This window comes from Ammospiza nelsoni, chromosome Z, assembly GCF_027579445.1.
Source record: "Ammospiza nelsoni isolate bAmmNel1 chromosome Z, bAmmNel1.pri, whole genome shotgun sequence".
In the NCBI taxonomy this organism is placed as follows: Eukaryota; Metazoa; Chordata; class Aves; order Passeriformes; family Passerellidae; genus Ammospiza; species Ammospiza nelsoni.
In genome coordinates this window covers 2,055,938-2,109,392 of record NC_080669.1, presented here as the reverse complement: position 1 = coordinate 2,109,392, position 53,455 = coordinate 2,055,938, and the positions used below count along the sequence as shown (strand labels likewise).

At 40.5% G+C, this 53,455-nt stretch overlaps 1 protein-coding gene across 3 annotated transcripts; it reads left to right on the top strand.

Annotated features, from left to right (window-relative positions):
- Nucleotides 1-17,484: 17,484 nt before the first annotated feature.
- On the top strand, nt 17,485-50,895 carry HAPLN1 (hyaluronan and proteoglycan link protein 1). Of its 3 annotated transcripts, none has more exons than XM_059492778.1 (5): nt 17,507-17,606; nt 19,383-19,385; nt 30,746-31,126; nt 42,707-43,009; nt 50,606-50,895. In XM_059492778.1, exons 1-5 carry the CDS (start codon nt 17,507-17,509, stop codon nt 50,893-50,895), a joined length of 1,077 nt encoding a protein of 358 aa, XP_059348761.1. The 3 variants fall into 3 exon arrangements, with proteins under 3 accessions (XP_059348759.1, XP_059348761.1, XP_059348760.1); XM_059492777.1 differs by lacking the exon at nt 19,383-19,385 and adding an exon at nt 19,050-19,052; XM_059492776.1 differs by lacking the exon at nt 19,383-19,385 and having other exon boundaries at nt 17,485-17,606.
- The last annotated feature ends 2,560 nt before the right edge of the window (nt 50,896-53,455 follow it).

Genomic DNA, 53,455 nt, shown 5'->3' with positions numbered 1-53,455 from the left:
ATAGATCCGCAGGCATCACCTGAAGGATTTTAGGCACTTTTTATTCGAAGTAGGTAAAATTATTTCATGTGCTGACCCCTTGCTCTGTGGGTATGTGCTTGATAAAAGATGTCACAAAGTAAATATCACTTTTATTTATTGCATGAGGAGATGCCACAGATTTTAGATAATGTGGGGTTTTCCACATTTTGGCACATGGGATTTAGGCGCATTTCTGACCTTGGGGATTCAGGAAAGCCAACATGAACTTTGACATACAGCTTGGAAAAGATATTCCCCATGAAGGCATTAATTATGTTGCATTTTAACAGCCAGTTGTTACACTTCTGACATTACATTTTCAGTTTTTTTAAAAAATAGGAGCTGTGGGACTCTCTGAGAAATGGCAGACTACTGCAGTGTCCTCCAGCAACCTTGCCATAGCTCATCCTCAGGAGGATTCCTTCAGAACCATGAACATAATATGTGGCTCTTGCAAATTGTTTTTTATCCCTGCATCTTAAATGCCAAAAGAGAGAGATGGCAGCCAGCATCAAGTAATCTAAGTGGACTCAAAGTTAAAATTTCATATATTTTTAATCTATTTTTATATTTATATATATATTTAGATTTATATACATAGATAAATAAATATGTATATACATATGTACATAAGCATAAATATGTCTATAAACATAAATATAAACATACATATAAATATAGATTAAATATTAATATAAATTTATTTATTTTAAATTAAAACTGATGTTCTGGAACACCTTATTATTATATAATAATATATTATTATTATATGATAATATATTATATTATATAATAATATATTATTATATGTAAATCGCAATATTTATGATATATATATATCACAAGATTTATTATATATAAATCACAAGATTTCCCTTCGATTTGGAACTCAGCAGTTCCAAATCTAAGAGAAATCTTGTTGGTTTTTTTTTTTCCTGTACATACCCACAATGCAGAGAATCCTAAATACACATTTATAAACTCAAGGAACAGCCTAGCAGGGAACACTTGGGCCAGAAAAATTTCCAGGTGAGGATATTCCCCCCATCTACCTTGCAACTGAAAGGGTTTCTTGAATTTGCAGCTGTGGATGTCTCTTGTGAAATTAATATCTTTGCTCCAATGACCAGGAGCCATAGACAGTGTTGCTTAACCTCTCATTTTGCCTGCTGAAAACCAAACAATATTTATCTTTGGCAGCATCCACTGCACTGTTTTGCCAGTGCTATAAAATTAAGTCACTTTTCCTTTCATTTCTGGTGGCCAGCAAAAGGAAAACTGGGCCTTCACAGATATATCCTTAAAATATTAAAATATTTACAATATTAAAACCCAGAAGTCTCAAATAACTTTGCATACTTCAGAAATATTTTCATTAGTTTGGGTGGTTTTTGTTGGGATTTTTTTAGTTTGTGGGTTTTTTGGCAGATTTGTTTTTCATAAAGATTTGTTGGAGAATTTTTTCAGGTTTTCATGGTTTCTTTCAGGTTTCAGCATTATCTCAGATGTTTTAGGACATCTAGAGGAACCATTTCTAGATGTCCTGCTGGATGCCAGGTTCTTAGATCTTATTCTCTTGTATCCTTAACATCCATGCACAAGAAATGAGAATTCTGAGAATCTTTTCCAGCTGAATGTCCTTTTGAAAGGAGGGGAGCACACAGGTGGGAGGACAGTGCAAAATATTTACAACTTCTCATGAAGGGAAGGAAACCTGGGGAGAGGTAAAAAAATATCATTTTGGCTGAAATTAAAAATAATTAAGAAATTATAGGTGCTTCAAAGCTGCAGAAGTTTGAAGTGAGTGCAGAGAAGTTTGATCCTGGGCCATGGCCCTGGATTTTTATTTTTTTTCCCTGGGATTTGCTGTTTGCTCTGCCATGGGACAGCAGGGAAATGCTCTGTGTCCTTCCCTGAGTTGAAAACAAATCTCTTACACCCAGAAGAACAAGACAGAAAATAGTTTCTTACAAAATTTTGTTTTTATAAAACTAAATAAATAATAAATGAGTGGTAGGATTTATTTATATAGAATTATAAAGAAAGAAATCAGCTGAAGTCCAAATATTGTTTCTGAATTCAGAGCGCATAGGGAAAATCTGAGTTGTAGTGGAGGTGCTATTTATAGCTTTTATGTTCAGAGTTTATAGTAGAAATGAGTTTATAATGGAAAGTATGTCAGGTTATGAGTGTGCCAGTGCCTTTTTTTCCAACAAAATCTAATTTGAGATATTTAAACAGAGGTGCTTGGAGTGGAAGACTAGCGTCAAAAACTTTTTTTTTTTTCCTTTTCTGATGACCAACGTGAAATCCTTCACAAAATATGTGTGCTGCTCCTTTTATAGTAATGATGAAGGGAATCTCTGGGATTTTAAATAGCATCTGATTTTAGAGCCTTTGAAATAAAGGTCACCCAGTACCTCAGACAAAATCTGTGGTGGAAGGAGCCACAGCACATCCCCAGCTCCTGTGGTTTGGGCTTCCCCCTTTTGCTCTCACTCCACAGTGAAAACTGAGGTCCCAATCAGATGCCCAAGGTTTGTTCTTTTCCTCTCCCCTCCAGCTCCACACCCACATTCCTGTAGTAAAAAAAAAAAAAAAAAAAAAAAAAAAAAACAAAACCTAAAACCTTTTTTGGTTGCCACAGTTGCTGTCCCCTTGCCACGGCAGGGAAGGCCTCATCGCATTTCTTTAATTGGTTTTCCCTGCAGCACATCTGGGACGCTGAGACTCCCTGGAATGCCTCTGGTACCTAAAGGCAGGGATTGTCCCAGCCTGGCACCAGCAAAGATCAAAGCCAAACGCCTCAAGTCAGCCTGGGAGCACCAGGGAAATGGTCCCTTACTCCGGGTTTGCAACAACACACTCCCCTGGCTGCATCTCAAAAGATGTGTTGTGTAAATCTGAGATTAAAACAGAGGGGCTCAAAGGCATTAATTCTGTCTGGTGTAATCTTTCAGTGGCACGTTGGAGGTGAGAAATTTATCTTCACTGAATGCAGGGTTTGTATGCATGTTCTCAAGTCTGTGTCAGATCTAATTAGAGCAACAAGCTGATTTTTTTGGGGAAGAGATTTCTACTGTCTACAGCCTTTCCAGTGAGACTAGACCATTAAAAAGCCCATCAACTATATTTATGCCTCTCAGATTAGTTCATTTTGATGCTAGGAGACTGCTTTTTAAAGAGTATCTGTTTCCTCAAAATTACCAAAAGTCAGGAATGCTTTCCACTATTCCCTTGATGTATCAGCTAATGGAATCCTATTTTCTAATTTTCTGTTGTCAGTGACATTTTCTTGACTACTTTTTGCTGTATTAACAGCTGTGGCCCCTGAAACAAGCAGATATTCTCCCCTTGGATATGCAGCTCCTGTGGGAATGTAGAAGTGGCCGTTCCAGATGAGTAACCCACTTTAGGAGCAGATTAACCATCAGCCAGGTTGTGGCTCTGCTCTGCTCAAGCCCAGGGTCCAGTCCCAGAGAACAGGAGGTTAATAGATATAAAGTTTATAAATAAGTTTATAAATAAGTGTTCGCTTTCTGCCTGGGACCCACAGTAGCTGTATGAGCAGTCATTCTTCCACCAGAGCAGATAAGAACATATATTGATGCCTCAAGAGTGAAAAACAGAGGGAAATTTATTTTATTGCAGTTTTCATGTTGGGTAATTTCCCTCTAGAGAGAGGAAGAACAAATTCCTGAGCACTGGTTATTCTAACCAGCTTTCACCAGTGCAGTCATGTCAATCTAAAATATATCTTGCTTTATCAGGGTGTTATCAACAGCCAAAGCTGGGATAGCCATCCACACATGTGTAATATACAGATAAACATGTTTTCTACAATGAGCATTCATTTTGCTAATTAGTAGTCTACAATTGACAGGTATTATTATTATTATTATTATTATTATTATTATCATCATCATCATCATCATCATCATCATCATCATCATCATTATTATCATTATAATCATCATCAATAATCATAATTATATTTAAATATAATAATACATTCTTATATATAATTATATTATAATATATTAATATATTATTATATATTCTACATATATTATAATAAAATATATTATACCACATGAATATATTAATATTTATAATATATTATTAATAACAAGTAATAATAAATATAATACTATAATATAATAAATATAAATATATTTTAATTATATTTAAATATCATACTACAATCTTATATATTATTTTATTAGAATATATTAATACATTCACATATATTAAATATCATATATGTTATTATATATTTTAGATGTAATATGTATTACATTATATTACATTATATTATAGTATATTATAGTATATTACATTATATTATATTATATTATATTATATTATATTGTAGTATAGTATAGTATATTATATTGTAGTATAGTATAGTATAGTATAGTATAGTATAGCATAGTATATTATATAATACAGTAAATATAAATATGTAAATAAATATAATAATAAAATAATTTCTCTCTCTTTTCACTCCTGAACCATCCATTTATGTTATTATCTCCTCTGAAGAAATAATGACTACTAATTCAACTGCTTCCAATTATGCTCTGGGAGGGCTTATCCCCCCTCTACACCAGGCCTAACCTGTCAGCCTCTCCTTACCCATCTAGCTAAATCAACAAACCCTCTCTAGTGTAGATTAAATTTAATTAGGAATTAGCGCAGCTCTCAGTTCTGTCAGGCAGCCCTCAGGCTGGGAGGTGGAGCTGTGCTGGGCTTGGTTTATTTAGGCCTCCTCAGGATAGGTTTGGGCATTTCTTTTTGGTTGTTTTTTTTTTTTTTTTAACCCTGCTATTTGACTCTTTAAAAACCCTGGAGAGTCAGCATTTAGAGCGCAAAACCTGACTTTTGGATGTCACGGAATCTGTGCCTTTGCCCTGCAATGAAGCTGAGCTGACCCCACAAGATTGAAGCTCCTGGTAAGTGAGAGATCCTGGAACAGGGGTCCCATGCCCCACGTGCACTTTTTGTGGCTTGGGGAATTTATGTGTGTCACTGAGGTGAAAGCTGGCCTAAGCAGGAGCCAGTGCCTCAAGGTGATTTATTTGGTGATTTATGGTCCTGGTAGAAAAATCACAGCCCTCACTTCTAAAAGCAGTTAAGGGAGTTTTAAGATTTGATGGTGCACGGATCCCTCATGGTCTGACAAATACCTGAGGCAGGGGATGCTGCATGGGGCATGGAGAAAAATGACGATTTTCCCATGACTGTGGAGCATCTGGGAAGGAATGAGCAGAAATATCAGCTTTTCAGGGAAATCCTCAGCAGATCCTCCCGCTCTCTTTCCTTTGGGGCTAAAACCCCCGCCATTAGCACACCAAAAAAACCCCAAAAATAAACCAATCCTTTTCCCAAAAGCAGCACTTTGGGGCAGGGATTCTCCTGTCAGGCAGTTTTGGAGATGCATTGTTTCTGCTGGTTTTGGGTTCTTCACCCCAGGCCACAGTTTTTAACAGCCCTGCTTGCAGTCAGTGGAGTTTAAAATGGAAATTTTCTCCTTGTGTCTGGTGCAGGTGTAAGATTTCAGTGAAGCTTTGGAAACTGAAATAAATAAATAAATAAATAAATAAATAAATAAAAATAGAGAATGTCTATAACGCACACATCAAGGCAAAAGTCATCCTTGCCCTGTGACCTGTGATCCCCTGTAATTGTTTAAGGATAAAATTTTTAAAAAAATATAGCTAGGATGAGTGCAGACCTTCTGTCCTGTGTATCTCTGTGAGAGATCCCTGCCACCCTCAAGAGTGTGACAATCCTGCCTCAGGAGGATGAGGATGTGGATTTGAGGTGTTCAAAAGCCCTGGCGGGTGCTTTTGGAGTACCTGGAATAATCTCTGCGAGGCTGAAAAACAGCCTGCATAGTCCTGAGGACATCCTGGGGTTTATTCTGGATTATTGTAGAACTGCTGATCCCTGTAATTAACTAAGTTTGGAGGAACTTGCAAAAAAAAAAAAAAAAAAAAAAAAAAAAAGTAAGTGAATCCTATCCATTTGCCATTAATTTAATCTTTGAAACACAACTCATTTTCAGCCTGCTAACGTGGGTATTCTTGTTGACTAAGCAAGCATATAACCTCATCTGGCTTAAACAAAATCAGTACAATTTCCCTGCTAATTGAGTCTCCCAGTTCAGAGATTGTCAAGAGAACCTGCTGTTGGGTTAATGTTTTGGTTTGGCTTGCTTTGGGGTTTTTTTTACTGAAATCTGCACAGGTTTACTTTATCTTCAGGACTGACCACAAGCCAGCAGATATTGCTGGCAGACAAAAATAAGTCTCAAGCCAGTCCATTTACCAATTACATCAATGTTTTTTTAAATGTCTTCTGTTTCATGTCACAGCTCCACAAATTAAACCCCGTCCTCGGACTTTGGTTCTCTCAAACTTTGTGTAAGCTAAACACAATTCTCTCCTGTTTCTGGATTTTCATGCATTATTTCTCCAAATATAAGTCACTTTTCTCTTCAGAATGGGTCACCAAGGCACAGGCTCTTCAGTCATGCCTTCCTACATCTGAGTGAACCTAAAATATGATGCACTTTTGTAATTGTACAAGGTGCACTGAACTGCCTGCTCTGCAAGCCTTGATGCTTACACAGCTTCAGAGGTTTTTATTTGCCATGGCGTGTTCTGCATCGTGATTTCATCAAGCAGTTGCAAATTGCCCAGTTAATCCTCTGCCTTGCATTTTCTCAGATTTGCTCAGACTATTGTGGTTTCCCATTATTTCCAATATTCCATTCTAATCAGGGTGGTTTGTTCAGGGGAGTTCCTGCATTTTTATTTTTTTTCATGTTACACCTTTTATTTACGAGCATGTGCTGAAATTATCTTTATTTTCACAACTTATTACCTTGAACCACTCTTAGACATCCAGAGTGGAAACAGAGCTGCCATTTTTCCATTCATTCTGGGATGCAAGGGTGAAAAATTCACATTTTGCACATAACCACTGCTGCAGGCAGGCAGGCAGGCAGGCAGGCAGAAACCTCCTGCATGACCAAGCATTTCAGCAGCCAAGCCATTTAAGCCAGCCACAAATGCCTCCATTTCATTTGCAGATATTTAATGATCCTTATCAGGGGGGAACAGAGTTGCTGCTTAAGGCAGAGAGTCCACTTAGGAAATTATTGGAGTCAGGCACCGTGAGAGAGGCCCAGAGATGAGAAAGGTGCTTTGCTGGCAGTGCTGAGAGTTACTGGGAGCAGGTTTGTGGGATCAATAGGAAGCCATTCCATCTGAATGGGTTGGATTCTGTCATTAGGAGACGCGGCCAGGAGAGCTTGGACATGCCATGAGGGGGAAGGAAAAAAATTCTGCCTGAATTAGGAATCAGTTGTCCTGCTTATATTGAGGTTTTTGCCAAAAATCAGGCATACAGGAACAAAATAAAAGGGATCCTCTATGTCATAACCTACTCCTCTCCTATCCACATTCCCCTTCATCCAAGACAGTTTCTCATAGAGCTGGCAAAATGTGATTTAAAACTAGCTGTGTTTCTTTCCTCCACCCTAAAATGTCTTTGTGGAGGCTGTGAAGTTTTCCTGCAGCTTAAAATTATATCACTTCCAACTTAACCTTATTTATGGCCCCGCCAGTTCTGTTCCCAAGGTTTAGCTGAAATGTCCTTTAGCTTCTCAAGCATTTGCTCTGTGATATATTTACAGAGAGCAATTATAACCTTGCTGAGGTGTGTTTTGCCGGAGTCACCCAGTCGAGCTCTTTTGGCCTCTTTTTATAAACAGGTTTTCCTTTCCTTTTCTTGCAGCCATAAACCCTTTGCCTTGTCCTGTTTCATGGCATTCCATCCCCATCCCAGGGATCAGGAGCTTGGGAATTCTGCCTGAGGGAGCTGCCAGTGGCTGTGAGAGGGAGGAGAGTTTGCCAAGGTGGTGGTGAAACCCAGTGGCCACTCCAGCTCTTTGATGCTCCTCCCTGTTGCCAAAAATCCTCTTTTTCAGCACCTCTGGAAGCCAAGCAGCCACCCACCCACCCACTAATTCTGGTGCCACATGGCTGATTCCCTCCCCTGGACTCCTCTGTGGAAAAGTTCTGAGCTTCAGCACAGCTAAATCACCCATTATTTTTAAAATTCTTTGCCTCCTTAAACCCAGTCCATTCCTCCTCTATCCCAAGTGATAATTCCTGATGCTGAGTCACCGCCAATGTTCTGTTCCGCTTTCCTTTTCAAGTCCTTATCTAGACACCTTTTTCACCTTATCAGAACTTTTCTGGTGCCATCTGCCTCTGGTGAAGCTTTTCTCCGCTGCTGGCACATTGGCTGTTCACGTGTTGTGAGCAATATATTTGTTTATTTCTTATTGAATTCCCTCACAGAGGTATTTCTGCAGCACTGTCAGTTTGCAGCATCAGTTTTCAAATTATTGTCCTTTCCTCTGGAGCCCAGTAAATCCTTTTCCTATTTCTTCCTAGTGCTGCTGTTGACTTATTTAGTTCAAAGTGCAGAACTGCAGTCTTTCTTGTCAGCATCTGCAACTGCAGATACAGAGAGTCTGGACCTTTGAAAAAATACTAAGTTCTGTCATCTTTCTCACATCTGACTGACCAAGGATGGCTGTGTAAATCATTGTTATCATTGCTGTAAACCAGTAAAGAACTTTTTTTTTTTTTTTCCCTTTTAAATAAATGAGTCATGCATGCATTTCTGGATCCGAAACAAAAAGTGGTATTCAGACCATAGTTTGAATGTAGTGTTTTCTTGCTATTGTTGATTCTTTTGTAAATCAAGCCAAAAAAAAAAAAAAAAGGTGTATGCATAATACTGAGGTGACACTGTTTACTTTAAAAGTTTGAAAGGCTTGTGTTTATCTGGAAATATTTTCTTACAGACATCCACAGTCTTACAGTTGTTTATTATTTGTTTTCAACTGAATTTAGCTAACAAGACTTTAACTAAACAATCATATGACTCATGTGTTTTTCCAGTGTTCTCAGGCCTAATACATTGCAATGAAAAGATACTTAAGAAAAGCAGGGAAGGGGGAAAATGGCACAAGTGGACATCTGAATGCTCTTCTGTGTGTAAACACACGGTCAGCTATCACACAGGGCCTCAGCATGTGGAAATATTTGGGTTTTTTCAGTGGGCTCATGAAAAACTCCAAATCTGTTCTAGGCGCTGATAAAGTCTCATTGCTGCCATGTTGCAGCTCCTTCTAACCCTAAAAATATTCAAAAAATATTCAAGAAATATTCAAGATAATTAAAAAATAATTTCCACGATTTTTAAGCAGCAAAAAAGATAATCATGGTGCCACCAAAAGGGAGTTCAGGGAAGAAAATTAATCCTCCTTCCACCTTCCCCCCATGAAGGGCTGAACTCAAGTCCCCCCAAAACCTGAACCCATGGCCTGACCCCAAGACCTCCCCCGTCTGCAAAGCCACTGATCTCAGTAGAAAGTATGTTTTGCCATCAATTGCAGATTAATTCAATTATGGAAATCGCTGGAAGAGTTGTGCTTTCACAAGTGATCCCCACATGGCTTTGATCTGGCTGCACCCCCAGCCTATTCCCCACCACCAAATGCCCGAAGAAAACCCGAGTACATTTGCAGCGAGGGGCAGATGTTTGATGGAAACAGTTCTGTTGTGAAGCTAAAGTGTTTTCCTTCTCAGAAGCAATGATTCAGCTGGGGCTTGCATTGGCAACATGGAAATATTTTCAAATTTTCAATGTGAAGATATGCGGGTCAGTCATCGCACCACGGGTATTATTTCTTCATGAGAGTGAGTGAGTGGCTTCCTAAAGTCATTCTCAATGACATTGAGAGTGCAGACAGGGCAGTTCTCAGGCCACAAGGCAAAAAATAAAATATAAAGAGGGAGGACAGGAGTGAGTTCTCATGGCTGGCTGGACAAGGAGTCCTGTTTTATGCTCTGCACCAGGGCTCATGACAAAAATATTTTACTGCCCGTAATTCCTTGAAGCAGGCTGGCAGCAGCCCCTGCTCAGGGTGTCTGGCAGCGCATCTGTTCTCTCACAGAGTGGCATCCTTGAAGGGTGTAAAGGCACTGTTGATGTTTTAAATTTCAATTTTTATGTTTCTGGTACAGCCAGCTTGGCTGGAGGAAAAGGAATGGGGACGCCACCACATTAAATTTGGGTCAGAAAGGAGATGCTGCTGGAGGGAGCAGAGAGTGCCTGACCCATTTCCAGATCTCAGATTAATATAATTGCATGGACAATTCCTTAATGTTTGTTCCTATGATTTTTACCTTATTTCCTAAGCAAAAAGTCTAGGAGTAAATTTGAAGTGATTATCAGATCACTTGGTTTGAGATGGGTTTGGAAACCAGCTGCCTGCAGTGACAAAGAATTTATACAAAGAGTATCACTTTGTGGTTTACCTCTCTGCTTTTGAATTAATTAATTTGTGCCATGTTTCCAGAAAATGAACTTTTCTCTGTCCTTTTAGGGGGAGTGGGGCTCGTTGGTGTTTGAGGCTCATTGCCTTTTCCACGTGCAATAACAGTTTTTCCACCAAGGATTTACATATTTTTGGTGGAAACTGGAGAAGGTTTAGATTGTGGAGATTCATCTTTTAGGTCTGGCTCAGAGCTCTATCATAATTTCAGTGGCTGGGAGGGCATGGGGAGACTCTGAGGGGAGACACGGCATGGGTTATGGGAGGGATGAGCAACCACCCATCACAAAAGCACTATTAAATGGGACTACGATTTAGAAAAAAATCCATTTCTCGTCATCCGGGGTGCTGTGCCTGGCAGAATCTAGAGAGTGGTGCTGCTGTGGTGCCCAGTTACCTGAAAATTGATAGTGGGAACTTACCCTAGAGCCTCCCTACTCAGATATGCCAGTCTCATCCTAATTAATTAAATTTCCAAATGTCCACCAGCCTGAATGGGCTTTTAGTGAATTATTTGCCTTTTCACTGCACACAAAGCCTCAAAAATTCTGTCTGACCAATTAGAAAAGGTGGGTGGACTGGACTAATTATTCAATTTAAGGCATGAAATCTGTCACAACTGGTTTAGGTACAGAAAGGCAGTTCAAGGTCCCAAAGACAGCAACTATAATGATAAGATAAGAATAATATTATTGTTAATAATATAGTCATATTGTAAAGAAGTTAAAAGAACAGTTTGTGAGAAACTGCCCAATGTTATTTGATAGATTAGGGTTTTTTTAATTGTCTAAAGAAGACAGGCACCCATCTTATGTTCACCTTTGGCAGGGGGATAGAGCACTAGAAAATTAAAAAATTTATGACCCTGTAGAAATCCAAGCACACAGGAAAAAACAGGCAGAACCAGAAACACCCAAAAGCCCCTGGCAGAAATTCCCAAGGCCTTGCACAAGTTTTGCAGTGGGAAAATATTCCTACCACCAAGAAATCACCCTGAGGAAAAAGTGTGGGTAATTGTACAGGGCCTGGGGAGCAGAAGAGCCCTGAGGAAAAGCCAGTTTTGTAAATATGACCAAAAGGCAAAGAAATTGAGGAGGAGAGATCAGGTTTTCCACCGATTCTCACTGACGTCCATGCTTGTGTGCTCAAGAAGAGCTTTTTGCTTGAAGAAGGTGTCAGAATACAAACACAATCTGTCTGGAAACACAGCTCTCAATTTTTTTGAAGACCACTGATAAGTGGAGATTGAAGCAAGAGCTTTGTCTAAAGGAAGGGACTGCAAAAAAAAAAATGTCCAGTTTATAACAAAAAAAGCAAATTTTCCTTTCTGTGTTATCAAAGAACATCCTGCTGCAATACTGAAAGCAAAAAAATCCAAATTATTGAACTAAAAATGTTTATTCAGAGCATTATTAAAATAAAATTTAAAAAACTAAAACCAAACCAAAAGCAAAAAGAAAACCCCAAATCAAACAAACAAACAAACAAAAAAAGAAGAAAAAAAAGAAAAAAAAATGAAAACTCCAAGAAAACTCGAGAAATAAAACTAATGCAGTCACTGAGTGAACAGCATTCCTTCCAGGGTAGATCCTATAGCACATTTGCTTTATCCCTGATGGTATTTAAAACCTAGAGTACCAAATTTTCTACACCACATGACCTTGACTCTACCCTACCAATAATGACAGAATCGTTTTTGCCCTGTGTTTCTGGAATAAATTCTGGAATAAATTCCATATCTGGTGCAAGGCAGGCACTTCAAAGGCACGTAAAGGCCATTTTCTTTCTCCCTGCAAGCCATTTATCCGCATTCCCACTGGGAAATTGCTGGGCTGCAGGGGATTCCAGACGTGCTTGGGGTGTCCTGCTGCTTTTTTTTTGCACTGAGCTGCTCTGCCCAGGGCTGGAGAGCCACGAGCACAACCTGTTCTCCAGACAGCCACTGTCTGCCACCTCAGATGGCCCCAGATCCCTCACAAATTGCCTTAAAAACTCAAGTACCAAGGAAGAGGGAGGCCTTGGAATGTGACCTTTAAGTCATCCTAATAGAGGATGTAAATATTGTCGTTCCTACGCCACCAAATTGCTCTTTCTGTTTCACCATGGCACCAGTAAATTTTATTTTGCAAGAAAAAATTTAGCAATTTGGGGATTCTTCTGCTGAGTCGGTCCTGCCTTTATCCTTCACTCTGGGGGACTTTTACAAGGAGAAAAATTATCTTAGCAAAATGAGTGAGAAGTGGAATCCAGAGCAGGAATTGTAAGGGTAGCCGTGGCAAGAAGAGGATTTTCATCAGATTTGGGGGGCTGAGGTCTCAAGTCTGTAGCTGGGAATTAATGTTTTACTTTTGTCATTGGAGAATGGAAGGTTTCTGGAGGAGATGGAGGTTATTTTAAAAAAACCAAAAATGAATGGACAAAGGGCATCCTAGGCCAGTCAGACACTCAGCTCCCTTCCACTGACCAGGTACAAACTGACTGTGACAATGGTCTAAGAGGCGTGTAGACATTTTGTGCCCAGACAAAATAGCCCAGGTGCCCACAATCTGGAGCTAAATTCCATTTTCATGGTTTGACTCAGCTGCCAACGCCCAGGGGCTTACACACACAGATAAGATTTGATCTTTAGCAGCCTTGGGACTGAGCACAAAATCTGTTTAATCAGCTGGATTGAAGTGTTCTGCTCCAAGTCACCAGTTTTAAGAAAAGCTGCTGAAGGAACTGTGAGAGTGCTGCCTGGACTGGTCCTCTTCTTATTCTATTACCCACCAGAAATGCCTAAAGATGAGACACCCTTCATCACTGCCGCTGGCACCATCTCCCTGTAAATACACATCTTTTGTTCTGTTAAATTGATATTTCTCTCTGTTTAACACCAGCTCCCAGATGGATCTGAGCTCCACAGAGAGGAGACTGTAAAGGCTTATATTATACAGTAGGTTTGTGTGAATAATAACAGATTTGGGGGTTATTTCAACCCCAAATTATCAAGACTGATTTTATGTTTTCTGATCCCTGGTTTAGATGCCATTGATTCCTTTTGTTTCTGAGCCTCATTTTACTAAATTTAGAATACTCCACAGAAAAGCACAAAGTTTTATTAGGAAGCCTCCTGTTTCTGCCCAAGGAGTCTGGGTTTCTCCTCTGCCATTTTCAGCTCAGGCTTCCACAGGTCTTGCAACTCAGAGAAACAAACATTTGATGTAAGACATTGTCACCTCTTCACATAAGACAAAAATTAACTCCTGTGAACGAAAAATCTTTCCACTTTAAAGGCTTTTAACTACCGCCAGAGAGGGAATATTGAGGTACGTGGCCCCTGTCCTCGCACAGTGGATGTTTGCATGTTCTGCAGCTAGGCAGCAGTTGCAAAAGGAAATAAGAAATATGTTATTCTATTCAAAACAGACATTGGTGGGTAATGCTGCTTTTCACTGCTCTGCCCTTCAGAGAGATGTTTGTCGCTAAAACAGCCAAACTTCTTGAAAGCATTCTGTAAACTCTTAGATTATGATGTTAAAATACAAAAATCAGTGCTTTACAGCCTTTTAGATATGCCAGTAGTTGCTGAATTAAGGCTATGTAAGTACTGAAAAATGGTGATTTAATGTCAGAACTTAAAAATGTATCTGAGAATGAGCAGTTCTGCGGAATTTAAACACTGAATGACCTTGAGCACTTCCCTGAGCCTTGAGGTTCTCCCTTTAAAACTCCTTCCCAGATTCTTTGTGTGCCTGTCCAGGGAGATAGCAGATTCATAACCTGCAGTAATTGAAACCAGTGTGAATTTCTTGAGTATGACTAATCTTTACCATTCCTTACCAAAAAAAAAAAAAAAAAAAAAAAAAAGAAAGAAAAAAAAAATCACCCAGTCCCAGCCAAGACTTTATTAATTTTAATATGAAAACATCCACACCTATCATGTCTCCCCTGAGGTCCTCCCAGGCTGCTGCAGAAATGGAGTCTGACTTCTATTGCTTTGGCTGGAGGCTGAGGATGTGAATTCCTCTGGCTAATTGCCTTTTTGGATAACCTACAAAGCACCAGGGGTCAGATTCTTGGCCTGGTAATGTTGCCTTGGCTCTGTGCCCCCACTCCCATCATGGGGAATCCCAGGAGGAGAGAGGTACCAGGTCATTCCTCACAATCTCTGCCTTTTAACAAGTCTAAAAATGCTACCAAATTGGGTAAATCCCCCCCCCCAAAAAAAAACTGTGTGGTGATCTCCAACCATGTCTGTGACATGTGGGATTGGTCAGCTGGACACTGAGGAAAAGGAAAAACACAATTCCAGGTCAGCAGTGGCCTGTCACCCTGCCTGTGTGATGCTGCCACATAAAGCCTCCAAAATCAGATCATACCTGCCTGGAGGAACCAGGTAAATATCCCCAAAAGGTGGACCCTTCATCCTGAAATTATTTACTCTGGAAATCATCCCCAGATGGTGCTGCATGGAAGAGTTTCTCCCATCAGCAGGGAAGGAAAGGGAGGCACATGTGGAGATCTCCATCCATGTTGCCAGAAGGAGAAATATTCCTCACTCCTCAGCAGGGCCTGTGCACACAGTGCTTGGGATAGATGGGGTTGCTGTGCCCAAAAATATCCCTGTGCTTGTTTTTTTTGTCACATAAAAGGGCAGATTTGTGGCTAGAAGTCAAAAAGAGCTGATCTGCAGAGCCGCTGTGGGCTTCTCCTCACTCACAGAGCCCAGAGGTTTTGCCTCCAAGCTGGAATACTCCCACAGGCCTTGCCTTCCCAACCAAAGCATTTTTGTCAAACAGGCCACATCTAAATCGATAAAAATCATTAATAAAAAAGAATTGTCAGATGTTAGCCAACAGCCAAAAAGAAAATTTAAAAAAAACCACCAACCCCAGACCCCAAACTTACAGGATTTTGGAGTCTGAGAGGGAACACACAGTGTGGGGCTTGTGAGGGACGGGGCAGGCTGGTGTCACACCCTGCAGGAGTGAGGCCTTGGAGTGGCTGCCTAGAACAGAAGCTGCACAAGATCAAGAGAAAAAAGTGGGTATTTATTTAAGGCCTTCAACAGGTACAGCTTGGGTAGTCAGAGGCTTCCCAGAGGCTACACCCAAGATGGACAATGGACACGAGTTTTTCACACAATTATAAGTTTGGACCATTTGCATATCAGGGGTTAATCCTCCAATTCCACCTTCAGGTAATGAAGTCATTTACCCCCAGTTTGCTCTGCCTCAATTCACTTCTGTTTATACTTTTGGAGCCTGAAGCTGCCCTTGAACTTCAGGCCTAGAGGGATTTTTTGTCTGACCAAAATGTGAAGACAGCAACTAACTCTATATATGGAGTTGAGAGTTATCCGCTAATTCAGTACAAAATTTGTAAAAATATGAATGCTTAAATCTTGAGGCACTCAGAAGGAGCACCCAGGCGCCCTGGGGTGACCCTCCCTGAGGCCAGGCTGGGGCTGATGTGCTCTAGAGGGAGCCACATCTGTCCTTGCTGTCCCAGATGGAGGTCACAATCCTCCATCCAGGCTTTCCAGGAAAGAGGGAGTGGCCGAGGCTGGAGTTACTGAGCCTGGACCACCTGGGAAAGAGAGAGCAGCCAGCACTTGTCCTCCACGTCTAGGCACTCCACAGGAAGGATTCAGGGATGCTGAGCTGGTTTTGAGCTCCCCACCCCAAGCTGGCTGTGAAGAAATGGAAGGGCAGGCAAGTAAACGTGCATGTTCTGATAGGGGAAAATGGCATTTTTTCTTTTTTTTCAGTCTGCAGCAGGGGTTGGTTCAGGTTACAGCGTTTAGATCTGGACTTGAAGCACTTCAGGGTTTGTGTGTGTTTGGGGGTAGGGGACTGCTCTAGACCCTAGACTGCTCTAGACTCACACCTAGACCCTGGTTTTGACTGAGTTATTCTGCAAATTTTATGTGTTTCTAGCTCTGATGGAGAAAGAGAAGGAGGAAAGAATTATCTCTGTGCATTTGAGGAAACAATCATATATTTGATATGGGAGGGGGGAATCCTACTCTCTTTAAAGGCAAATTTGGGAAACAGCTACCTTTTATTTCAAGGAGTCAGATTCACAGGAACTACAGCCATAAAACACAACAGCAGCCCAAAGAAACCACACAAAAACCTCTTGTGTTTTATGCCTCCTTTTCTATTTCAGGTCCTCATTTACCTAATTAGTTCTCAGAGGCTGGCAGAGATTTTCCCTGCAGCGCTGGGCTCTGCTGACTGCAGAGACCCTACCTGGCACACTCAGCCAGTGCGTCAGCATTCCGGGTGGAAATGAATGAAAAATCAATCAGGGCAGCTGCAGTGGTAGCATTTTCAACTCTAACCTACTTTGTGCATGGTTTCAAACATTTCATTGTGTGTTCAGGCAGTTTGGTTTTTGGGGTTTTTTTTGAGTGATAAGTGGATCTGAAGTGAAATTGATCTTCCTTAGTCAGCCTAATAAATGTTTTGTCATCTTTGCTGCTTAGCTCGAGCAGATTTGCCACCCCGACTGCTAAGTTAAGCTGCAGACTTGATTGAAATGCCAAAACCTACAAGAAGATCGTTTTAATCTTGAGAACCTGTCATCAGCAGATTGCATCATGCACTGGATATAGATAGAGTGATAGAGCTTTGATTGTTTTAATTGTATTTGCAGACCAGAAATAGAGTAGGTCTGGAAAATCAAAAGTACACCAGAACCTCTTTTGAAGCACGGGTACTGCTTATGTGTGGTCTTGCAAGGAGTTTGGCTTAGGAATATTGGTCTGTGCACTTTCTTTTTTATTTTTTTTTTTCTTGTTGCATTCTTGCATAGGCAGAGTTAAATATGGATTTGTAGTTTCACTAAGTTAAAGTCCACAATAAAGTGGTCCAATATTCATGCCAAAAAAATTAGCAGCTGTTGTAACTTCTGCCAGCTGAGTGGGTTCAATACATTAAAAAAAAAAAAAAAACCCTCATAAAATCACTGCTCTAACAAGTTGAGCAGTGCAACACTGTAAAAGGTCTCCCAAAATTCACAATCCTCCTTGTGTGTGATGCCCTTACAGTGAGGAAGATCCTTTTGGCAGTAAAGATGAAGACTCTACTTTTTCTGGTGCTGATCTCTGCCTGTGGGGCTGAACCTCATCCTGGCAACTCAAGTCTGGAGCATGAAAGAATTGTTCACATTCAAGGTAAGGAAATAAGTGAGAAAATACCAATATCTTCATATTGCTGAGGGAAAAAGAATAATGTGCTTAATGATCCTTAATTTATTTTTAAAATTATTTTTGTTTTGTCACACTACTTTTTAAATACTTGTATTTCTGGTGTCCAAATGTTTTCTTTTCTGGTTCTGTTGCATTGTTATTTCTCCTAAGAAAAGTCAAAAAAAGAAAGTTGTACTGTTTAATAGCACTTAGTCACAACCTTGCAAAAAGGTTAGTGAGTAAAATACAGCATGATTTAAGACAAAGAGAAAAAGCAGGCATCCTAAAGTAATAAACAACTGCAGTGGGTTGAAATACTTCAGTTTATTGTAGAATAGATTTGATTTTAAGAGGTCTGCCATACACAGCTCTCCACAGCACAGATATTTATTGCTGTGGTTCATTTAAAAAGGCTCAGCACATCAGAGATCATAACTGGGCAACGTAAACTGGTAAAAAAAAATAAAAAATAAAAAATGTAACTTACCCTGAAAGAAACGTGCCTTTAATTCACACTAAATATTATCCTGGCCTTCTGCAGAATCCTGTTTGAGTCCCAGAGATTATAGCTGTGGCAGGATTTGAGCCTGCAGCACAATGCAGCTGTTTTTTCCAGTCCCAGCTTCAGTCCTTGAGGGCTATCCTGCACAAGAAAATTCAGGGGGTTAATGCAGTAAGGACAGGCAGAATGAACAGGGATTCTCCTGCTTTCACCCCTGCCTTCCCTGAGCCTGGCTAAAATTAATTTTGCAAAATTAAGGAACGCAGAATCACTGCCCCTCCCCTCTCCCTGTCTCTCTCTCTCACTCCCCCTCTCTCTTTATAAAGTTTGATTTATTTCTCCCAACAGCCAGAAAATCGTGCTGTTTGGGTAAATATGAATTACCAAGCCAGAGAGCAGGGTACCAGGAAGGGCTGAACGTTCAGGAGTTCACAGGAGAGGCAGAGAAGTTAAAGGCACCCTGTGCCTATTAAAGCAGGGATTGTCAAGGTCAGGCAGGGAGCAGCAAAGAGCTGCTCTCCCTCTGAGGATGAAGGTCAAAGGAATGTGTTATCAAACGTGAAATGAGGATCTATCACTACCCTGAGTGATAGATCCTCATGTTATTTGTTTCCCAGGGCAAATTTCAAATCGTACATCGATGCCTAATAAACACATATTTTGCCTTCCCTTGTATAATGCAGATTTTTGTCTCTGAGCTTGGCTTTTTTGGAAAATGAAATTGTGATATCCAGCACTTTAGTGCAATTCAGCAGTCATGCATGTCAATTGTCACTAACACAAGCAGTTCAAAGCTGAGAGAAGTTTCCAGGTGAGCCCTTCTCCTTCCCTGGGAAAACTCACCTGTACCTCAGGAGTTTATTCCTTGAAGGAGAGATGGATAAATATTTAAATTCGAGCTGTATCACAAGCCCTCTCCTCTCAAGCTGGTTCAGGCTCTGAAATGCACAGAGCCACAAATCAAAGAGACTGAAACTGCTGAGGATGAGGCATTTCTGCTTCTGGTTTTTGCCACTCCACTCTGCATTGTGGAACCCCACCAGGGCTGGGATCCCTCTCTGCCCAGTGCTAAAAAAAAAAAAAAAAAAATTAAAAAATTATAAAAAATCTACACCTGTAGATGGGATGGAGATCGGGGAACACTGTAGAAGAGGTTCAGGTGTTTTTAATCACATTAACAAAACCCAGCATCCCTCTCCACAGCTGAAATCCAGGAGATGTGTGGCTAAACTTTGCCTGGGAATGCCTTGGAATTACAGAAGGTGTGAAAGGGATTTCCTGAGGCAGAGAAGGAAACTGTGTTATATTCCCCATTCTTTACATTATGTAATCTCCTGTAGGCTGAGTTTTATTTGCTGAAAAGCTGTGTTTCATGTCTTCTTACTGCAAAAGGGTTCTGCACCCTACTTTTCTGACATGGAAAACACTCTCCTAATATTCCACATTTTTTGTATGGTCTTATTCTTGTAATGCTGCTATTCTTTGGCTTCCAATAATATTTTTTCTTCTTTGAGGTACACTTTAAAGCATCAACAACACCATATCCCCAGAGCTACCATCTGAGTGTGATTCTTCAAATCCTTCTCCAAGTGTATCACTGTCCTAATTGGATATTGCTACCTGCTAATATCAGGAATTCATCTTTACACTAGTTCTAAATTCTTACTCCCTGAGCGCATCCAGACAGGACTTTATTCCAGATAAAAATTTATTTTATTCCAGATAAAATCCTCATTTGGCCTCAGTGTTTCTGTTTTCCAGTTTCCATGCTTTGTTCTTCAGACCTTGGATCAAATTTGCTGCTCCAGCTGTGCTGCAGTGCTGATCAATAGTCTGTGGTGATGGACAGTATTTAGCAGTCAGTCTCCCTCACTGCCACTTAAAAGTAACAACTACAAGCTCTACATCAATAATTTTTCATCCTAGACCTCAAAAAGCTGAGTTTTGCATTCAGCATTAAATGTCATCCTAATTTTTCCACCCTTCTTTCTTCAAATGTTTAAATGCCAGCTCTCCTCCTTTCAGTGCTGCTTAATAAGCCATGTGAAAATTTTGTTTATCCAAAAGCCACAATTACTTTATAGGATAAAATTAGTGGAAATATTAGAGAAATTGTACTTAAGGCAGTTCACTGGCCTTTTTTATATATTTTTTCCATATCATTCAACTCCCTAAGCTCCAAGCAAATGATACCTCACATTCCTCAGCCTTATACATTTGGTTTTGCTACATACCTGATATCAGATTACTCTGACTTTCCTTGGCAAATATCTGCTTAACCTTATCCCACTTTCTAGTACTGACTTTATTCCCGTTGTTCAAAAACTTTCCTTCAAAATTTGTTCTAAAGTCATGTTTGCTGCTGAGGTCAGGCTAATTATCTGGTTAATGGTTTAATTACTTTCTTTGCATGAATTTGTTATTTTGCTGCTGTCCAGAAACACTTCAGGTACTGTCCTGAAGTGACAGGTCAGGCCACAGCAGTGCCAGTAGGTCTGGGTACCCCAATTTTCTGCCCCTCCATCGGTGTAAAATCTCCTGACACCCTCCTCAAACTCAATATCTGTCAACCACAACAAACAGTGTTTCATAAATTGTTAATTCTCTGCAATTATACTTTGCTTTCAAGGACACAGAGCTCTGCCTTTCAAATGTCCACTCTCTGGAGAAGATAATTTTCATTATTTTTACTAAACACTTTCCCAGTCTCTAACACTGCAACAGACATAGTTCTGTGTCTGTGTTCTCTTTTAAATATTTCAGTTTTTCTCTAGAAATGATCTGCTGGTTTCATCAGCAGCTCTGCTGACAGTGTCAGTTCCAGCTCCTGGTTCTCTCCTTGTTGGTTAATGCAGTTAATTTGGACTTAAACAACTGCAAGACAGTTTAACCTCCCTACTTTTCACAGTGTTTTCAGGTTATTTCCTCTGTCCCAATTGCCTTTTTTATATAATTTTTTCTCCTTTGGTTTTATTCCGCTATGCACAAAACTGATAAATTTATAACGTTTATATTTATATGAAAAGCTGCATTTTTTTACTTCTGTGGCTTTACTTTCTTTGCTGAAGCCTGTGGTGGATTTCATGGTTTCGCTCTTTTATCCAGGCTGCTTGACCCTCTCCCCTTCCTGTCGCAGTTTGTCATTCCAGTCTCACTTTTGGGGATAAAAAACAAAAATCCCAGAAACCCCACACCCCAGAAAAACCCCGTGTGCCTCAGGGAGACACCAGTTTCACTCTTCAGAAAAACCCACAACCATAAATGAAATAATCTGGGGAGTGTAAAAATTAATATTCATATTCATATTCATTCATGTTGCTTTGTTTGAGGTGAAAGTATGCACCCCTTTGCCTATCAAGATCCTTGCACAGATTTATTTATGCATACCCAAAAGATATTTCAGCATGGAACGAACAGAAAACTTTTTAATGCTGCCCAATTGGAACAAACAAACAAACAAACAAACAAACAAAAAAACTAAGCACACGCAAATGATTTAAATCAATTAACTAATAAAAAAAGCAGGGGAAATCTTTGTCCAACTCATTCTGCAGTATTATGAGTTTTATTTACAGTCCACTTCTTTTCCTTCAAATCAAGTCAGCACCAAAAGAGAGTAAGAATCTGAGCAGAGTTTCTGGGCCAGCTAAAAACCTGATAAAAGATTAAATGCACTGCTCATCTGACCTCTTAATTTATTTCTTATCCGCTCAAGATAATCTTAACTTCTTCCTTTTCCACTTTACCTTTGACTTCTTTCCTTCTTTCCACCTTTCTGCATTTTTCCATTTACCGTGACACTGACATCTCTACATTTCTTTCAATTTCCTTGCCTTTGTGCTTTCTGCTTTATGTCTGGCGTTTTGTTTGTTTTTTTTTTTTTTTTCTTGCCCTTTTATTTTGCCATTCAGGACAATGTTGATGATGCCACGATGCATTTTCCTGCCACTTGTTGCAATTTTCTTTGATTTCCACAGAATCAAAGATTTTTCTTTGATTTCCACACAACCTGCTTCCCTCCTCAGATCATGGCCTGTTGCAACTGCAGGGGATAGAAAAGTCAGCAGAGAGCAAAAATTCCACCTCCAGAAATTCCACAGAAATCAACAAAATCCCCCACCTAAAAAAAAAATCCACAAAAAACCCCCCAAAATCCCCCAAAATACAAAAAAATCAAAACAAAAATGAAAACAAAAATGTGCTCTCCTTGAAGGTACCCTGGACTGCATCTTCTGGAGCAGACCTTAACTGATGGGTGCCATCTGAGTTATTAAAAAAAAATATAATTACAGAAACACAAGGTTTTGCGTAGAACGTGAATTGAAATCATTAATTTCCCTTTGCTGGTTATGTCAGTGGAATTCCATATTTATAAGTAGCATTTGGGTGTGATTAAGGGACTGTTTATGCAGTTTCTGTGTAATATTTTGGTTCTGTCAAACAGTCCTCATGCCACCCATGAAGATTTACTTCTGTGAGGAAGGGGTGCAGAGACTTTGCCTTGATTTCTGCTCTGCGACACCTGATCTCCATGAAATTTATCTACACCCAAGCAAAACACACTTAGAAGTTATTTAAGGCAATAATTTAGGAGAGATGAAGTTTGTTATTTCCCTGATGGTTTTATGTGCTCTTAGGTCTCCTAGAAACCTAAACCTGAGTTAATGTGTCCTCTTCAACAATTCCCTCCCCAAGCTGAGGAGATGGAGTCAGCTGAAAAATGTCTTATCTCAGCTTTGTAATGTCTTTGTTACAAAGACTGATTTATTCTCTGTTATATATAAACCAGCTTTACTATTTTTTAGCCATGCCGTTGTTTGGAAACTGAAGCTTCTAAATAAGATTTATCTAGCATTTCTCTTCCCAGTTTTATATCAAAACTTAAAAGTGTGTTGGAAGTGTCCTGTCTGTTCAGAGGCAGGAACACGGGAGGTGGGTCCTTGCCTTTTCTTTCTCATGACACAGCAAAACTGCATTAGATCTTGAGCCAAATAAAAAACCCCCATATTTTACCAGTCCTGCAGATGATATATAAAAGATTTTAGATTTTTTTTCCCCAAAAGCAGAAGGAAAAAAGTAATTAGTTAAAACACAAATAGAAAAAATGTGCACTATGTGCCAAATATGTGTGTGATTCCCCATCATGTTTTCCTCAGTATTCTTTGAGTGATACACCCATATATTAGTTCATCAATAATACACTTCTCTACATATTATAGAAAACAGGAACCCTTGTTTTCACAAAAACAATTTATTAACTTTAAGTAAAATTTTAGATTAAAAAAAAATTAAGGGTAACAACTGCTGTGAGAAGAGTGAGAATATTTTAGCATGAGCTCAAATCCCTGGAAACACTACAGGAAAGCCAGAAACAGCTCTGTTTATTTAAAACATAATGGCACAGGACAACATTAAGCTAGGAGCTTGCTAACAGTGTGGAGCATTTAGGGAATACATGAATTTATCTGACAAAACACTTCTGTAACGCCATCATAATGGCTTATGAGTTTGTTTTTCCTATCTGTAAAAATGCACACCTTTTCCTCCACTGTCACTTTGTGAGGCACTCCATGAAAATGCTGGAATAATCAATTTTTGTGGCCAGCTCAACACACAGGACTGTGGATACTCCTGGTGGATAAAGGAGATAAAGCTGTTTGCCAAGGGTTGTGGTGTGATTCATCCTCTCTGCCCCACACTCTGTTCTTGGCCCCCTCCAAGCCTGGCTTGCCATCATTCTGCTGTGCAGAACCCAGGTAAGGGAGGAAAATAAGGAAATGAAGACAGGAGAAAACCCCACAGCAAAAGTATAGTTAAAACACACCAAAAAAGAGGCAAAATAAACCCCAAAAAACCCCCCAAAACAAAAAACCAAACCAAAATTAAAAAAACCCCCAAAAATACAACAAAAAACCCCAAAAAACAAAAAAAACCCAAAAAACCATTTAAAAAAAAACTAAATCAAAAAACTCCACAAACAAAAAAACCCCAAAAAAACCATTAAAAAAAACAAAACAAAAAAACTCCACAAACAAAAAAAACCCCATTGAAAAAAACAAAACCAAAAAACTCCACAAACAAAACCCCCCCAAAAAACTGAAAAAACTGCAAAACAAACAAACAAAAAAGAAAACAAAACCAACAAACTCAAAAAAAAACCAACCCAAAACACAAAAAAAAATCCAAACACACAAACAAAAAACAAGCACCAAAAAAACCCACAAACCCCCCCCCCCCCAAAAAAGCCCAAAATATCGCAACACAACCCAACAATCAGCCCTCAAGTAAAAAGTCAAAAAAAACCCATTAAAACATGCCCAGCAGTAAAATTTAGAGCTAATTAGTCACCAGTGGGGCCTGGTTCTGTGCTAACAGCTCGGCTGCTGCCTGCCTGACCATGCAAAATGTGCCTGGAAGGCTGGAAAGCCCCACCTGGGAAATCTTTCTCCTCCCAGTTCTGCCCTTGGAGCCGTGAAAAACGCCAACCACTTGTTTTTAAAATTTTAAAAGTTTAACAGTAATAAAATGGTTAAAAAAATTAATAATACAATTGGAGTAATAACAATTTGGACAATTTGGATTAGGACAATATGAGACAATAGAAACAAAGAGTTATGGGCGTCTGGGTACCTTTTCTGGGCAGCACAAGCCCGAAAAAGGGCCCACGTTAACAGAGGATTAACCCTTAAAAACAATAGCCTGTTGCATATTCATACACCTCATCCATGATGCATAAATCCCATTCAAACACAGGATTCTGTCTGGTCATGTCAACTTCTTCCTCCTAATCCTGACAGCGCCGTTGAGGTGGGAAGAAGTTCGTTTCTTCTGATAATGGGGCAATAAATTCTCTTTCTCTGAAAGATTCAGATGTCCTGTGGCTGCTATCTCAGTGCGAGTCCTTTCTTTAAAAAAAGTATCCTACATAGCACAGTTTCTATTTTAACATTTTTTATAACCTAAAACTATATTTAACGCAGCATCACTTTCCAACACAACACATATAATACTCATTTTAATATTTGCGAAAAGCCAATCATAAAACACATGCGTTTTTCACAGAGCTGAGCCCAGAGGCAGCCACCAGGGCGTTGCCACCTCTGTCCCCAGCAGCAGGAGCAGCTGGGAGCTCTTGCACCATCTCAGGCTCAGCAGGGGCACACCTGAGCTGCCTTGTCCCCAGCCACGATCCAAACTCCTCAATGAGGGTCAAACCCTCCCGAATCCAGGGGTTTCAGAGCTCACAGCTGTTTGGCTGCAAATCTCACAAGTTCTCTGATGGCATTTCTGAAAGAAGCAGTTCGGGGGAAAATGTGTTATCCTCCTCAAGCGGCCGCACCTGGGTGTCCCGTCCTTTTTCCTTCTTGCAGGCACCTTCCAGATATTCCTGCCATTCAGAGACAGAAATAATTTTATTTAGAAGGACTAGCCTTGCCAGAATGCCTATGAGGGGAGCAAGGCAGGGAGCTACCACCCTTCAAACCAGTGTTTCCTCCATCTCCCATCACTAGAGGTCCGTCCTTGTTTCACTGAGGTAACCCAGGAAGAAGAATGCATTCCTCATTTTAGCTGAGTTTCACAACAGTAAAACCAGAGACAACCACCTATTTTAAATGAAGGAATTCTGTTTTCCTCTCTGTTTGGTTTCTTGGGAGTTTGGATTTGGTTTTTTTCAATTTATCAGCTCCAGGAAGAGTAAGACCATTCATTGTGCCACACTCCCAAAAATGTTCAGTTTAGGTAGATTTGGCCCTAGCTCTCACGGGCTACTGGATAATGAGAACCTCAAGGCCTCTTGCCAAACCCCTGTCATCTCATTTTCTATCCCTGCTGCCTAAGCTGTGCCTCATCCCCCAGCCTGACATCTGCTTTTCCTCAAAAGCCAGGGATCCTTCCTCCTCTCCCAGATCTGGGAGAAGCAGCAGCAGCAATGTCATTTTCTGCCTCACTGTCCTTCCAGTGACAAGGGCACACCATCCCATTTTCTGTACAAAAAGAGCTGGCTTTTGCAAAACTTGTGAGTGGAGGCACATTTAGGTGTCACATCTTCCTTGGAACATCCAGGGTCAAAGGAGGGAGATATTCCAGGATGAGAAAAGCCATGCTTTCCTTTTCCCTTTTCCTTTTCCTTTTCCTTTTCCTTTTCCTTTTCCTTTTCCTTTTTCCTTTCCCCTTTTCCTTTTTCCTTTCCTTTCCTTTCCTTTCCTTTCCTTTCCTTTCCTTTCCTTTCCTTTCCTTTCCTTTCCTTTCCTTTCCTCTCTCTTCCCTTCCCTTCCCTTCCCTTCCCTTCCCTTCCCTTCCCTTCCCTTCCCTTCCCTTCCCTTCCCTTCCCTTCCCTTCCCTTCCCTTCCCTTCCCTTCCCTTCCCTTCCCTTCCCTTCCCTTCCCTTCCCTTCCCTTCCCTTCCCTTCCCTTCCCTTCCCTTCCCTTCCCTTCCCTTCCCTTCCCTTCCCTTCCCTTCCCTTCCCTTCCCTTCCCTTCCCTTCCCTTCCCTTCCCTTCCCTTCCCTTCCCTTCCCTTCCCTTCCCTTCCCTTCCCTTCCCTTCCCTTCCCTTCCCTTCCCTTCCCTTCCCTTCCCTCCCCTCCCCTCCCCTCCCCTCCCCTCCCCTCCCCTCCCCTTCCCCTTCCCCTTCCCCTTCCCCTTCCCCTTCCCCTTCCCCTTCCCCTTCCCCTTCCCCTTCCCCTTCCCCTTCCCCTTCCCCTTCCCCTTCCCCTTTCCTTTCCCTTTTCTTTTCTCATTTTTTCCTTTCCTCTTTTCTTCCCTCTTTCCTTTCCTTTTCCCTTTTTTCCTCTTTTCTATTCCCTTTCCTTTTCCCTTTCCTTTTTTTCCCTTTCTCCTTTCCTTTTTTTTCCTTTCCTTTTCCCTTTCCCCTCCCAGGCTACCATCCTCTCTGTCTCTTCACACCTACCCAGACTCAGCCCATGGCTGCTGCAGAGGGCCAGAGGAGGTGGGAGGCAGCCAGCAGGGAGGAACATCCCCAAATTAGGGTGCTGCTGCTGGAGTCAGAGGTGACACTGCTCTGGGCAAGCCTCCAGGCCCTGCTGGCACAGCCACAGTTGTTAGAAAGAGTGAGCATTAACAGCCTGAGTCACAGCCTCCCAGCCCTTTCTGCTAAATATTTATTAACTTGACTATTTCAGCACTAAAAGCCCAACATCGCTCAGCTCTGAGTCAGATTTCTTGGTAATAACCACCCCAAAGCATAACATTTCTCCTCCCAAGGTGGACAGAGCACTGTGGAACGTCTTTGTCCCCAAAGGAAACAGGAAAATTTGCAGACAAACTGTGCTGGCTGTCTCTTCACTTTTCTCCTTCTCCTTCTCCTCCTCCTCCTGCTGTGGAAACTGCTGGTAAAGCTTTCCATGGTGCCTTGCCTCAGATCACCTCTCTCCTTGGATGCTCTCCTCGGGAATGGATTGCTGGAGCATCCCTGAGCCTCTGGAAAGGAGGGCAGTGAAAAAGAACATCATTGAAAAGGGGCTGTAGGCAACCTGCTCTTCAGCTTTGTTTTCTCACCAGGCAGGAAGGTCTCTCACCCTGCAAAACATGTTGCAGCACTCAAATTTGCTCATTCTTGAGGAAGCTGAGCCCTGAGCAGTGCAGAGAGCAGCAAAGCTCTGAACACAGCGCCTCCCAATGAAGAGCTGTACCTTTGGGATACCTGTTCTCCCCAAGCAGATGCACATTTGCACTCAGCAAGCTTGTCTTTGCAATTACCACCCTCATTTTGTGTTTGCATAAACACAAAATCCTGCATTCCCTGGGGTGCAGCTCAGTGCAGCAGTGGGCAGAGAAGGAAACCCAGCTGAGGCTGCAGTTTGGGCAGGTATTTCGTTTAACCACAGAGCTGCCACCAGGCCTCAGAAGCCTGGGACTGTCTGGAGGGCTCCAAAAGGCTCTCTGCATGCCCCTCATGCTGTGGACACATCACAGATTCCTGCAGTGCTGTGGACAGAGAGCTGGAGAGGTGGGATAGACACTCCATGGAGAGCTCCGCATCCATCCCCGTCCTTCTCTCCTCCAGCCACCCACATATCCCTGGCTGATGGCATTTTTTCATCCCTTCTGTCTGAACCAGCACAGAAAATTGCTGCCAGCCTTCACAGGGCCATCCTCTCAGCAGCCTCTGTGTTTTTTTTCTGGGAGCTCACCCACAGCTTTTGCTGGATTCAGAGAGAGCCAGGTCGAGCCTCAGAGTGGGGAATCACAATTTCAGGCAGCCAAATCAACTTGCTGAACATGGACAGGGGGTTGCAAAGTCTCTTTTCACAGCCTGTGAGTGCACAGGGAGGTTGGTGGTGCTTTCCCAGAGAGCTGGTGGTTTTTTGGGGGTTTTGGTCACTGTCTCGGGGCTCAAGGACAGCAAACCCAACAGGAATGCTGAGCTTGCTCAGCCAGTTTTGCAAACTTCGCACGAAGAACAAGGCAAGAGGTACTGAAAGGAGGCAAAACTCTCACTTTTGGGTACGTCTGCTGACTAGCATATGAAATCTTCCAGGGTTTTCCCAAGGCAGCACAGCCTGCAAAATCCCCAGAGACTCAGGGCTGGAAGAGAGCACCTGCCCCAGACGACTGTCCTAAGCCAAATTATTTCACAGGGCAACATCTGCTGCTAGAGGGAAGGAGAGCAGGAAACCTGGGGTGAGGAGGAGAGGAAACAGACAGTCACATACAGGCTTGCATGAAAAGTGTGATCAAAATATAAAAGATAAAGCAGTGACAAGTTTTAAGGAGGAAAAACTACATTGGGACAATGAAGAGGGTGGACAGCAGAGGAACAGATTTTACGTCTGAAAAGCAACTGGACTTCCTTACTCTGGTCAGAAGAGGAACTTACACTCAAAATTTAGAATAAAATAGAAGTACAAATGCCTAAAATATCTACTTTAGAATTTTGCTGACACTTTTCATGTCAGTATAGATAATGCTGTTTGATGCATTAATGGTTTTTCTGCTTTGTGAGTGGGATTCTCTGCATCCCAGACTGTGAGGAGCTCTGTGTGCTGCTGCCTGAATAAGCAGAATCCCTCCAGAAAAACTGAATTATGAAAATAAAAAATAAAGAACTGATACACAACTCATGAAAATAGGAAAATATGGGAAGTATTTTGAAGCCTTTTATGGGTGATGGCATTCATTCATCAGCATTACAACATTGTAAATCTATTTACACAACTCTCTCTTCATGAGTACAGGACAGTCTCTGCCTGTGTAAGGGGCACTGAGATGCTTTTGCACAAATAACTAAATAATAAATTATAATATTTAATACACATTACAATTTTTAATCTTTTATTATCATAATTAAATAATAATGACAAATATTTATTTAAAACTGGCTTATAAACCTTATTACTAAATAGGTCCAAAATGATTGCAGGGTGGTAATCCTGCAGATGCAGCTGGTGAAGGCTGAGCTAGAACAGAGGGTGAACAGAGTTACAGAATAGAGCAGGGATTTATTCAAAGGATCTCCTCCATGGATCCACCTTGGGCAGCACAAGAGCCCAGCCAGGGCTGCACCCAAATGAACCCAAAATGGTCCCAAAATGAACCCAAGATGAACCAAAATGGCCCCAAAATGCACAAACACTCCTGGGGTCTGTCACTGTGATCAGTTCTGCTCCATTTGCATCTTGCAGTTCATTGTCCAAATCCAGCTTTAGCCCATGAAATCCCATCATTGTTTTTCTCTCTTCAATTTACTGTTGTTTGTAATTTTTGGGCCTGGTGCTTGTAACTGTTGTCTTTGGTCAAGCTGGAAAAGGAATTGTTTTCCTTTTCCGAGGAAAAGGAAAAGACAAGTCCAAGGAATTGTTTTCCTTTTCCTACCTATCCTGGGAGGAGAACTCGCTAACACTAAACACGAAGCTCAGAGCTACACACTGAAGCAGCACAGAATCTGAAAAATATAAAAGCTAAAACTTGAGACACCAACAGCATTGACCACACCCACTGCGTAAAAGGAAGACTGCAAGCCAATTCTTGGAGAGCAGGTTGTCACAGACATATTTTATGAAAAATCCTTTCATTAGGATCTTTTCTCCTGAGAAGCTGTGAATCTTCAGCTTCTCCATGTTTTGCTGCTCTGGAATGTGATTTGGAGAATTGTTTACCCAGCATGTGAATTGTTTTTAATTAATGACCAATCACAGCCACCTGTGTTGAGGCTGTGAGCAGTCACAAGATTTTATTATCATTCTATCCTTTTCTTTTGCTAGCTTTCTGAGGTCTCTTTTCTTTTGGTATAGTCTTAGTATATCATTTTCTTTTAATATAATATATATCATAAAACAATAAACCAGCCTTCTGAGACACAGAGTCAAGATTCTCATCTCTTCCCTCATCCCAGGACCCCTGCCAACACCTTGATTTCATTATCATTCTATTCTTTTCCTAGCCTTCTACTGTTTATTTTCTTTTAGTATAGTTTTAGTATATAATTTTCTTAGAATAGAATAGAATAGAATAGAATATATATCATAAAATAATAAACCAGCCTTCTGAGACACAGAGTCAAGATTCTCATCTCTTCCTTCATCCCGGGACACCCTGCGAAACCAAACCACAGTGAGTGTTGGTTTTTGGTTTTTTTTTACCTTTTCCCCCTTAAATCCCACAGAAAACGGGCCTCGTCTCCTGGTGGTAGCAGAGCAAGCCAAGATCTTCTCCCACCGTGGCGGCAACGTGACACTGCCATGCAAATTCTACCACGAGCACTCCTCCTCCTCCGCCGCCGCCGGCTCAGGAACGCACAAAATCCGCGTCAAGTGGACCAAACTCACCTACGATTACCTCAAGGAGGTGGACGTGTTCGTGGCCATGGGGCACCACAGGAAGAGCTACGGGGGCTACCAGGGCAGGGTGTTCCTGCGGGAGAGCAGCGAGAACGACGCCTCGCTCGTCATCACCAACATCAGGCTGGAGGACTACGGCAGGTACAAGTGCGAGGTGATCGAGGGGCTGGAGGATGACACGGCAGTGGTGACCCTCAATTTGGAAGGTAGGTGACACCCTGGGACACGCCTTGGGTGGGACTGATGTGGTGTTAGGGAATTCCTGGGGTTTTTTCCCTCCTGGGTGATGTTGCTTTATCAGATATTGCATTATGGCTGACGTTGCGTTATCGCTGACGCTGCGTTATTGGCGATGTTGTGTTATCACTGATTTTGTGTTATCACTGATTGTGTGTCATCACTGATTTTGTGTGTTATTATCAGTGATAACAGCAAGCCGGAGAAGCAGGATTCATTGTGCTCTGGGGAACCTTGCCCTGACAACAATCATAAATTGGAGCATCGTCATGGCTACTATAACTTACGCTGTCCTATGGCGTATCCAAATTCCAGCCAGACCTGGTGTGAGAGGAGCCAAGAAAGGATGGGCAAACACAGTGTTCAGAGTTCCATGTGGTTTTGATTTTCTCCTCTCATTTTGCAGAAGGAGTTGCATCTTTTTACCTAGGTGAAATTATATCAAATTCCCCCCCAATGGTAATTTTAAGAAACTTTGGGATATTTCAGATTATCAATCAAATGCAAATCTTCTTTTAAGGATTAAAAAAGTTACAGTAGTTACCCAGAGACAATGGGTTTGCATTTTTCCAGCCTTATAATTAGATAAATTAGATCTTGTTATTGTCTGCCAGGACAACTTCTACATGTAGTGCCTAGTCATCTTCTTCAGCATTATTTTTGAAAACAGTAGAGTTAAAAAGTAATGAAACAGGTTTAAAGAGGACAAAATTTCAGCTTTCCTTACCTCTGATGCAATCCAGATACATTTTATGAGTTTCAATACACAAAAAAGAGTGTTCGACCCTTTCTTTTTTTCCCCAAAGCACTGCACTGAACACAGAGGTAAATAAAAAGTTTCATGAGGACATATCACATACTCATACATTCACCAGCAAGTGTATGCCAGAGGGATCCTGAGAGAGGGAGCAGAAAAAGAAATTTAAAAAGGAAAAGAGAGGAAAAGAGAAAGTGAGGAAAGAGGGGGAAAAGAAAAAAAGGAGGACAATAGGAAAAAGGGAAAGTGGAGAAAGGAGGAAAAGGGGAAAGGGGGAAAGGAGAAGAGAAAGAAGGAGAAGGAGAAGGAGAAGGAGAAGGAGAAGGAGAAGGAGAAGGAGAAGGAGAAGGAGAAGGAGAAGGAGAAGGAGAAGGAGAAGGAGAAGGAGAAGGAGAAGGAGAAGGAGAAGGAGGAAAGGAAAAGGGGAAAATAAAAGGGAAAGGGAAAGGAATGAAAGAAGGAAAAGGAAAAGGGGGAAAGGAAAAGGGGAAAAGGAAAACAAAAAAAGGATACAGCTGCCCTGCACAATAAGAATGTCTCAGTGGTTCTTGGAACCAAATAAACATAATGGGCTTATTTTACTTCTTTACATCTATTCTTCCATTCCTGGCTGGAGGCCACAGAAACTTCCCCTTTTGGATTGCAGGAAAGCCCAGTTTCCATGCCAGTGGGGTAGTGCATTTAGGTTGTTCCACCCCACATAATTCATCTTTAACAAGAAGGGACCCTGTTCTTTTCAAACTTATGAGATAAACAGAACTGGACACTTAACGTGTTTAGCTTCAGTTCTCTAAAGCAGTTATGAGTGAAGACAGAAATCAGCTGGAGGATAAAAATCTTTATTTTTCTCTGCTGGCTAAAAGCTCTCATGTGTTCAGCCTCCCCTCCACTGGGGCAGGCTCTGCAGGGGCTGCTCAGCCCCTGAAGGGAGAAAATTCAGGTAAATCTGAGTGAGACAGCTCTCCCCACCTGCCCAGGCTCTTGCTTCCTCTGCAGCAAAAGTTCATTATTTTTCTGCTGTGAAAAGCAAGGGGATTGTGCTGTGGCTGCTTCCTGCTGTGCCTGGGAAGGGGAGATGCTGGTGGACGTGGAAGCAGAGCAAGTTTGCCTGAAGCTTGGCACAAATGCTTGTGCACATGCCGAAATCCAAGCCTGAAATTCGTTATTGGATTAAAGCTGCAGTGAGGAAGCAGTGAGGAGTTATTTCTTTGCTGCATGCAATAGCACATGGAAGATCTGTTTTAAAAAAAAGGAGATTTTCTACCTTTTCTACTGTTACTGTTTTGTAATACAGCACCAGCCTTGGATACAAGGTCAGGTGGTCCCTCCTCCAAAATAAGGAAATTCATAAGTAGAGGAGGAATCATATTTCTTCAGCCAAGTGTGTTCCAACCTGCTCTCAAATTAAAGTTTACATATTTTAACCAGTGTCTGGCTAACGTAAGGAACAACGTTTTTTCAGTGATTTTTGCCCCGCATGGGGCAGGTGTAATGTTCATTTCTGACATTGTGAAGTGGTGTTTCTTAAACTGGAAGGAACATTTTCTTTGCAAAACCTCATGGTAAAATGTAACATTTCAAGTAAGATAAGAGTGGTGAGAGTTTCAGTGTCAGCCCTGCTTGTGTTGACTAAACCCAGTAAATCTGTGTCTACAGCACACTGAACTTTCCTAATAAAAAGATAAGTATTAAAACATAATAATATTACACTGGAGATATATAACTGATAGAATATATTCCTCTGTTTGTATGGCCCTGTGCTTATTGTTGCAACACCCTTGCAGCTTTATGTAGTTCTGGCATTAATTTCCATTTAATGTATTTGAGCAAAGCAGAAGAGACCTGCGAATGAAAAAAAACCCACAATATTTGGACAAAAATTAAAATATATCAGCTAATTCCAACATTCTACAGTCTGGTGTAAATAATCAGGTTAATCTCACAGTGGGAATGATTTGCATCAGTTGCCTGATATCCTGAGGTGGTGGCTTGGAGGGTGTTAATTGGTAGCAGGAAAAAGCCATTTACACCCAGGAATGCCCAACAGCAGTGCAAAGGAGCTGATGGCTCCCTGTGCAAAACCCATGGCCCTGTATCAATACCAAAATTCTCGACCTCCATGGACCTTTTTTCTTCTCCCACCGTGCTAGCTTTTCTTTTTTCCAGCCTTAAAGGCCTCCTGGGGGTGTTATTAAATAAAACATTCATAATAACAGGGCACTTTCAGCTTTGGAAAAAAACCTCTGAAGTTAGAGTCAGTCTGAATTTTTTACAGACCTTATATTTTTTGCGATATGTTTCCTTCATCTTTATTAACTGGGAGCCACAGCATTTTTTTCCCTGACCAGAGAGATTGTGCTGAGCACCAGCTAAAGCTCAGGACTGGAACCCACTGCAGTTTTCCACAACCACCAGCTTTAGTTCATGAAAATCGTGTCCTGATTTTCAGCCTGAAGTAGCAGGACTGGTCAGGGTTGGTCTGGGCTCAGTCAGAAGTGCCAAGTAGTGAGAAAAGCAGGATATTCTTTATGGAGACCAACCTCGCCACCAAAGCCATCTCTCTCTGAAATGGCCTTACTCTCCTCCTGCCATAAAATATGGACCATGAGTTTTACACTCTTTGTTCAGCGCCCTCAAATCAAAAGCCTGATATACTAAAAGGTCTCTGACAGCAGCCAGATATCGTTGTCCGAGTCGTGAGCAAAAAAAAAGAATTCCCAGCTCACATTAAATTTTATTTACGGCAGCTTTTTACGGTCTCACACTAAATTTTCTTTATGTTTGCGCTTTGCTGGTTTATTTCCTCATGAATACCTGGCACTGTGATGAAACTCACTGCTCCAGGTCTGTGGGTTTGGCCTCCCAGCCCTCAGGTGCTGCTCAGGCACAGGTTTTGTGTGCCCTCCCTGCAGAAGAACCAGAGAAAGTGGGACAATACTAAACAGCCAGAGGTGGGATTTTACCAAATTAAATTATTTTTTTATAATTAAATCATTTTTTAAAATAATTATATAATTTTTTTAAAAATAAAATTATTTTTAATAGTATCTCTCTTCAAAGGGAGATGAGAGTTGAACACAGTAAGTTTGCAAAACAGGCTATGAAATAATTAACTTTTACATCAACGCTACTGGGAATTTGAAGATCTGGGTAAAATCATTAAAAGCCTCTGTAGAAAAGCAGCTTCTAGATAGAAGCTAACTCTTCATGTGGCTCCCCAAGAACCACAAACCACCAGCATTCATGTTCTTGCTCTGATGTATGTTGGCCTTTAGATCCAAGAAAGAAAAAAAATACAAAAAACCAGGCACCTCTTTCAAAACCAGACTCTTTAGTTCAAAATGGCTCAAGCAGATCCATAAGCTTCATATAAACAAATTTTTTCAAACTGCCAAAACAATCATTTTTTAATCTGTTCATTTGGTCTTCAGCTGGATGTAAGAAATGGGTAGTTCAGAGTTGAAACCAACAGGAAATCAACTCCATGCTCTCAAGAGCAGGAGAAATCAGATTTAGCCTAATAATGTCATATTTGTTTCTTCTGTGTGTTGCTGTTCCATCCATACACACACCAAAAAAACCCACATATTTCTAATATCCTCTGTGTGACGATCTGTCCCACTCTCTGAAAAGCTGATTTTATAGGACACACTTTTTGTGGGTGCCTGGAACAAAAACCAGAGAGGGGTTGTCAAGAGTAACTCATGGCAGAGCAATGTAATTCCTTCTGTGACAGGGCTTTGCAGATGGAGCTGTGGTTGCACATGCTCCAAGAAATGGTCCTTGAATCATTCAGGTGAAACAAAAAGGTAAAAAAATTGGCAGAAATTGTAGAAGTGTCAAAAGTAAAGTGTCAAAAGCAAAGTGTGAAAAAAATTTGGAGTAATTAAGCTAGGAAGAGCAGAGAAAGGCAACGGTCCCCAGATTTTATAAAAAGTCTGTAGAAATACAAGGGAATAATCTGCCCTGGGCCAGACCAGTGTGTTTTATATGTTTTTATTGGTTAGAAGCAAGCAACCTCACTGACAGTTATGGGATGCTGGAGGGACAATATTTCATGGTTGAGTTTCATTTTTAGGGACATTGATGCCTGAGATTGACAGCCAGTGGCCAGATGATCAGATATCTGAAAGTTCCGACAGGCAAGAAAATGGAGGGGGACACTGTGAAAATGAGGGGGTCACCAGTTTTTATGGAATTTTAGGAATCCAGCAAGGAAAGTTTTGCCCTTGAGTGTATGAACCTGCCAGTACAAAACTGTGCCCTACAATACAGTAAATAGCAAACTCTACTGTTGCCCCATGTTTGCACTGGCTGTGAGAAAAATTATTTTTCAGTTTGGGCTAAAAATTAAGAAATCCTATTTCTTTACTGGCTGGTTTTTTTCCCCATATGAATCAACAGAAATTTGTGTTATTCTGTTTCTACGTGTCAATACTCTTGAAACTGCTAATTGTGTGTGTAGCTGGCTTAATTAACACACACAAATCATTACAGGGGTTGAACTTTCTGAGGTTATTTGCTCACCTTGTTGTCCTGCATAAGTGCTCCAGCTCCTTGCACTGATGGTGTGTGCGAAGTGAATTTGCTTGCACTCAATTTTAGCGGTTCATGTAAGGGGTACATATAAGACTCTGAAATACAAATAAGACAAATACACTCCCAGAAAAGCACAGCAAGTGGAGAAGAGTTGTACATTTGCTCACTTGAATGAGAAATCCATCCAAATACTGGTGTGGCTGTGAGGAGGATATATAATACGTCCATTTTTGGTGGAAATCCCAATTTCCATTACAGGACTCATTTTCCAAACTGCAGTTGCTTGGTCACAGGTGCATGCATCCCCTCATTTCTCACCGACAGACTCATTCTCTGCTGAGCTGACGCGTCTCAGGCTCTCCCTGTCTCTTTTGGGAGCGAGGAGGTCCTTCCCTGGGGGCAGAACCTTTCCCAGAGAACCGAGGATTTGGGAGAGCAGCCACACCATGACTTCCTTATAATGGAAATTAATATCCCCACCCAGCCTCCACATGGGTAGGGATTGGAATGACCAAGGTCAAGCTAAGGCTGCTCAGCTCTGCCTTCCCGCAAAGTAACCAGATTTTAACCTTGTGAGGCTGGAAGGTTTTTGCCTCCCTCCCTTTTTTTAAGCTGAATTTGTTAAGGTTTGGGAGCGGGTGTTTTGTCTAGGGGCTGGAGTCAGAAATTGAGGCTCAGGCTGTGCCTTGGGAACAGCAAGGAGCCTCAGGACAGCTTTTTGTCCATTCAGGAACAGATGGGATGGATTATACTTTGGTGGGTTTGTAAGGTCCAGCAGGACTGAGGAAGATGCCCTGCCATTAAATGAGGATCAGCACTGCTAAAATGCAAAAGGAAGGGGAGATGAATGCTGAGCTCTCACTGTGAATTTCAGCAAGGTTTGATAGGGAAGTGAAGGAAAAAAAAAAACAAACAACTTTAACAAAAATTGCAAGGTAATTCAAAGCTGCACAAAGCACAAACCCAGTACATTTTCCTCAGCAAAATCAGACCTGGCCACCCCCAGCTGCAGGGTGAAATTAATGCTAATCAGTTGCAGGCTTGTACTGCAGATGAACTCCAACAAAAAATCAGCTTCTATGCAGTCTGCTCCAATATAGCCCAAAGCTAATATTACAGTTTAGTGCATATTTATGTTATAAAAACATTATGTCCCAAACTGTCAAACTCAGATTTGTAACACATTTACATAACACAGTTTAGCCCCTTTTGAAAAGTGATTTTGGAAACCTTACGGAATCAAATCTGTTTGAATAGCTATCAACTAGTTGCTGCTCAGTTTTTAGAAGTATGTAAGTTTATATCTTGATCTTTCCTACTTCTAGGGTGTTTTTTTAATGTATATGCAAATCAAACACATGTACTGGAAAAGGAGTGTGTTGTCTGGGGAAATGTAGTTCTGAAAAAAATAATAAGTATTAGATTTCTAATAAAGTAAAAAGGCTTGGATTTCTATTGAATTTGCTAAATTTTTATTATACCCAGTGATATTTATATCCATTGACAAAGAATGGATTTTTTTTATTTTAACAAAGATATGATGAAGGAAAAACAGAGATGCTGAAAAATAGGAAACCTCTTCAGTCTTGTTTATGAAGTTGAATTTAACACACATTGTATTACATTACATTCATACACTGCAGCTCAGAACATCACATAACAGAAAAGCCCTTTAACAAAGGATTTACAAAAGGAAACAACTGAAGCAGACTCTCTAGCTAATTGATGAAGCAGAGTAAAATGCTGTTTATTATTACCCTGCCAAGTTTACATTTGCATGCTTTATTTTCTTGGACCAAGTCACTGAAGTTTAGTAATAGCAAAGATTTTGTTAAACAAAAATAACACTTGGACGACAGAAGGGTGAGGGAGAGAAGAGGAAGCAAGGGGGTTTTAGGAAACTGGTGGAACAGATACAGAAATGGGTTAGAATGTTCTGAAAGAAGAGTGGTTTCATCAAAAGATGACTGCCTTGCTTGACCACTGGGTAACTTCTCCATCCTATTCTGCACTGCCCTGAGGACAAAGAAATTGTTATAGGCAAGAGGATCCAACAGCAGGAAAAAAAGTAAAAAGGAAGGTGGATATTTATACCAGTGCAAAGTTTTTGGCTCATGTGCTATCTTGTCTTCAGTCCCCCTGAGTCCTACAGCACTTAGTTCAACAGAGATGTCTGAGGATAAACATTCTGAGCTGGATCTTCTCTAATACCACTTTATTTCAGCTTATTATGAGACTGGGCTAAAGCCAACTGTAAAACTTAGGTCTGGGTTAAGTTTCCAAGCCCTGCCAAAGATTAGGGTGGTCTGATCCAAACTTTTGTTTCAGGTCTCTCTTTTCTGCCTTATCAAACCCACATGGGGAGGTGGTTCTTCAGTGCTTTCTGAAATGTCTTTCATGCTCCAAAGAACAATGTTACATTCTGATATTTTCCATAAAACAAGAATTAAAAAAAAAAAAAAGTGTCAGGTTAGGGCAGTGACTGTGATTAGATGTCACTTTCGAAACCATCCTGGAGGTGTCGCAGACATATTTTATGAAAAATCCTTTCCTTAGGATTTTTCCTCCTGAGAAGCTGAGAGGCCTCAGGAACAAAATGCAAACATTGATTATCTGCTGCTGTGGAATGCAACAGCTGCATCTGGGATTGGGCTCATGTGGTTGTTGGTAATTAATGGCCAATCACAGTCAGCTGCCTTGGACAGAGAGTCTGAGCCACAAACCTTTGTTATGATTCCTTTCTGTTCTTAGCTTAGCTAGCCTTCTGGTGAAACCTTTTCTTCTATTCTTTTAGTATAGCTTTAATGCAATATATATCATAAAATAATAAATCAAGCCTTCTGAAGCATGGAGTCAGATCCTCGTCTCTTCCCTCAACATAAGACCCCTGTGAACACCGTCACACTGGAGGTGTTCCCACATTTCCCCGCCCCTTTTGGATGTCCTCTGTGGTGAGGTCTCTCTGCTGACCCTGTCTGGCCAGGGATGAGCACCTTGGGGACAAGGCTGTGTCCTTGTCCCCTGGGGGACACAGAGCATGTGGCAGGGCCACGCTCCCTGCACAGTGACCCCGTCTCAGGGTGAGCCATCACTGCTGCAGGGGCACACAGGGAAGGGGGTGTCACACATGGGCTGTGCCACCATCTGTGCCAGGGCAAACCTGTCCTCTGAGAGGAGCTCTCCCTCCCTGAGCGGCGGCAAATGGCCAAAAAACAGCAGAAAAGTCTCCCATACACCTTCATCGATTTCATTTCCCCATAGCCTTAAAACCTTAGGATGCTAAAATTGAGCCTCCTGCCAGATTAGCCTTGAAACGCTGTTGTTGAGGCAGACATTATTCCTGGAATAATGTGAAATTTTAAAAAATTTAAAAAAAAAAAAAAAAGCCACCCAAAAAAACCCATAAAAAGCAACTGTCCCGAACTTCTCAGGAAATCTTGGCAAGGGCTCAGGCAAAGAACACAACGATCTTTTGTGTTGATCAAAACATTTCATCTTAATGTCTATGAGTCAAAAGAAATAATTCATAGAAATTCAGTGATTCATTCAACAATTCCTTCTTTCTAAACAGCTTCCAGGAACTCCCCTACTCCCATCCCACACTAAAAAAATCCCACCAAACCAACGAAGCAACAAACAAAACCATACACCAGAAAAAAAAACCCCACCAAAACAAAACAAAACAAAAAAAAAAAAAAAAAAAACCCTAAAAAAACTGCCAAAACAAAGAAACAACCACCCAAACAAACAAAATTAAAATAAGTAAAGACAAACAACCCCCCCAAAAAACCAAACAAATTCAAAAAGTAAAGCTATGCTAGGGTTTAATTGACTCTTTTTAAAATGAGAAATTGACCTTGCAATGGATAAATGGAAATTTTCCATGAAAAATGTGTAGTTGCATAATTCCAGCTAGCTCTGGTCCTCCTTAAGCACTGTGAGAGGAGGGCACTAAGACCACCTTGATGACAGCAAGGCGCAGGTGGGAGCAGCATGCAGGCCTGGCAGGATTCCCATTGGGAAGGGGATGAGGGGAGATGATCCTGTTAGGCAAGGCAGCACAGAATCACTGAATCAACCACACAGTCACAGAATTCACAGGATGAACTAGGTTGGAAAAGACCTTTAAGACCATCTAGTCCAACCCATGACCTAACATCTCCTCATCAACTAAACCCTGGCACCCAGTGCCACATCCAATCTTTTTCAAGCCAATCCAGGGATGGTGACTCCACCACCTCCCTGGGCAGCCCATTCCAGTGACCAATCCCTCTTTCAGTGAAGAATTTCTTTCTAACATCTAACTCAAACTTTCCTTGGCACAGCTGAAGAGATACGGCAGCAGTCCCTAACCTCTTTGTGGTATTTGCTGGGTCCCCTCGAAAAAGGAGGGATTATGAATGTGACTCCATGTTCTTAGAAGGCTAATTTATTACTATATATTAGATTAGATTAGATTAGATTAGATATTATACTAAAACTATACTAAAGAATAGAGAAAGTTTACAAGAAGGTTACAAAGAATGATCATGAAAACTCATGACTGCTTCCAGAGTCCTAACACATCTGTTGGTGATTGGTCATTAAGTCAAAACAATTTACATGAAACCAATCAAACAACCACCTGTTGGATAAACAATCTCCAACCACATTCCAAAGCAGCCAAACACAGGAGAAGCGAATCAGATAATTATTAGTTTCATTTTTTTCTGAGGCTTCTCAGCTTTCCAGGAGAAGAATCTTGGGCAAAGGGATTTTTCAGAAAATATGACAGTGACACCTCTTCCCAAAACCAGAGCTGCTGTGCTGCCAATGGGGCGTTTTTCCCTCCCCCAAAAAAATGGACACTGCCACACATCACGGATCCAACCTTTACTTCCCATTTATTCCTCCTCCAGGTGGCTGCCAAAGCTGTTCCCCTTCTCCCTGCTGTCTCGATTTATTAAAAATATGGATATTGATCTAGTACCGATATCCAACTGTGATGGACAAACACTCTCTAGCAGTTTAAAGTTAGAAAGCATGTCTTTATTGTGAGATAGCTCCCAAAAACACACTGTGATTTACAGGTCATTACAGAGTCCTTTTATCTACACAAGTATTCAAGACTCAAAATACAAATGCATAGTCATCACTTTGGTACATCCCATTCCTCACTTCGTATGGTAATTAGTTCAAAAGCCATTAAGTATGCGGAGTTTGTTCTTTGAAATGGGTTGGTGGTCCCTTTCATGGGGAGGGGTCCCAAAATGAGTAAGTAAATGAAGTCTTCCTCATTCTGACCTTTCTACCTTTTCAATGCAAATATGACAAATGAACTCTTGGTAGAACTCCCATTCCTCATCTTCAATTGGCTTCAGAGCAGAGGAGGCCACAATTGTCTTACGTTCCCAAAAGCTTTTATCAGTTTCTATATTCTTCATTATAAACCCAGCTAACCAAACACTGTATTGTCAAGCAATCAATTATTAGTTAACTACTAACTCTTTACTTCATCAAGGCCTACCCATTTATTTTGATTAACTCCAATATGACGCCAGCAAGGGGGGCTATTTACAGATGCAAACGAGATGGGGCTGCTGTAGAATGTGCCTTGAGTTGTTTGATTTTCCAGCATCACTCTCATTACATGGCTATGGCAATGGGAAGATGCCAGCAGCTCACATCCCAGGCAGCAGGCCATTCCAGTGGCTTAAATGTTACACCTCACTTCATAAGCTTCTTGACCAATCACATAAAGCAAAAGCACACTGACAGTATTTATATCTGTATAGTATATATACAGATATATATTCTGTATTGACAGTAGTTCTGTCCAACCACTATAAGCACAGGTACCTTTGGTTAAACAATGCTTGCTTATTTCAAATACAATACCTGCTTGTGAGCCTTCAAACACAATGCACACAGCTCCATTATTAAGCTTCAACCTTCCTATAATCTTGCTAGATAAACTTTTCTGCAGCTTAGGGAGTTATTCGAGACAAGTGTTAATACTTGTGCACCATTGTTCTATTTGCCCTTGCTTTTCTACAGTTAAAATAATTTTTCTGCTGACCAATCTCATGGCTGCTGCCATCCAATCACAGTTCTGCTGTATCTGAAGCCTGCAATTTGCGATTTTCCCAAAACCCTCTGATTTGGTGAATTCCCACACAATAAAGCTTATCTCTAACTAAAACCCCAGCTCCTATAAAATCCCTAAATTCTTTAAAGCTTATGCCTGGTAACTCTCTCTCTGCCCCTGCCCCAGGTGTGGTGTTCCCCTACTCTCCGCGGCTGGGGCGGTACAACCTGAACTTCCACGAGGCGCAGCGGGCGTGCGCGGAGCAGGACGCGGTCATGGCCTCCTTTGACCAGCTCTATGACGCCTGGAGGTCGGGGCTGGACTGGTGCAACGCGGGCTGGCTCAGCGACGGCTCCGTGCAGTACCCCATCACCAAGCCCAGGGAGCCCTGCGGGGGCAGGAACACCGTGCCCGGCGTCAGGAATTATGGGTTCTGGGACAAGGACAAGAGCCGCTACGACGTCTTCTGCTTCACGTCCAACTTCAACGGTGAGAGCATTTCCTCTGCCCTCCCCCCAGTAAACGGCTGTGCTTAGGCAAGGTGCTCCAGGGGCAGAAAGGGGTGTTTGGTTTGTAAAAGCTTGTGTTAAACCTGGAAGATGCTAGGAATGAAATAACCAAGAGTAATAAAATAATTGTTGAGTTTTTAAGGGTATGCGCGCAAAGTCGTGTTCGCCACGTGGTCACATAGGTAGTTTTTACAACTCAGGACTTGTACTGGCAGGATTTTCTAATGTCTCCCCTTTCACTCCTTCAAAATTTATACATACCCTTTGTTATGGATACGAACGAGGCCAAACTTTCTCCAGAGAAAGAGGTTCTCGTTTATTAAAATAGCTACAAGGAACGGAGTGCCCCGGATAAACCCAGGCACCCACACAGCGAGCCAAAAACTAAAACAGTGCACTCACCCCAAGTGCACTGGGTTCTCCCAAATAACAAATACCCCAAAGGAAGAACCCTGACCGAAATGAACTCCCCACATTTATAGTCCCCCTCGAGTCCAGGATTGGTGCACTTTGGATCCTCATGATGATTGGTCCATTTCCAGGCTTCTCATTGGTCTTTACCGCCGTTCATTCTGGACCAATCGTTTCTGCAGGGCTTTGAATGATTGGTCAGATGTTTCATCCAATCTCTCTTCGACCTTGCCTTGCCCCATCAGATCCCTGCTTCACCAAACCCTGGACCCTTCTAGCATATTCGTATAAGCCCCCCCCTTTTAACATAATATAAATAATATAACATAATTAATACAATATAATTGAACTATGTCCTATTTTAACTTAACTTAACTTTTACCTATAACGCCTTTATACATACCCCGTTAAAATTTCTACACATCCTTTTAATGCTGGTGTGTGATCAGTTTAATTCAGTTCAGCCTTTGAACCTGCAGTTCGTTAATTAAGGTTTCCTGTTGAAGTCAATAATTCTGTTCCTATTGCTAAAATCTGTCAGCAAAATAAAATTTTGATCATCACTGCACCTATTCTGCATTGTTCAGCAGCTCCTGCTCATGGACCAGGTCTAATATGACTAATAGTTCCTTATCAGCAGACCTATTTCTAGATTTATTCATAATTTAGATTTCTAATCTTAGTATGCTGCGAAGCCACTGATCACTTTTGCTCTGAGGCTGGACTTCTGTAAACCTTACTTTAGCAACTACAAGCCTTTTTTTTTGCTATTAGCTGATATATTTTTTTAGGTATGAAATGAAATTAAAGGACCTAATCTCAGCTTGCTATCATTTCAGGGTTTACCTAGTGTCAGGAAAAGATTTAGAAAGCATTGCTGTGAATGCATCCAATCCTCTACAGCATCCAACTTGTGGATAATTCCTACACAACTCTGTACAGGTTTGGCTTGCAGCCCACTCAGACCATGGAGTGTGGCCTTTTTACATTTATGCACAGATTACTTAGCCACAGTGAAGCAGCTTTGTCCTACAGCACAGCAAAAAATAAACATAAGCCTTGGTTTCAGAAGATGTGCTCCAGTGCTAAGTCTGCACCACCCTCCACAGAAAAAGACCCATCAAAAAAAAAAAAAAAAAAAAACCAAAACAAACAAAAAAGTACCCTCCCAAAACAAAAATTAAAAATAAAAACGAAACAAAGAAAAGGCCTAAAAAACTCACCACAAAAAAAAAAAAAAAAATACACACAAGATTACCCCCACCCAAAAAAAAAATACAACAGAAAAACCCAAACAGATCCTCTAAGCCAACAGTATTACATTTGGTTCAAAGTGATCTGAAACAAAAGTTTGGCTGATTTCTTTATCGTACTGCTTCATCCCATTAAAAGCTGGCTCAATTTTTCTTGCTTCATTTATCTGAGCTGAAATCCTGTATGAACTCATCTTTTCTATGCAGACTTAACCCTGTGCTATAGAAATATCACCAGGGTATTAAATAATCAAACAAAAATAACTAAAATATGATAGCTGCACTTTTTTCTAACCCTTGCAGAGTAAAACCTTGTGACTACTGCTCAGTGATCATCACCCTTTTACACAGCAGGTGCTGAGCAGTGCCTTTTAAGGAACAAAATGCATAATTTCTGGGGAAACGAAAGAATAATAACTACTGACTATGATAAATATTAGAAAAAGAGAGAGAGAAAAAGAGAAAGTTTAGACAGATATATATAGATGATATATAAGTATATAGATATATAAGTATATAGATATATAGTTATATAGATAGATATATAGATTATAGATATAGATATAGATATATAGATAGGTATAGGTAGATATAGACAGATATAGATGATATAGATAGATATAGATGGTATAGATATAGATATAGATATAGATATAGATATAGATATAGATATAGATGTAGATATAGATAGATACAGATTATAGATATAGATAGATAAATATAGATGATATAGATAGATCTAGATAGATCTAGATCTAGATCTAAATATAGATATAGATATAGATATAGATATAGATATAGATATAGATATAGATATAGATATAGATATAGATATAGATTATATAGATAGATATAGATATAGATAGATATTCCCACAATTCAGTGTCAAATGTCACTCATGACATCAGCTGAAAATCCAGATTTCTGCTTCTCTCAGCTTCCACTCCCTTAATTCACCAGACTGCATTTTCCTCACATGTCCCTGCTGTGTTCTCCACTGCTCCCTGTCCCAGGCTCACCTCCATAACCACAATTAACCCCAGCCACTCTGCCAGCTCCCTGTTTCCAGCACAGCATTTTGGATAAAGTGTGTAAAAAAACAAACAAACAAAAAAAAAAAAAAAAAAAAACAAAAAAAGAAAAAAAAAAAACCCACACACAAAAAAAACCCCAGCAAAACCTGGAAGAAAAAAAAAAAAAAAAAAGAAAAAAAACACGAAAAGAGGAAAAAAATCCAACAAAAACAACAAACCCCTATTACTGCAAGACCCAATATTGACTCTCTCAGGCTCAGGAAGAGGCAAGGAAAATGAGAGGTGGTTGGGACACAGTGCATTCCCAGTGGCTGCTGGAGTCTCCTGATAGTAGGAAACAGAGGGGCCTTCAAGGTTATGCAATGCAGATGGGAAAATTCCAAGGGCCACAGGAGCAGGGAAGGATAAGGAGAATTTAAAAAAAAATAAGTTGTGGGAATTTCTATAAAAAAAGAGTCAGGTTTAGACACCTTCTAAATGGTTTCTCTGTAGGGAAAAAAATTCCCCCAAATATATTATGATCTCAGAGATTATTTTAAAAAAAAAAAAAGGATCCATTTCAAATAATTCAGCTCTAAAAGCAAAAAATCTTGGTCTGAAATACATGCAAAGCTTGTTTTTTACCTGAAGAAGGATGGTAAAAGCCATGGTACTTAGCCATTTGGGTAAAAAAATTAAAATGCAATCATCGATGCAGTGAATTCAAATCCAGGTTCAGTGTTTTCCCTGTGGAGTTACTGGATCCTAACTGCAATGACCCGGTTACACAAAAAATAATGGTTAAATATGAAGGCATTGTACCATTAATAAAAACATTTACATGCTTTTCTGTTATCTGCACAAGGAAATAGTTTGAGCAAAGCTGCAATATCAAATAATCTTGTTACTTTATGAAATTATCCTCCATGATGACTTTTCATAGAATAAGGCAAATACGACATACATTTTTTTCTGCCCATGTAGCTGATTTATACTGAAATGTTTCTGTTGGTTCATACAAGATTTGTTCGTGTTTTGCACCCAAGAACATGAAATAATTTCATAGCCCTTATATCTAATAGTACCAGCAATCTACCAGTATATACATATAGTGATGTGTATATATATGTATAAATATATATATATGTGCATATATATATATATATATATATATAGTGATGTGTTTCATAAAACAAAGCAAAGAGTAACACAGCCTGATGCTGCCTGACAAATCCATCAAAATATTTTGAAATAACAAAACATTTTCTGCCTGCACTGGATGGCAATATGCTTCCCAATCTGTTTTTACGTTCCTTGTGCTGATAAAGACTATTGAAAATGAATGTACACGAGTGGGGAGGATCTAACTTGAATTTGAAAATTCCACATTGGAATTTCCTGGTGCCTGAGGGCTCAGCTTTGCTCTCTCACAGCCATTTTTCTCCTTCACTTGTCCTGCTCAATGGAAATCACTTCAGTCCATGTTATCTTTAGAAGAGCTGAGGTGATCCAAAGGTTTTCCAGGGCTGAAGATCACCCCAATTTCTCTCCTTTCCTTGTCCCAAGGAATGAGGATATTCCTCCCCCGTGCAATCTCTCCAGATGATCAATTTGAGCAAATAAATGCAGATAAATCCTTTTGTTACAATCTTCCCCACTGAGCCTAATAGCCATAAAGCAAGGAATGTATAATGGAAGAGCTGAGTGGTTATTCCTTATCTATTTTCAAAGGTCTTCTGAAGAGCAACAGTTGTTTGTTTTTGGGGGTTTTTTTTAAGGAAAATCCCTGAGAATCTCTTGCACTGAAAAGTGCTGAAAGACCTAAATGTAAATGTATTTATCAGATCCTCTATAATTAAACCTTTTTGAAGAAAATAAAACAAAGTACAAGTACAGCTTGCATCACACTTTCCCCTCAATAACATGCATTTTATTATATACTTTTTCCACAGAACCATGGTGCATAATTGATCTTTCATCAGCTCTAAGAGAATCAAGTAAAAATCTTGTTTTAACAAAATTAAGAACACGAGGAATACATTTTTGAGAGCATGTTAAAAGCACAGCTGTGAGCCATCTGTTTATTATAGCAGCGCGTGTGACAAACAATTGTCACATTTAAATGGGAGAAAGCTGTGGAAAGTCCTGTCTGAATAATGCTGACTGTTCATTTGACTATGTCACAGCGTTTTATCACTGGGAGCATGTAGCAACTGTGCCAAAAAGAGAAATTGAACCCAAAATAAAATCACACACCCTTTATTAGCAGTGGTTGCTTCTGACTCGCTGGAGTCATTACTGGTATTGGTGTGTTTAAATTTTTTTTTTTCCTCACATATTTAATTCAAAATCAGTTATTTGATGGGATCACTGGATGTCAAAATATTTACCAGGTCTTAAATATCTCTCTCCTTTTTTTTTTTATTTATCCTTCCACATCAATCAACAAGTTCTGAGATTGAACAGTCAGGAACCCTTCCCAACTAATATCGGGGGGAAAACTGCAAATCTGCACAGAGTTTATTAATGGGATTTTATGTAATCAGACATTCTGGATACACATAGCACCCCTGTGGCGTTTACTATTAAATTTCTCTTGTTTGAGGGAGGAGCAGAGTATAGGAGTATTTTATTATTGATGTCATATGTCAAAAGCCTGACCTTACTACAAATCCCTAGGAAATTACATTCCATTGACATGGTGTGAAGAGGAACTCACAAACTAGGTGAAGTTTACTAAACCCTATCAGTCCAAACCCCTGTTCCCCTAAATCAGAAATCCTGTTTGCTTTGGGGAAACCTCTTAAGAGAGTATAGTAACAGGATTCCATTTAGTAAACATTCCCTTCAGCAGCACGTTGTGAACGCTATCTACTTGCCAAAACAGAGTTTTAAAAAGTGTTCCACAGAGGGATGATTGCCTCTTCTCAAGAGTTTTGGAAATTATGGAAATTTTGAAATTTCGGAGTTAAGGAAATTCTGTAGATATTGTCTCTGACATGAATGAATTTTTTTTAAAAAGTCTCTTTTCCACCGCAGCTGCAATGTAAATTCCTTTTTTTAAAATGTTCTTGTCTTGATATCCAATTTCCAACCTTTAGGCAGAGTTAATTCAATTACTTTTATATTGCGATCTGACCTGACTTTCCTTCATTTAGGAAAAAAAATCCTGTTTGATTTTTGCAGGAGTATGAAGCTGACATGACTCTTAATTTACTACTTTTTCTTTACCAAGAAAGCAATCTCATACTAGGCATAGTTTTGTGTATCTACCTGATTTTTGTGAGACAGAAAGTGGATATTATCTTGGAGTACATTCTTAATTAATCAGCAAAGAGTGTGCTCTGGAATTAGAAGGTGCCCAGAAGAATAACGAAAAAATTCCTTTTTTTCACCTAACTCTCCTCTCCAGGAGCAGGCAGATTGATATTAGAAGAAATAAATATAGCATTGCCTTTAGTTTTGGGGGGTTTTCTGGGGTTTTTTGGGGTTAGATTTCTTTCTTTTTTGGTTGTTGGTTGGTTGGTTGGTTGGTTGGGGTTTTTTTGTTCAAATAGTCTGTTTTCTGTACCTCTGCTGTTTCTTGGGTAAGATATATTTTTTCCTCCTGACACTTATCAATTCACCATACCAAAAAATCACAGTATTTTCAACAACACAACATCCAGCTGGCACAGACCCAAATTAACCACAGTTTCACATGATCCTTCAACATAACATCTCCATTTCTCCTCGAAAGTCAGTGTTATTGTGTTGTTGCCTGAAATCAAAGCAGAAAAAAAGCCTTGCTACAGTATTAAAATGGTAAGATAAAAAAGAAGTTCCTTATTGGAAGCCTCCAGGTGTATCCATAGTCATGGGCTATAAGCACAATGGTATTCAATTTGTACAGTTTTCATAAGGTTAATTAATTAGGATATCTAAGAGATACATCCAATAGGAGATTCAGTTGCCCCTTGGGTTGGTGCAAGGGTTTCTATGCCCCAATTCCTGTTATGTCTTCTTATGGTTCTCTTCTTAGGTTCTCTGCTTGACAATAAGACCAAAAAGTATTTCAGGAACATGCTAAAAGGTCAGCTTATTACTGTAAAATCTTGGAGAAAGGGTAGGAAAAATACCAGGAGCTGTATAACTGGTATACAGAGCTGTGGATGTATGAAAAGTGTATGAAATAGCATAAGAAGTAAAACTCTTTGGGCAACACCATTGAGGTCACAGAATCACCTGAAAGGAAGTTGTAGTCAGGTGGGGTTGGTCTCTTTCTCCAGGCAGCACTGACAGGACCAGAGAAGACAGTCTCAAGGTTCTCCAATGGAAATATAGGTTGGATAATAGGAACCATTTTTACAGAAAGGGTGATAAAGTTCTGCAATGGCTGCCCGGGGAGGTGGTGCAGTCCCCATCCCTGGGTGTGTTTAACAAAGCCTGGATGTGGCACTGATGCCAGGGTTTAGGTGAGATGTTCGGACTGGGTTGGACTCGATGATCTTGAAGGTCTCTTCCAACTTGGTGGTTGGACTCGATGATCTTGAAGGTCTCTTCCAATTTGGAATTCTGTGGTTGGACTCAATGATCTTGAAGGTCTCTTCCAACCTGGTGGTTGGACTCGGTGATCTGAAGGTCTCTTCCAATTTGGAATTCTGTGGTTGGGCTCGATGATCTTGAAGGTCTCTTCCAACCTGGTGGTTGGACTCGGTGATCTGAAGGTCTCTTCCAATTTGGAATTCTGTGGTTGGACTCGATGATCTTGAAGGTCTCTTCCAACCTGGAATTCTGTGATTCTGTGTGATTCTTTGATTTAAGATTGTCAAGATTTAAGCCTGCAAAACCCCTCCAGCACCGCCGACACCCAACCTCCGCACACCGCTAACAACCCCATCTCTCCCCCTTTCTCCCCAGGCCGCTTCTACTACCTGATCCACCCCACCAAGCTGACGTACGACGAGGCCGTGCAGGCCTGCCTGAAGGACGGCTCCCAGATCGCCAAGGTGGGGCAGATCTTCGCGGCCTGGAAGCTGCTGGGCTACGACCGCTGCGACGCGGGCTGGCTGGCGGACGGCAGCGTGCGCTACCCCATCTCGCGGCCGCGCAAGCGCTGCAGCCCCAGCGAGGCTGCCGTGCGCTTCGTCGGCTTCCCCGACAAGAAGCACAAGCTCTACGGGGTCTACTGCTTCAGGGCCTACAACTGAGAGGGTACGCCTAGAGCGTGAAAGTTTTCTGAGGGTTTTGTTTGTTTTTTTTTAAGTGTGACAGATGTCTTGTTGTTGTTTTCTTTTGGTTTTTTGGGGTTTTTTGGTTGGTTTTTTTTTTTTTTTGGTGTGAACTCATGCAAGCTGCCAAAACTGTGATAAACCTCTTTTACTTACTGTAAAGAGTCATTTTCGTAGACACTCCCTCCCCCAAACCCATTGGTTTGGTTTTGGGTTTTGTTTTGTTTTAGTGTTTTGCTTTCTTGATTTTTTTTTTTTTTTTGTGAGAATATCATTCCATAGATATTTTAAATTAATATAATTTAATGGGAGCTCTAGGTAAGGAACTTTTTAGATTCAAATTCTTTAAGCTATGTCATCCCAAAAAGATTATAATTTTCGTGAATGGGGCATGCAATAGAGCTTGACAATTGCTAGGGCACAATTATGGAGTGTAAGGCTACTCAAAGCAGAAGCTTTTAATAGCACAGATTTTACATATTTGTACCAGTTTGAGAAACACTGCAAATTGATTATGATAGGAATTTTAAAATAAAACAATCTTTTTGTTAAAGGGGATCAGTGGGGTTTCGGAAAGAAATCTCACAACAATATATGTTAGCAAATAACTGTTTTCACTGGTTCACATGGGAACAACAGAGAGTTTAACAAAAGCAGCTAAAACGGTCCACAAAAATAGGACTGGTTTTACGATTTCAAACCTTGCCTTTCTGAAAAATAAGCTCATGGTCCCATGCATAGGAAGAAGCACAATTAGTTCTCCTGAACATTTCAATTGTGTTTTCGTTGTGTATAAATCATTGAGTGAATAATTAACTGATGAGAAAACTCTTCTTTTCTCTCCAATTAAAGATGCCTGAGAAGTGTTGTATTACCTTTGAGTAGCTTTACTGAGCTATTTTTAAACTCTTAAAGGCCATTTGCTAAGCAGCATAATAGCATCTACTCAGGGCAGTTGTATAAATGAACTGCTGGACAGAGAAATTGTAAACTTTAGCAGCTTGATTTTACATTAGCCTTTGAAATGTTATTGTCTTAATTAAAGAACATTACAGTATTTAATATTTCTTAGCTACTTACACATCACAAGAAACAAAAATTAGAAAAAAAAAATTTTAATTGTGAAATCTTAGACTATTAGACAAAATCTGAAACCAGCCATTAAATTTTAGAAGAGAAAAAGGAAAAAACACTTAATTTCCTTACATCTTATTTGTATCTAAAAAATACATCTGTTTTTTAAACTATCAGTGAGATAATATAGTATCACTAGCCCTGAATTATTTAGTTAGTCCTCCTTAGAGTTAAGAGAAAATAAAGCTATTGAAATACTTCTTTTCACTAAATCTGCAGTGGTCTAGGTGGAAGATGTTTACCTAAATCTGCCAGTGTCAGAGAAAAACACGCACTGTGCATGGTGCCTAGGATTTTCAGAGCTGCCTAAAGCACTAGGTCCTCCCTAAGTACCAGTTTGAGGGAATTTGGGATTTCTAATGCAAGCTCACTTTGGATGCAGCAATTCTTGGTGCTCATCTTCAGCTACCTTAATGCAACCAGTTTTTCAGAGAGCAGGTGCTCGAGGCTTTCTGAAAATTTACTCCACTCATGGTGTCTCAAGCTGGATATCCAAAAAAATAATAATAATAATAATAAAAAAAAAAAGGCAGGGAGGCCACTGATTAAAAATATCTTGGTCTCGGGTAATCTCTTCAGCGTTTTTTGATGTTCTCTATCCAGTATTGGTTCTACCACTTAAAAATGGAGAACTCTTTTTCCTACTCTACTCTTGCTGACTACGAAGAACTCAGAGGACCAACATTTGTATTTACACCAAGTTTTATAGCTGCCCACTGTTTCCATAATTTAAACGAGGTATAGTGGTATTTATCCAACTAGGACACAACCTGTATGCTTTCATGGATGGTTTGGTGTAGCTATTTTCCCATGGATGTGAGTAAATAAATCTCTTTCCCAGAGTGGTTGTGGCCCTTTTTTAAGACTCTGTGAGCAAGCCAGGGACAAGGTATGGAAAGGGGCTGTAGCGTAAGGTGTATTTTATTGGAGTTCATTCCCACTGAACTCAGAAGCAAATTTCCATCCATCTGGGGATATTTGCATCCTCTGTGTTTATCTGTTCATACTTTACTGATGGAGCAATCTCAGTGCCAAACCCCCTCCTTTTTTTTTAATCCACAAGGAATTGGATTTTCTCAAAACGGTATCCCTTAGCTATAAATAGAGACTTACTACAGATCGAGTCCCTAAAATCATGCAACCTTTCTTGAACAGCCATTTCTTAAATCCATGCCCATTTCACACATTTTCTCTGGCCATTCAGAGCCTTCTCTGAAACCTTTGGAGAAAAGCAATGGAAATGGAAATAGAAATGTTAAATACCCAACAAGGAAAAGGGTATGCAAGAGTGGACCATGATCAAGAAGAATACATGTCATTCCTCCATCCAACCTTCAGAAAATTTGAAAAAATGCAAATTATTCCACAGTTTTTCTTCTGAAGTTTGGACAGGGAGGTTGTGGGG

Bases quoted from the DNA above. Each gene is read 5' to 3' on its own strand.
- HAPLN1 (XM_059492778.1), top strand. From the start codon at position 17,507: ATGAAGACTCTACTTTTTCTGGTGCTGATCTCTGCCTGTGGGGCTGAA. The intron at 31,127-42,706 runs GTAGGTGACACC...CCCCTGCCCCAG, and splicing joins GGTGACCCTCAATTTGGAAG to GTGTGGTGTTCCCCTACTCT. The intron at 43,010-50,605 runs GTGAGAGCATTT...CTTTCTCCCCAG, and splicing joins CTTCACGTCCAACTTCAACG to GCCGCTTCTACTACCTGATC.